Source organism: Cupressus sempervirens, chromosome 8 (assembly GCF_028749045.1).
Source record: "Cupressus sempervirens isolate cs-2001-9-10 chromosome 8, ASM2874904v1, whole genome shotgun sequence".
NCBI classification, from domain to species: Eukaryota; Viridiplantae; Streptophyta; class Pinopsida; order Cupressales; family Cupressaceae; genus Cupressus; species Cupressus sempervirens.
This window is the reverse complement of record NC_143125.1, coordinates 330,557,409-330,629,497: the sequence shown is the minus strand read 5'-3', so window position 1 is coordinate 330,629,497 and position 72,089 is coordinate 330,557,409. Positions and strand designations below refer to the sequence as shown.

Below are 72,089 nucleotides of genomic sequence, written 5' to 3'. Positions count from 1 at the left end.
GAAAGAAATGCATTCTAGAGTTTGTGGAGGACATTACATGGCCAAGACCACTGCACACAAGGTGATGAGAGCTAGATTTTGGTGGCCTTCTCTTTTTAAAGATGCTCAGTGGATGGTAACAAAATGTGATGCTTGTCAGAGATTTGCAGGTAGGCTAAAATTTTGAGGAAACACTCTATTAAAACTAGTGGAAGTTCAAGCACCATTCCAGCAATGGGGAATGGATTTTATAGGTGAGATTTCTCCCAAGTCTAGTACTATTTATTCCTAGATATTAGTTGCTACTAATTACTTTACAAAATGGGTGGAGGGAATCCCTACAAGAAATACAACTAGTAAGGTTGTTAACAACATTTTGCTAAATAAGATTATATCAAGGTTTGGTTGTCCTTAAAGAATTGTGATAGATAATGCAATGTGTTTTAGATCTGAGAAATTCACAAAATTTTGTGATAAATATGGGATTACAAGATCAGCATCTTCACCCTATCATTTATAAGGAAATGGACAAGTTGAGTCCACAAATAAGAGCTCAAATAAGAGCTTACTAAAGGTAATAAAAGGACATTAGATGATAATAAGAAAGCCTAGGATTCTAAATTGCAATTAGCAATATGGACTGATAGGGTGATTGTAAAGAAAGCATTAGGAGTAGCACCCTTTGATATTGTGTATGGAATTCAGGCCAGGATGCCTCAGAAAATTCTAGTGGGACTCTATAACTACATCCAAAAATATGATGAGGATATCATTGATGACATGTAGGAAAGACTAGATGAGTTGGTAGGATTGATTGAGACTAGGAAGGATGCATCTCTCAGGAATTAGAAGTTACAATTATAGGTCAAAACACTTAATGATAAAAGAACAGTGAGTAAGAAATTTGAAATTCAAGATCTAGTCCTTATGTGGAATGCTAGGATTGACGATAGGGGGAAACATGAAAAATTTGACCCTATATGGTTAGGTCCCTATCTAATTGAAGCTTCATGGGGAGAGGATTCTTATTTACTGAAGGATTTATCAGGTAACATTCTTGAATAGCCAGTTTATGGATATTTCTTAAAGAGGTATTTCTGTTGAAATACTTGTTTTATCCATCAGCAGTAGTCTAGGGTTTTTGTGCATTTGTATATCCTTTGGTCTTTGTATAGTTTCTTGTGCATAGTCCTTTTCCTGTTGTTATTGCTCTCTCAGAGTTGTTAGGTTCCAAGAAAATCAGGTTTGTAGTCTACTTCTCCTAGGGATTCTGAGCCCTCATTTGAATTTAGTGTATTCAATGTCCCCAAACAAAGCCACTGTTGGTCTAATTTCTCACAAGTTAAAATCTTCTTAAGAATTAGGTGTAAAAATTAGATAAGTTATGTGTCCTACTTATTAGGGTTTGGTTCTTTGGTTTTGCAAAAAAAATTAACCCTATGTAAAACCCTACTAAAGTAAGTTTTATCTCCCAAATAAATATGTTAGGTCCTGAGTATTTTAAACATTTTAGTGGGTGGGCAGTTGTTTTGAATTTGGAATATTCTCTTGGATTTGTTTAAATTCCACTTTTTCGCTTCTTGTTCCCAAAGTTATTTACATCGTCAGATCTTTGCAAGATTCACAATGGTCATTATGTCACATAAAGAAAATTCAAGGATCTTAGCCTATGCAACATAGCGACTACCACAAAATAGAAGCATGTTGTCATAAAGTGGAAAGTGGGTGCCAGACTATTTAATTGCTCTGAACTTTTCAGCAATGTGACCGATGTCAGAACTATCAATACCGAAGAAGGGACCAGCTAGAGTTTGTTATAATTTGCATCACCACCTTTTAGAAATATGAGAGATTTCTATGTTGCAATCAAAAATTTCATGTTTTATGTCGGTAGTGACATAGCACCTTGCTAGAGATCAAGAAAGGCGAGAGATTATGAAATAGACAGGTGTTGTTAATGTGGTTGTATGACTTCAATTCTTTGTCAAAAATATTGATTGCAATAATCACAGTGGAAACGTAGATGTTTTCTCAGTACCAAAATTTTAAAAGCTTTACGAAGGCTGCTATGTTGCGATCAGGAAATAAAGGAATCCCACTGATAGCGACATAGCGCCTTGATAGAAAAAGGGAATGTGCTAACAATTCCAAAAGGTAGGTCCCATGTATTTTATTCATCAGCAATAAACCATGTAATTACCTTGAAATGTTGGCATCATTTAAGCACATGCGTGTCTTATGCACCAAAGTTTGCAATTTTTAAATCCAAATGTGGTGCCACCTTGTTTTCCTTACAGTTTATTTATGAAGAATGAAGGCTCCTCATGCGAACCAGTAACAGGATATATTGCAGAGATCTTGCTATCTTTTCATATGCAAACAAATTTTCAAGATTCCAAAAGAACTCAAAGCTATTAAAAACTTGTGCTTAAGGTGTTTAGGACATGAAAGAATTTCCACTTGTTCGTAGAGTATCACAGAATTGCATAAAAGGGTAGCAAAAAATCAAGTAAGTCCCTGTTCTCACTATTTACATTATAGTTTTCTAGTTTTTTGCAAAGATGTTCACCATGCCTCCAAAGAAATTTTTTTCAGGTCAAGAGGATTATTTGGCTAGAAATGTTCATGATGATCTTCTTGAATTATTTCTTGAATCCACAAATGAGACTGTCAAGGTAAAAAAGTTAATCTCCCTAAACCCTAGACTCAAGATTGCTAACAGATTATTTGATAATGGAAATTTGGTTAGGGATGCTAAAACTGCTCAAAGAGGGATTACCCATTTTTTAAAATGGTTCTCAAAAAGGAAGTTATTTGTCCCTCATGCCAACATCTAGAATTTTGACTTGGAAAAGCTAGTGGTCCCCAATGTCTTCATGGATGTTGATTTATTAATGACTAGCGCCAAAAGCTATGACCCAGCAATCAAGAAATTAAGAAGAATAGATGGTCAATGCTTGATCACAATAAGCCCTAAGGAAATTAGGGAAGTATTTGGCCTGGCACCACTATCACATTATTATACACCCATTGACTTACAAGGTCTAGAAAAAGAATAATTTTCTAAAAGAGATAAGATTAGACAGGGTGCGCTGAGGGCACATATAAGCACAATTGGAAACTTTCTAGTGATTATAGCCTCCTCTAGGGAGCCTTTCAAGAAGGAATATTTCTCTTCCTAGGCTATGGAAATCTACATTACTCTATTTAGGGTTTTTGGAGAAGATTAATAGAATTTTATGCCTATAAGTTTCATGTATATCATAGCTCAAATTTCTTCTTTTGGTGTTGATATTATTTTTGATTTCACTTCCTACTTAGCAGAAGAAATCCAGTACAAGCTTGGTTGGAATTACCAAAGGAAAAATTGAAAAAACTTTTGGTCATTATTCTCTTCTGATGCACATGTTTTTGTTCAAAGGAGCAACATATTTTGGTAAAGAAATGGATTTCAATAGGGAAAATGAAGGAGAGGCTCTGCCAATTCAATTGTGGAGTGCAAACATGACTTGGGATGTAGAAAATGATAGTTTTATTAGGTTTGATAGGTATTTTGCCTCAAAGTTGAGGTGCCTTTTATTAAGAGACAATCCTAGAGTTCCTAAGGCACTAGTAAATTTTATTAGACCCATGGATAACCCATCTAGTTTGAAAGTATCTCATAACTAGGGAGACATTATACCGTACCTTGTTTCTACTATTATTAGAGTTTACAGTTTTCAAGGGACTCCTCATGTTTTTCTTACCAAGTGCCACTAAAAATAGGAATAGCTAAGGTGTTATGGCAACTAGGAGGACTAGAAGAAACCTCTCTAGTGAAAAGAAATAGAGACTCAATTTTTCCAACTTGTACTATAGCCCATCATTTTGTTATTACAAAGGATAGTTGGTTATTTTTATACAAAATTTTATATCAGTATAAGATGGCAATGTCTCATGCCCATTTTTGTGATATAGATGGTTTTTATAACCAGCTTTTTAGAATAAGGGTTAAATTTGGTTTCATTGATCATGAACCGTATTATCCTAAGGATGTAATTAGAAATGAGTTCTCCTTGCCAGAGCAAGAGACCAAGAAAGAAAAGCAAAGGGTTTTCTCAAGGGTTTTGGAATTTATTCATTGTTTTGACAAGGATTATAAGCCTCTTGGTAATGCAAAAAAAAAAAGGTAGATAGAATCAATAAACTCATGATTACTTTTACTAAGACAATGGAAGCCATGAATGAGAAAAAACAATTTTTTTTTAATGCATATTCGAACAAGGCCAGAGAGGTTATGAAGAGATTGGCATTTACTCCCAATATGGGAATAGGACAATTGATTATCCAAAAAAGGGTAGGTTATAATGTGATACAGAATAAGAAGACCACTATGTATAAAGGCAAACAAATAATGGCATCCACTAGTGTTTTCTTGGAAGAAAGACCTAATGAGCCTTCTCCTAAGAGGCAAAGAACAATGAAAGAACAAAGTCCTCACATTGAGGAATATTCACCTACCCAATGCCCTTTGCAAATTGGAGAGGAGCAGCTCACTGGGAACAAGTTGAATAGTTGGGGTCCCAAGGGGGAGATTTTATAACCCAGGCAGAACCTCCTATGCCAAGCTCGGATTTGACAGTGGTCGATTATAGAGGAAGGGAATTGGACCCTATAATAGAACAGGCTAGCCATGAATTTTTGTCTGATGATAATTTTGTTAGAAAAAGAGCCTTCTACCAATTTCCATGGAGAGAAAATATTAGGAAAGGTGCGATAAGTTGAGGACTGAGCACCCAAAAATGAATGAAGCAGCTATGCAGAATCAAGTGAAAGATGAAATGATGCAAGAATTCCAAAATATAACCCCTAAAGAGGGGAGACAAATGGTGAAAGCATAAAATATTCTATTGCTACCTAATTGGGATATAGTAGATGCCCTATTTTTTAACTCTGTTTCAAATAAACTAGATTTACAAGATCAAGATAAGAAAGAAATAAAAGGTGCCAATTTTAGTGTAGATCAAGTTGCCTTAGTTATTTGGTCATTGAGGACAGGATCTAGGGCTATTTCGTCATATACAAATGATACTAGATTGATGGGCGTTATAATTGTCAAAAGGGTAGCAGATACAACTCATGTGGAGGTTGCACATTTAAATGTTGGTACATCTAACTTAGTTTATGCTACTGCAGAGAAAGAAGAAAAGGCAATATTTGAATTGCAGAATAAATATGAAAAGGTTCTAGAAACCTACAATAAAGAAGTTCAAAAAAGGATTGAACTTGAAAATAAGATGTTGGGACGGTCTACTAGACCAAGGATCACATACCCTCGCCCACCAATGGAACCTTTTAAATCCACTCCTCTCATTGAAATGCCAGGAAACAAAGGCCACAATATTATATGGCAGAAGATTTTGAAGAAGAGAAAAGCAAACTATGGGCACTACACGTAGAGCTAAATGTGCAGTATGAAGATAAATTAAGGAAGGCTCTTATGTATCTGGTTGAAAAAATTGAATGGCCACTATTCTATGATTAGTTAGCTAAGGCAATAAATATATGGGAAGAGATAAGGGTAAATGAAGAGACTTTGAAACCCATTGTCAATAAGTGGGATAAGAGGAGAAAAGAAATTACATTCTTATGTTACTCTGTCATAAGGTCTTCACATGACCATGTTGAAAAAATATGATGTTTCCCATGATCTATCAGAGTTTGATGATAGAAGAGTTAGATTACAGAGGAAAATTGTTAGGTGTTTGAATAAGTATAAAAGTGAAAATTTTTACTTATTCCCATAAGCCTTGGATAAAAAGAATAAATTGAAAAGTAAATATGAGTATGCCAAAGAATTAGATGACTTATTTTGTTTAAGAATGAATGAAGTCATAAATGAAAAAGGACATGCATGGTGGGAAACCACAATAGAAGAAATAGTGAAGGCCCAGTTATTCATTGATTCTTTAAAACAAGATTTTGTTAGCATTGATAAAGAAGTTGAATATGTGATTAAGAAGCAAAATGAAATCCTACGGTTGAACTGGCCAAATGACACACTTTTTTACAAGTGGATGGTAGATATTGCATCTAATGAACAATTGGAAGAAGCTGAGAGTGATGATGATGAGATACATGAAGATGAAGTATAGATCATTAATACACTCCCACAGGATCAAAGGAAAGAAGAGAATAAAAGCAAGCAACCAATTTCAGTTGCAGGTTCAAAGACCCACAATGATGACATGGATGAGCAAGAGACAAGAATAAAGGTGGTTTTATTAGTTCATGACGAAGCCAGTAGAGATCCCAAAGCTGAGGTTGATTTGCAATTATGAGAATAGGACACATCATTTGGAGATGTAATAGAATTCGGACCTACCAAAGGAATACTTTGATGTATAAGTTTTATGTTAGACAAAATTTTGTCTTTTTGACAACAAAATGTAAATAACTTTTTTCTTAAGGGACAGCTTTCATATTCTCTTAGCCTGAAGCTTGTTGCATCTCACAATATATAAGTGAGATTCCAGGACTAGAGAAAGGGTTTGATCTGTTATCTTTCAAAATTATTGTTAAGTCTATCGGTCCAGTTTTATTGATGAACACTTGGTGATATATTTTCTCTGCAACAATTTATGACAATTGTGTCAGTATGACAAGATCTTAATGCTTAGTCTTTAGTTATTCTGAGTATTATTCAATTGTATACAAATTTTTCAAAAGAAATCAATGCAAAGATGAGCTATGCCCACATCTTTTCTGATTGAATCATGTATGCATTTTTGTTATCTGGTTGGCTTGAAATTGTATGAGCAAGTCTTATTTGATTGAATGCAATTAAATCAAATTGTATGTCAAATTACTATTGCTTTTAATTCAAAGAATTAAGTAAATGCTTTCAATGAAATTAACAGAATCACCATGATAATAGAAGGGATATCTGTAAGAATGAGTCTTAGTCAGAATTGTTGATAATATTGATTTTAATGAAATCAGTAAGATCTAGGAACTGAATAGACTCTAGATCCTAATAGATTAGGCACTGATCTGATTATTTGGTCTGCAAAAGGGAATATCATGAAGAATCATCAAGATTAAATTTGAAATCAATTTTACTTTATTGTTTTGAAGATCATCAAAGAGGGTCAGCACTTATTTACATTTGATCTCTGAGTCTTAGATAGCCACTATTGCCAGAAATATTTGTAAACCTAAGGAGAATTATGACCAAATCTGCTTATAAGGGATGTATATCATCTTACAATGTCAAGGAATGAACAAACTATATATATGTCAGAGATAGGAGATGAGAATCAAAATTAAACTAAAAGGATTCTCATACAGTAGCATTCATTTGAACCATCCCTCAAGTATACCCACCTTGGTTCTACAGAGCCTAAAGAGTAGTAAAGCAGTCTTGGTTTTGTTGAAGTTGGATCCAAATAATTTGCATACATAATTGTTAAGGGGAATTAGCTAATCCCTAGATTTGTGAGTATTATTATCTTGGTATTGAACTTTCATTGTTCAGTAGTTGAAAAACACCAACAGTTCATATTCCTTCCACCCCTATGGAAGAAGAACTATTTTCTTCTAGTGGACCTAATAATGAGGAGAGCTCAAGAAGCTCTGAGAGGTATAAAGAGGAGAAATAACCTCAACATCAAACTTTGATGAGTTTTACTATGATAGAAAAAAGCATGATAGATTTGGTTATTTACTGAAAAGGTTTGTATATTCTTTGTTGGATTTCAGTTGTATATTTTCTTTATTTCTAATATTGACAAGCGTAGGATTGTTATAGAGGTTATGGATATGAATTATGCATATTCCTAGATGAAAACCATGAATGAAGAGATGATGGCATTGAAGAAGAATGTTATATGGGATCTAGTACATTTTCCTAAAGGATGGAAACCTATTGGATGTAAATGGATGTTCAAGAAGACATTGGGTGTAGATGGTAGTGTTGAGAAGTATAAGGCACAATTAGTCATGAAAAGGTATTCACATGTGGAGGGAATTGATTATGGTGCAATATTCTCTATTGTAGTGAAGTTGCCATCCATTAAATTCTTATTATCACTTAGAATAAATTTTGATTTTGAAGTTGAGAAAATGGATGTGAAGACAACATTCCTTCATGGTGATTTTTAGGAGGAAATTTATATGTCAAAACCAAATCATTTTGTAGGGAATGGTAAAGAAAAACTCTTTTGTAAGTTGAAGAAATATCTATATGGTTTGAGATAGTCTCCTTGAATGTGGTATCAAAATTTTGACACCTATGTGTTGTTCTTAGTATTTTTGAGATCTAAATTTTACCATTGTGTATATTATAAATTTAAAATTGGCTACAATATTGTCACCATAGTCCTATATATGGATGATATGTTATTTTTTAGGAATGGTAAAATAATGATTTCAGATTTGAAGTCTTAGTAACAAAGTTCAATAAAATGGAAGATTTAGGTGTAGCTAAATATATTCTTGGGATTGTTATCATTAGAGATAGAGCTAGTAGAAAGCTTTGGATGAGCTAGAGGAAGTATGTTAACTTTATGTTGGAGAAATTTAGCATGAGAACTTCAAGACAATTTGTTGTTCCAATGTTACAAGGAATGAAACTTTATAAGGAGCATCATCCAAAATCTCATACTGAGATGGAGGACATGTCTAGAGTACCTTATGCAAGAATTGTTGGTAGCTTGATGTATCCTATGGTTTGTATGAGGCCAAAAATTTCCCAAGAAGTGGGAATCCTTAGTCATTATATGGCTAATAAATGAAGAGTGTGTTGGATATAGTTAAGAGATTATTCAAGTATTTGAGATGAATATCCAAGTATTCCCTATGTTTTCATTGTAATCCTACTATAGCTCTACATTTATTTTTCATTTGTGAATAGATGGATTCGTAAATTGGGCATATGACATTAATAGAAGAAGGTCCACCCATGGATTTATTTTCATAATGTTTCATGGTGCAGTTAGTTAGATGAGTAAGGAGTAGGCTATAACTACTTTGTGCACTACAAAAGAAGAGTATGTGATAGCTACTTATGCTTATACATATGCCATTTGGATAAAGATTTATTTTTTATGTTGGTTGTGATACATGATAAATTAATATATGTTTAACAAAGGATATTGATGTGCAGTATCATTTTATTCATAATATGGTGGAAGATGGAAATGTGATGTTAGAAAAAAAAACTACTTTGGAAAATTTTGTGGATGCATTGGTGAAGCCAATTAGCACTACAAAGTTCAGATAGTGTATTGGTTCTATGGGCCTTGGGGCCTTGAGTAATAGATAGAGATTTGACTCTTGACAAGTATTCAACAAGTAGGAGAATATTAGGATAAAGGTGTCTCAACCTTTGAGTCCAAACATGAAATTTATTTATTTACTTTTTTTAACCCATTTTAGAAGTCCTAGAGTTAAGGAAATAGTTTCATAAGTTATTATGTTGAATCTATGTAATGATATGTTAGTTACTAGTTTGGTGAAGGAGTTATGGAGATTTAATGTTTGGTAGTTTATATTTATGGTGGGGTTCATTATTGACAGGTGGTGTGAGGTAGATGTCACATATGGAATGATGATCATTATGGTTGAGTTATGCTTTTTTGTAATAAAAGTTTCTATGTGCAATGTGTCACCAGTTTAACATCATGACACCACATACCTCTTTGATATTAGAGATGGTTTTGGAAACGATGGGCTCTTTTGACTTGCATTGAACTCTATAAATATGTAGCTACTTAATACAAATTTTGTGGTTAGGTACTTAGTATTTATGTGCCATATATTCTCTAGAGTTATTTGGTGTTGTAATATCTCTTGATGAACATTGGCTCAAGAATTGTAGTTCAATTGTTGTTGTTACTAATAATACAATTGAGTCTTTCTTTTGGAGGGTGGTTTTTTTTATTCTCAAAAGGGGTTTCCTATGTAGAGTTAGTGTTTTGAATTTATTTTCTAAAATTTGATTTGTATGTACATTTATCTAGTATACAATAGCTCAAGGGTTTATAAAAAATATTAGTATTATCTCTCTTGTTAGATTTAGCATTTGGAATTTTTTTGTACTTTAGCTTTTGTTGATTTATGTTTTTAAAGCTAAGGTCTCTTTCCTATTTTATATCTTGTGTTGTGTATAATATCTTGGATCTTTCATAGCAAATATTTAATGTCAGGAAAGGTTTGTTTTGTGTTTCAAATCACTATGCTAAGGTTGATATACATGGTGATAGAAAACCCCCATCCTTGAGTTGCTGACAACAATGGAGTACCATATATTTAATAGGATTATTCAATTTAAACTCTTTGTAAAGATTACCCTTGCAAAACCAATGTCACGTTAGTGATCTCCATAAAATGTCGAAAGTCTATAAGAGTCAAGGTCACTTAAATATTGATCAGTCAACATTAATAAATTATCATTAAATTTAAAAGAAATACATATACAGATTACCAGATACCAGAATACTGAGATGGTCTGGATAGGATGTCCAAGCTAAAATGAGCTCTAGAACCCGCTCAGGAAACATAAGGGCAATAATACGATAGGATTTCTTTACCACACTACTATGAAGTTGTTAAGCTTCCCTAGACTCTTTCCTCACATGAAAGATACCCAGCTCGACATCAAGGAAGACTAACCAAGAAAAACTAAAAGAAGTAATGGAATTTGTGTTCATCAAATAAATGTATCTAATACAACTCTTGCTCAATATCAAGACATCTCAATAAGTCCATCATATCCTAAACTCTTTTTATAAGGAATAGATACACAAGTGCATCAAGCAACAAAAATTTTATGTTTATTTGCAAGCAACATATCAAGAATCATATTCTACTTCAACCTATGAAACCCTCACCAAACAAAGGAGAGGTACATTACAATTTCACAATATTTCCTAAATTCTCATAGAAGAAAATTGCTAAATGGTCTAGTTCCATCTCAATATCACTATAAAATTTCTCATTTTAACCAACATAAAATAAAAGTTTAATATTTAAATACTTTAATGTTTCATCAACTCGTAAAAATATTATTTCTTATTGTGCAAAATTTAGATACTCTTGCAACGTGTAGTCACTTTCCAACCATTGGCTAATCATGCTCAAGTAAGGAGTGATAATAATAGTAATGGCCAACTTTATCCAAACTATCTATCAAGCAATGTCTTAAAAATGTGTGTACTCTTCATTTGGTATCTGAATGGGGATTTTTTGGTATTAATATGACACATTCAGAAAAAATCAAGATTGTAATTACTCATGGGTAGTGAACTACCATATTCTATTTAACAGTCTAAAATATAGTAAGTAAATTTTGCAGTGCATTCACTTATTTGCTATGCATCAAATCAAAATGCATTCACTAGATTCCTAATGCATACATTGGATTTTACTTTTGTAGAACACATTCACTAATTTTTTATGCATACATTCACTTTTAAAAACTGAAATGCATTCACTCATTTTATTTTGCTCATTATAATCCTGAGGAGTTGATTAGGTATCGATTTCTTGGGTTTCATTTTTCCTATGGAATTATGATTGGTATCTAGAAGTCATAGATTAGTAGAAGAAATTAAATGTACATTTAATAGCTCAAAACCATCTAATTCTATATGGTCCAATTTGGTCCTTGACATTTTCAATTGGTTTCTATTTACCATGGAAATTTGATATATTAATAGAAACCTTTGATGGTTATGCATCCATGTTTTCCTTTTTTTCTTGTTTCAATCAAAACAAATCCATGTTACAATTTGAAGGCCATACCTACATTTTTGTGTGAAAAAGATGATCCAGTTACACAACTCACAATATAACATCTTCCTATGTATTCCACAAAATACATGTTTTGATGTTTGTAGAATAATCTTCTTAAAATTGCAATTTTTGAAACACTGCAATAGTTGTAAGGGTTTGATTTGTAGTAACCGTATAAGTTCACATAAATTATAACAACCGATTGATCATATCCCCACAACGTCATAAGAGGAATGGTATGCAAATTCTAAAATCGATTTTCAACAATAAGTTGTGTGCCAACTTTCATTATTTCTAGTTTATAAACTGCTCTAAGATGATATCCAACGATCTCATTTGCAATCACTGTAGTTCTTTCAAGACAAGAAAATAATTTTTGTGGAAAGAAGCAATGAGATTCAAGAAAAATAAGAAATAAGAAAAATTACTTGCTCTATTGAATACCATTAATTTCCAGCTTAGAGTGTATAAATAGTCATGTGTCAAGTATCATTCTTATTGAAAGGAATAAAAGAAATAAAATGTGATTCACCCATTTTTGGATGACTATGTGCACCAAGCAACTTGTAGGAGTAGAAAAGACAGTTGAAAATATAATGGACTTCACCTCACAATTAACAGAACAAACTTCATTTTTCCACACACCTTTTCAAGGAAGATGTTTCCAAAATTAAATATTTAAAACTAAGAAAATATGAAACACCCTGCACATATAATGGAAATGACCACATATGAATTTAACATGGATAAAATAAATTGAAGTAACTTGGAATTCCCACATTGGCCCAAATTTGATCAACTAAGAAGACCTCTACATGGCGCAGTAAGTACAGATTCTCTAGCCATTCTTCAATTCTATATTGTCGAATGTTCACTTCTAAGCCCAAGAAATAGTTGACTTCTACATATTGGCTGTGAACACTTGTGTTCACTTCTAAGCCCAAGAAATAGTTCACTTCTATATTGGCTGAGAAATCTATACAAAGGAAGGGGAAACTTCGAATGATCACTTCTATATTGGTTGAGAAAACTATTAGTTACCCCAAGAAATAGTTCTCCCACTCTTTTAAGAGTGTTTTGTAACTATCCCCCTTTTTAATTCTCAGTAATCATCATTTTATACACAAAAGAGATGAAGAGATGTAGAGAATAATTGATCCTCCAGTTCTAATGCTTGCATTCTAGGATTAGTTTCATGTCAATAATATATTTTATAAAGAGTCATTTTATTTTTTAACAATCCACATGGAAATATGAATATCAATTAATTTGGAAATGGGAAAGTGGATTGTGACACTCTTCAAAGTTGGACTTACACATTGAGGAAGAAAAGAGCACCTAAGGAAGTGAGTGATATGACCCCTTTGCTTATAATTTTGCAATTTTTAATGGGTGATATATGTCAACTCCCTTCTTTACTTCTTCATTGATACCTTAGCTCACCAATGTAAAATTTGATAAATGCATGCTAGAGGTTTATGCTAAGTGAATTTTTGTGAACTAACAGTTGCATCAACAAGAGTTCGCATAGATATTGAATCAACATGATACATATACTTTGACTTTTACTCTCACTTGGATGACCAATAGGATTCAATGTGAATCAATTGTATTTGTAGGATATATGGTTTGAGCTTTTAGAAACTATGAAAATCGCTTCTTATTTACGCCCAACGCAAATGTTGAAGAGACCAAAAAATGTGGCCTTTTCTCCATACTTCAAGTGTAGACCTTAGAGGTCATTATTAACAATATTTTGTTGTCCAAAAATTATATGTATGCATCCCTCTCTAATTGACATTTTCGTAGTTGACAATCAATCAACTTTGATCATCTTCCAATATTAACAACTATAATCACAAAACTCAGTAGATATTATTACCACCTATATAAGGCTCAAACTATGTTAGCATCCTATCAAAATCTTTTTGTTGATGAGTTTATTCCTCTTTCTAACTATATTCTTTGCAGACACAAAATAACCCTTGGTCACAAGTTATTATATTTTACATTGGTTGGATAATTTAAATTGTCTTATTTATTTTCATGTACTAAATGTATAAACTCTCAATGGATCTTTCTTATTTGAAAATACATATCCAATGTTGATGCCCAAGGTCCTCCACCTTCCCATGGTTAAAACCAATATTTTTAAACTGAGTACGATATTGCTAGTATTGAAGGCAAGGCACACTCAAATATAAAGATATCTCTATGATGGAAGACATAAAGGAAGATCATTTGTCTTTGTTGTCCACTTCATCCGTTCTCATCATAGCAAAGGAAAATTTATTTTTCATGCAACTTCTATCACTTATTCCATATGAAGATTAACTCTATAGTAGATTTATTTTCTCAACATCTCAATAGCGTAGATCCATAATTTGTGAAACCTATAGTGTGATAAGGAACCTACTCTGATGTCATGTTGACATGTTGATTTTCAAAGTGTATATTTCTACTCATTTCTTTAATAGAAGAATACTCTTTAAAATATGTGGGAGGTGCCTTATCACCAAGGGGCACCACTATTTTGAAGTATATATTATTATATAATATAATAATATAATAATTATTATATTATTATTAAATAGTATAATATAATTAATAATGTAATAATTTTATTTTCAATAATTAATACATATAATATAATACGTATATTTTCAATTAATATAATACATAATACAATTATTATATCCACAAAATATGACATTATTGAGGGAGTACATCCCTCAATTTTGAAGCATAATGGATGAGGTAAAATAAACCATGGTAGCCGTGTAGGGTTTAGGGCTTAAGAAGCATCGAAACCTCATATACAACGGTAATGGTGGTTGATTATGACCATTTAACAACATGATCTAAGAGGTTTTGGGAATCTAGATAATGGGTTGAAGGTTTTTTGGAATAAGGATGGACAAAATCAAAGAGGGAATGATGAAACATAATAACAAAGCAATAGTGCAAGGAAAAATGTTTATAGTGACAGAGGACATCGTGAGATGCATGATTACAATAGTTTTAGAATAGGGATAGTTTTTCTTTCAAGACTATTGAGAATAAATTTTGGTTCCATAAGAACACCATTCCAACGGTCAATAAAATGTAATTAGTAAGGATAGATAGTGATCACTCACTAGTTTCTATTATTTCTATAAATAACATAGAATGGAGAGAGTCTATTAGTTACTTGATCCCTCCCCCTTTAAATAGGCTTACTCTTGGAAGTCGACTTTTACTACTATGATAACTAAAATTCAAATGTACTACTCACAGGGTCATACAAAGGGTCAAATAGAAAATTAACACAATCAAATTTACTAAACATATACATCCAACCACTAAGAGAAATATGGTTCTGGTTTAAGCATAAACAAAAAAATCATATTAGTCAAACATTCATCTTTCAACAATTTCTTAAAGAAGTTTAGACTATTCAATAAGCATCATATAAGGCATTCAACATTTATTGTTACATTGAATAATAAGTTAAGAATCTTATTTAATCCCAATTAATGAAACATTTATAGTCATAATTAATATGACACTCATGTAATCTATGTGATCAAATGATTTGTCTTTCTATATGCAGTCATAATGCAATCTTATAAGTGCCCTTCCTTATACATACTATCAGGACCTTCCATAACAAACATGATAGAAACAATACTTATCACATAATAGGCCCAACAATATCAAATATTTGGGTAGTTAGCATAATCATTAGGTATTAGTAACCACAGATGTTACAGACTGCCAACATTAATAATCAACAAATTAAATAAACAAGTATTAGAACAGCTTTTCATCGCCATGCAAAGTCTGCAAGTTAACCATGAAATTTTTAAGCTTGTAGCAAAAGCATGGCAGTATTATCAATCTTATTGAATAACATAGCCACCATTAGATTTTCAAGCATTCATTGCTAATGAAATCCGATCAACATAAAGAAAACATTCCTCTTAATTAAATTTATACAACTTTCACTCCATCTATAATTCATACTAACTCTACATTGAAGTTTTCTCATTATTATCACATTCATCAGGTATTACAGATGTGACAAACCAAACAAACATCCCTACATAGCATTCTGTGCAACAATTAAGACGGCTTTTCATTTTCAAGTGAAGTCTGCATCCAAGCATCTGAGTTTTCATCATCATCTAGTATCCACCTTGGATATATGCATTAAGGCGTTTCAATTCCTCTCGGTGCTCATCCACCACTGCTCGGACAACATCTCCAATTGAGACCATTCCAATCATAGTCTTGCCCTCAAGAACAGGGATATGCCTGATACGATTATCTGATAAAAAGTAGAGAAAATCAATTATAACAATGCCCTCATCATCAGAAATCAAAAGCTCACTTCCACTGAAAAATTCAAAAAAAAAAAATAATAATAATATATACCTGACATAAGTTGCATTGCTTGCAATACCTTTGTAGTCGGTGTTACTGTGATAAGCTTATTCTGTGTTCGTTTACCCAAGAAAAATCAAAATACATCATATGCTCGCCAAGAATTAAAAGAATTAAAAAAATTTCAACTACAAAAAGCATGTCGGACAACATACTTCGTCAGTCATGATATCCCCAACTTTGGTTGTTTTCGAGGACCTTCCTTGCACAATGATCTTTCTGAGATAATCTACATGAGTGAGACAGATCAGTAAAACTTGAAATCCCTCTAAAAGCATTCTCGAAAACCATGATTTCCCATTATCCAAATTTACAGTCAGACAATCAATAGGGTGCAACCATGAACATACAGAAAAGTGAAATATCTAGAATTAAAAATATGTTCACTCCTTGGGTCAAAAAGTTAAAATGTACTTGAATTGCATTCATAGCCATAATGTATCAATTGCATCGGTGAGGTATTTTTTATCAGCTGCCAATTAAATGGCCGAAGTTCTGGTCACTGATTTTGTTCTCTTCAACTTCCTAGCTTGCTTTCAAGTTTGTCTAATCATATTGGAAATCATTATAACATAGAATATTCTATAAGATGCCAAAGATCACGAGATAGCATCATAACATTAATCCATAAGGAATTGGGAGCAACTGTACGTTAAAAACTAATAACTCCATTACTTTTTTATACGCTGACCTGAACCACAAAACTCCATTTGCTGCAATCTTACATCAACCAGAAGTCCATTTGGTATTGACTGGAAAAGACAATTTGAAACATTTTAAAGGTACAAAGCAGTCTAGTTACTGCCTTACAAATGTAAATACCATACATTGCCAAAGAAGAGCCAAACTGTTAAAGATTTGAATGTGACTTGAATGTTGGATAATAGAAAAAGAAAGGTTTCCACAGTACATAATAACAATTTCAGTGGTCTTCAGGAAAGACCTGTGTCAGAACCAATTATCCTCAAAATTCTGGGTTGAATTTAGAGCCAATCATCATGCAAAATAAACATTATGATTTAGAGAAATACACCCACAGGCTCCTAATAGAAATATCATATGTGGTGACTTTTAAAACTCTAATCGTGGTTGATCCTATCACCTGCCCCCTGAAAGCACAATCAATGCAATATAGTACTAACATAGGGAGGACCCTTCGCTAAGCCACTCCAACAAAAAATATAATAAAAACTCCCAATGGCCTTGAAAACAGGCAAGTATAACTAGTCAATTGCTATTCAAATTAGTTGATTAATCATACAAATCAATTTTAGAGCTAATTGGTAGGGAGGACCGATTATGACTAAAAAAAAGTCTTTCTCGCTAATCTTAGATTATTGCAGAAATTGGCAATCTAATGACTCATTCTTTTCCTTCTGTGTAATTCATTCCTCTAGATATAATCGTGATATTTTACAAAGAAACATGCTGTTTGGTTCTTTATCAAGTGGCTTTTTAATGTTGATTTCACAATGTAAGCTCCATTTATGCTAAGTTGCCAATGCTGATGCTGATGCAGATGCAATAATCAGATCCTCAAAAAAATTTGTTTTGGGTTTTGGATGCGTGTATACTGCATATTACTATATACATATGCAAAGAAATGCAAGAAATCTACAAAAATAAATCATTCCCTAGTATGACACTTCACTATTGGCATTGATAGTTCAACTTCAAACTTCAAGTAAGCAGATTAGCAAAAAAAGAGCAACAAAAGAATAAAATAAAGTGCAATTTAGCACATGCAAAAAGCAGATTTTAAGTCATTTTGGGCATTGGGAAGGCATCTGGGCTCGCGGATGCTCTCTGATGCTTCTGGATGCGCCCAGAAAGTGCCAACTGGGCCTGTGGATGATTGTGGAGGCTAGCAGACAAGGCAATCAGATATTGAAACTGAGCAGAAATTGAATGATGATGAAACTCTCAGTTTGGTTTGGCAACTGCTGAGAGCAATCAGGAGTTCTGCAAAGATTGGACAAACTGGAATTTGAAGGCTTTTGACTCCTCATCTCAATTTTCTAACATTTGTACTTTATTTTGGTGCCTAGGATGGACATGAGAAAGCCTTAAGAACACTGGAAACACACTGTCAGAGGATCAGCTCTCACTTGTATGTTCATTATGCTCAAAAATTTACTGTTTCGACTTATAAAACCAATAGTCCATGCATAGCTTCCAGCCACCAACTAATTAATAATAAATATCCCTGGACCCTATTTATTTGCCAACTAACTTTAATATGAAATTTAATTAAAATCATAGGCCCCCGGAAGATGAACATGACTTACCAGTAAATAAGTTTAAATTCTTTTCCTAATGGATTAATGGCAAAAACTATTGCTTCAGGTAGCTCCATGTTTTTTGTGAAATCGGTGACAATATCTGTTGACAGAAATTCTGGTTGCCATGATAATCTCTAGCAGTGGAGATGGTAATTTCAATATTCCCGCCTCTGCATACCCATTAAATGGTTGGCACTTACTGAAATGAAAATTTCACTATTTAAGGTGACACATGAGATGCATTGATTTTGTAACCCAATATCAAAGGAATTTGAACAATCTAAGGACTGATGATGTTTTCTCCAAAATTGTCTGTTTTATTAGTAATGATTCAAAACAAGTTTATAAAATCAAGAGCCAATCTTAGGTTTCTATGTACAAGATAACCTTCAGTGGATAATCTTCATACTTGAAAATGGTAATATTTAACACACAAATTCATGCTACCAATCCAAGATCAATAAACAGTATCTAGTGTGGGAATGATATTAGAAAAAGGATTTAATATTAATCCAAAGATGGAAGTTTGTGGAAGTGGTATTCTATTGGTATGTAGTGTAAAAACACCACAAAATGTCTGCATCCTATAATGAACATGGGCATGCATAATTGACAAAAGTAGTTATCAAATCTTTAGATTTTTGGTGTTGTGAGGTTTTCACATCATCGCCCCAAAATTTTGGGGACCCCCTTTTTTCTCGGTTGCCTTAAAAAGTTTTTCGGAGTTGTCCAAAAGTTTCCAATTTGAAAATTTTACACTTTGGACGCCTTCGGGCCAGGAGGGATGTGATCTGTCTTTTTCACCCCGTGTGAAACTTGATTTTCTGGAAAATGTAATTTTATCCTCGAGAGCCGGGGCAAACAAATTTCAAAAACAACGTTTTTTTTTCAATGGTTAGAACAATATTCGGCAGAATAAATTTGCAAATTTTTGGACTTGGACGGATTTTGGAAATTTGATATAATTGTATAAGCTTGAGCATTTTCAAAATGAAATTTTTTAGATTTAATTGTTTTGGAAAATCTTGAATTTTTCGGTACAAATGAAAATTTTGATAGCGAAATTGAAATTGGAAAATTGATTTTGAATGCCACAAAAAGGATTTATTTTGGTTAAAAAATTAAAATTGCATTGCAAAATTGAAAGTGGATTAAATTGCAAAATTTCATTAAATTGGTTGAAATATTGCTTAGGAGATTTTTAAATGTTGAAAGGAATTTGATAAATTAAAATTGAAAATCAATTTTAACTTGCTAAATTCGATTTTAATGATATTTTAATTGTCAAAACGTTGCTAAATGAAAATTTTGGCATCTCCTAAGTTTTCCTTGTTTTATTTTTGCAATTTTTTATCACAACCGGCAATTAAATGGGCTAATTTCACTTTGAGCTAAGTAATTTTAGCACGGCATTTAAATCTGAGCCATTAATGAAGGCATTAATTTAATTTTGCTTTCCTCTAGAGCAAGTCGACCAGCTTGGAGGGACATGAAAATTTTGGTATAAGAGGGCCCCCCCCCTCTCTCATCTCCTCATTCCATCTTCCTCCTCCTCATGTGTTGAGCAATTTTTCTCTAGAAGGGCAGCTTGCAAATTTAAGCGATTTTTTTTGGGCAGATTTTTCCTTGCTTGGTGGTATTTTTCTTCTTCCATTTTGGGCGAATTTCTCCCTTAGGCGATTTTTTGAGGGCAGATCTGAATTTTTCTTGCTTGGACAATTTTGTTGAGGTCTGATTTTCTTTCCAAAGGCTACGATTTCAACTTCCAGATTTGGGCGATTTTGTTGGTGAGGAGGCCATGTGATCCAAGGGTTTGATTTTGGCAAATGTGGATAATTTCAAGGAGGTCAAAATTCTGATTTTTGCTAAGGCATCATTATTTGCAACGAGGCTTGAAATTTCCGAAATCTGATCCGAATTTGAAGAGGACCTGATTATTGGTAAAGGCAGATTAAGGTAAAATTTTATTCATTTTAGAGGTAAAGATTGGTTTAAAGGCAGATTATATTCCTTGTTCTTGCTTGGTTCATTTCCCTTATATTCTTCTTGCATTCATCATCCACCACTTCATCATTCCATTGATAGGTTGAAGTTTGGAGAGATAAGTGTAAATTTCATGATAGGACACTTGGCAAGGCAGAAATAAGCTAGACCACCCTAGGTTGAAGTTGGGAGATATAAGTGTAGTCCATCCTAAGGTAATGAAGAGGTAGAAATAAGTGGCAGTCCCACCCCTAGGTTGAAAGTTGGAGATTGATAAATGTAGAGATAGGACTTTGCGAGGCAAAAATAAGCTAGATTCCATCGATAAAAAAAAAGTTGAAGATTGATAATTGTAGTCCATATCATTTAGAACGAAGGGGCAGAAATAAGTGTTTAAGATGGTAGATGTTAGTGCAAGCAAGAACCCAAAGGGAATAAATACCAAAAAAGACAAGGAAGACATGATGCCTAAGACCACCTTTTTCTCGAAAGTGAGGCGAATAAGTGATACCAATATTGGTATAGTGAACATGATACAGTTCAAAGACAAATTGACGGAAGGACAATCCCCCGTGGCAAAGAAGATCTACAAGAGCGAAATTGTACACCCGACGGCTTTTCCTCCTACCTTGCCTTGTCCGAAATTGGTAATGGAGTGTGCATCCCGATTTGATATTGTTACCAAATCCATCATTTTTTATGAAGGGAAGAGAGTGTTGGCCAACATTCGCAAACAAGTGGTCAAAGAAGCATTTAATATTCCCCAGTATAAAAGCATGACAGTGGTAATGATGGACCAAGCGGCTAAGTTATTTCAAGATAATCAAGAATCTTACTTCATTCATCTAAAGCAGAATTGGTTACACGAAGGCAAGAAGGGAGTTACCAGGTCATCAAAGCTCACCAAATCGGATTTCAAATCAGACTATGGCAATCTCATTGTGCTTCTCAGCCAAATCATGAGCTTAGCTCAAGGTATGCAATTCGAAAATTGGATGTACTTCTTTATTGATGAAATTGAAAATGGAAAGAGAAGATTTGGTTGGGCTAGGATTATAAGCAAAAATTTAGAATTGCAACTTACGACCATGCAAAATCAAAAGCAATATGTGGTCTTATCTTTTCTATCTGATTGCGAGATTATATGAAAACCCTGGACTTAGGAGTAATTGGCAATGGGTCGGGGCAATTTTTGGTGCATGAATGTTATCCACAGCTTCATTTGGACAACACCAAGGATTATTAAATATTTTATGATGCCTTTGCCATGAAGACAGTAAGGATATTACAAGGGACACTTGCTAAGAGGCTCTCATCAAAAGTGAAAGCAAAAGTTAAGAAGTATGGGAGTTGGTTCGTTCAATTTTTGCAATTCGCATACATTAGAGTAGTAGGAAGTACACTTTGTCCCAAGAGACTTCCAAGGTACCCACCCGACAAGGTAGTTTTGATGGAATTGGCTAGGCAACTTGAGCATTATGACAAAATGATGAAACTTAAAGGTGAGACAGGGATAACCTTCTCATTTGGAATTGGCAATGATAGTTGCCCCAATCCTGTCGCCTTTGCAGTTGCGGAGAAAGAATTAGAATGGTATCATCTAAGATGGTATAGAGCAAGGCAAGGATTCGATCCTAATAGTCTTATCAAGGCATCTCACGGAAATACATTTAAACATGTTCCTACTATAGAAGATTTTTGGGCCAATGACTAGGATGGCTTTCATGTGAGAAAGCTAGCTTTCTCAAGATTGTTAGTGAACATGATGAGGGCAATCAAATGGAAAAGTCTTGATATTCCCGATCAACTAGAAGATGATTAAAATGTGCCAAGAGAAGATAATGATACAGTGGATGGAATGGAGTTGAGTCCAGTGGATTGGGATGATCATCAGGATCCTTCCTTGGAGACAATTACAAGGACAGTTGATATGCACACCGAGTCATGGTACAATGCGAAGTTAAGGAAATTACGAAGTCAGAGGGTACGCCTTACTTATGAGAAGATGAAACCAAAGGAAAGTCCAACAGAGTTAGTCGAACAAAAAGGTGGAGGCAGTAGCCAGCAACAAAGAATAGTTAAGAGCAAGAAGAGAGGTTTGGAGGTTGAGAAAAGTAAAGAACATTAGGAACCTCCAGCAAAGAAGCAGAATGCAACACCGTCAAGGGAGAGCATAATCGAGGCTAGAGACCAAAGGGATAATTCAAGTGGACAAGAGGAGAACCTCAATGAGATAGAATTTGGATTAAGATTGGATGAGTTGGGGAAGGTTGTCATCAAGAAGAAACATTTGGGCACCCTTGCCTCTCTCAATGTCGTTGGATATGCGAAAGAATATGAGAAGAATCATGAGAAATCACTGCAAGCAGCAAGCAACATGGTGACAACTAAGCTCAAGATGAAACATACACTTTGCCCTCCCATGAAAGAAGTCAACGAAAAGCTAGCCAAGTTCATTGCTTTGGCTAAAAAGATGAAAGAAAGGGGTAGAATTATATTAGAAGATCGCTTGATGTAAGCCCAAGTGGCAAATTCTCCTTCTTCTTGGGTAGGATAGGTGTCTGATTCTGATTGGCTACCATTTTGGTGCCTTCTCATTGGTTGCCACTTTTCCTTTTTCTCATTGATCCATTGATGAGGTGGCATCTTCTCATTGGTCGATGGGGTGGCAACCCTAATTAGGGTTTCTAGGATCCAATCTGGATTGTTGGCTTTGCCTCTTAATCTCTACTATTGGTTGTAATTTTGGCCTCTATATAAGGCCATTTGCTCTCATTTGTAAAGGGTTGAAGAAAATTGTTGCTAAGATAATACCAAAATTGCTTCTCTTTATCATTGTTGTGACTTGCATGGTGATTAAGAACATTTGTTGTTATTGCATGGTTTCTACTTCCAAATAGTTAAAGTTAAATTTCCTTTGAAATTGTTAAAATAGATTTCATTTCAACAAAAGCTAGTAAGAGTAAGAGTAGATAGATAGTTGCATGGTGATATTAGTGGATGTTTGATAGGGATCTATAACTAGGCCACTAGTGTCCTAATGGCTTGTTAGGAAGCCTTGTGTGGTAATCTAGTCATTTTCCCTTGAATCATTGCATCTATGAAGGTAGAGCCATTGATTAGCTTTCATCAAATTCGATCCCCATCTATTTGCTAATCTTTCCATTCGTAGGAGTAGGAGTAGGGCAGTGAGTAGTTTAGTATTTGGAGCTTTGAGGAAGGAGGTTACGAAAAGCATCATTGGTAGACACACCCCCACCATCACCACCATCAACATTATCTGGCACTCGTATATTTTACAAACCCATCATCATCACCATCATCCAAAAACCCAAGTCATCTTGAGTGAACAACATAAGGCCGCATTCGTGATTACCAGCAAATAACATTGATATAACTGAGTTAGTATCGACAGGTGTAAGGAACATTGGAGTTTTTCTCATGTCTTCATGAGTATTAACTTTTCAAGAGAGGGATTGAGTGTTCGACATTCCATGTCAAGTATTCAATCGCTATATGTTATGTAGTGGTACAAAACTGACATCAAGAGTTGGTCCACACTTCCTAATGACAACCATTCCATAGGCTGTGTGTATCAAACCACATCACTAGAAAACCAACATTAAGTGCTGAACATTCAAAGTTGGTAGTGTCAAGACTCAAAACAATCTAATAGTATCGATAGGTGTAAGGAACATTGGAGTTTTTCTCATGTCTTCATGAGTATTAACTTTTCAAGAGAGGGATTGAGTGTTCGACATTCCATGTCAAGTATTCAATCGCTATATGTTATGTAGTGGTACAAAACTGACATCAAGAGTTGGTCCACACTTCCTAATGACAACCATTCCATAGGCTGTGTGTATCAGACCACGTCACTAGAAAACCAACATTAAGTGCTGAACATTCAAAGCTGGTAGTGTCAAGACTCAAAACAATCTAACTATTATAATGGACTTGTATACACTATATTGATAATGTATTTAAACGGGACAGCAGTCAAATTTCTAAATCTCTAAAAAGCTCTAGGAGAGGCAACTGGTAAGACCGTAATAGGATAATTGCTCCAACATTTACAAAATTCCATGGGAATTTATGATATGTATACCTAATTTTACAGTTTACCATAACATCAAAAAGAACAAGATATGACTGTTATATTATATGTATGACCAAATAAGGAGGAAATTTGTGATATACATGTCGTCCACAGATAATTCTAACGAGCCTTGCAAGCAAGTGAAATCGCACAGGTCACATCAAGCTATGCTCTTGTCCACAACTCAAAATATTTAAAATTTGAGTTTCAAGTATCAAGATCAAATCTCAAATTTTGTACTGAAAAAGAAGCTGACTAAAAGATGTAATTAAATAGGTGTGACTGATAAAAGATGCCCTAAGATCACATTATTGGAAGCTTTTGTTTAGATGGAAGAATGACTCTAAAATGGCTTTCTGAATTTAATCTCCAACAAGATGTTAAATAAGATTAATAAAATGCAACAAGAAAAACATACATAAGGAATACCTAAAGAATTGAAGCTATGCTAGATTACTGTATCCATCAGAAGTCATGGAAGGCATTCCCGGAAGCATTAAACTTAGGCCCCCTACTTGTCAGTGTATTGTCCCCCGAGCACTATTCGATTAATTGGACAGATGTACTCAAATGAATCCCTCCCTTCATGATGCCAATACCATTGTATCTTCTGAATATGGAAGTGTTAAGATTGAGAAATGTCAGAGCCATGGGAAGAAAAAAAAAAAGAAGCATGCTTCATATGCTGTTTCGACTAAAATTCCATCATATGGATTTGGGTCTAGGAATATCATAAATACCTGGGCCAGAATATGATTGGCACCAGAAAGCTCATAACACATTTCGTTATTTTTGTGTAAAAGGATATTAACCATGGGAATTCATTGCTGAGCAGAGATAAATGGATAAAGAACACTTCATTAATTTTTCTCTATTAATTAAGCAGATAAATGCTACAGTTTTCCTATGTTGGTTACTTCTTGTAATTCCCCCACTTTAAAATTTACCACAAAAAGGGAAAGCCAAATAGATGCTAACATAGACCCACTCTTGTGATGAAGAGACTAGTGAATCCATTGCAAAAGAAATAGAGAAAAAAATCCACCGTCTTTTGACATTGTGGATGATTTTTGCAAAAGAGATGAATTCCTGCAACCCAACACTTTTATCAATCTTGGTGGTTTATAAAAATACAGGACTAAAATGGAAATGTATGATATGAATTTCCTCATGACTATCTCCTCTTTTATAACAGCTACATCAATATAAATATTCATATATATAGCTGGACAAGTTCCCTAGAGACCTGCTCTGAATGCAAGTTAGACTACCTGGGATACATTTTCCTTGCCCAGGCCTGGAGCAGTCTGCATGTGCTTGACCTCACAAAGCCAGCAAAGCGCAACCATCACTTGCCCTCATACTTGTAGATTTACTAAACCTATGCTGACAAAGGTTGTCCATGAACATTTGTTCCAGCTGTTGGGATTAATGAGACAAAAATTAAAAATTACATGCAAAAAAAACCAATATCAGAAAAATAATAAACTGCACAAAAGAGAACACAAAACACAAAGATTTAACATGGTTCATCCAATCCTTGGGCTACATCCACCAAACAGGGAGTCCAATATTCTTATTATCCAATGATTACAACCTAATTACAGTCTATAATCCCTACAGCTCAATAATGCCGCTAGAAGCTACAATCTCATCATACATCATAAAATCCCTAAGCCTTTTTATACAAGATTTTTCCGCTTACAAAATTAGGGCTAGAATAAGCCAAACAATAGAAAAATATAACTCCCAGCAACTTTTACAATATTAAATGCATTTTTGGCTTCAGGGATGCTACCCCTCGACCCTGCCCTATATCACAATAGGGAGCGCACTTGGGGCCACTGACCCCAGGACCCTGTAAGGGGCGTTGCCCTTGAACCCCCTTGCCTAGTGCGCTGCCCTAGGAACCCACGAGGGGCATTGTCCCTTGACCCCTAGAGCTTGGGGGCACTGCCCCCAAACTCCCGTAGTAAAATATGGGGGGAAACTGCATTGAATGAAGTGGGGAAAAAATTAACCTCCACGTCTGATTAGGCTCCACATCACAAACACCAGCAATACCAGATGAAGATATTGTAGTCAAATGCACAAATTCTGATACACACATGAAGAGAACTCAAGGTAAGTAGAAAAATATATGGAATCACTAAGATATTCCTTGTTGATAACAACATAAATGAAATTATTAGAACTTCAGGTCTATGCTACAGACTGGGCTCAAGAGTCAATATTAATTGGCCATGTGCAAAGTTCCTCTATTCTACCCACAAGAGGGAAAAAGAAGTGACAATTTTGATATCCCCAAGATGGCCTTTTCTATTGTCAATTGAGCTCAGACAACCAATAATTGTGCAAAGGCTCGCTTGCCAACATTTATATTGAACAATGCAAAGAAGAGACCATAAACCAAAAAGACTAAAATCACAATGTTTCCAGGATGGGAACATCCCCCTGCCGTCCCACTTAGACCCCACTCTATAAGCAATGCTTAAGCTTGTGAATACCTATATTTAGGAATACAAAGAACATCATTATCTAGTGCTCAATTTTGGGAAAGCAAAAACTTCCATAAATTGACTTCTATCAAGTATTTTAAAATGATTGAATCTTTACAATACAAGGACTTCCAATGCACTCTTGCCCAAGAGTAAGCTAGACAAAGTTTATGCTTATTCCAGATTCAAGATTATTTGTACATATTGTTTATAAGAAGACTTCATGGAGCCATAGTTCACTTTAACATGAACGCAAACAGTGTCCTCAAGACTACACCACCTGAATCGAGAAACCAAATATCATTTCTTGAAGATTCACCATGTGTCCATATAGGTTATGCTAGGAGCTACTATATAGTAATATATTGTATCAAACTGTCATATTTCTAGTGTTTGGAAACAAGGAGAAACCATATTGCCCAAGGACAATTTGCAATGTCCTCAAATTGGAGTATAGCTAGTTTTTGTCCCAAAGCAACAATTCCAAAACAAAATTTGTTTACAAATAGTATTCTATAATTAAACATTGATAGCTGAAACATATAAAGTAAATAAGCAATTAAATTTAATAACATCTCACATGTGGATCTAATTTATAGTTTTCTTTCCAATTACTATATACAAATATCAAACTCTCATATTTTCTAGTGTTTGGAAACAAGGAGAAACCATATAGTCTAGGGGGCATTTGTAATATCCTCAAATTGTGCTATACCTGATTTTTGCCCCAAAGTAACAATTGCACAAAAAAAATTGTTTACAAATAGTGTTCTATAATTAATCATATGATAGCTGAACAATATAAAGTAAATAAGCAATTAAAGTAAATAACATCTCACATGTGGATCTACGTCATTGTTTTCTTTCCAATAATCAACCACAGTAGGGGTTGAGGAGAAGAGTGTGATAGGGTGTTCAGAACATTCACCGCAACTAAGTCCGACGATGTGATACAACACCCCTTGGCCCACAAGTGGTAGGAACCTCATCCATACAACATGAGGTCACCTACTTAGAAGATGAACCCGTCTTTGCACTCCCTACTTGTGTCTCCATATATGAGTGTTTTCCTTCTTCAGTTCACTTCCGACAACCAATCACCGAAGAGATTGGAGAGAAAGGCATAATAGGGTACCCAGAACATTATCTCAACTGAGTCCAAGAACGTGATATGACACCCCTTAACCTAGAAGTGGCATAAATATTGCCCATCCAACATTGGGTGGCCTACATAGAAAGGGAACCCGTCTCTGCCCTCCCTACTTGTATATATTTACTCGCCTCTACATGAGTGTTTGTAGGAGAATAAGTAACTTCAATAAATACATAAAGAACCTAGATTGATTAGCGTTTCACATTAGTAACTATACCAAAATACATGAGATTATATATTAAATAATATCATCAGAATGCACACCACAATACATTCTACAGTTCTACAACACAAGATTGCTGTATCTTGCAATACAGATTGCTTATATCCAAGACTGATCCGATCAAATTCCTTGATGCCTCTCCTAATGCATTGGTACTCTTTATACCTTGTAAGGATAAGGTGTCACACTCCACCTTTCAAGGGATGGTACTTTTCAACATTAGTCACCTTTTTTATTAATTATCATATCACATGAATCACTGGTCATTGATTATTAATAGGGATTTCTGCATTGCAGATAATCACACCCTTTTAAAATTGCTTCTTTAGCCACATGCTTGTTCATCTAGCATGGCTCTTTGAAAATCGTTTTTACAACTGTTTTGTTAAGACTCCAAAATTGCTTATCAAGGCAAAGAGATTTGTCAACTCCCCTGTCGGACCTAATATCAGAAAGTTGTGATGTCTTATAAATATGAGACTTTTCTGATCAGGTGCATATCAGAATTTATTTTTATTTTGTTTTAGGGAGAGTAAGAGAAGGTAGGTATGACAGGGTCATTACACAATTTTATTGTTTTCTGCTTGTGTTGAATCTTAACAGCTCCAATTAGTTTCCAGAACCTTTAGAAAACTCACCCTTAATCCTCAGGGGATCGGCCAACAATTCAATACTTACCCAAAAATAACTTGTAACTATTAGCCCTAATTTTTCTAGAGTTAAGGTAGAAAAGTTACAACTATTAGGAAAAGATACCATGCTGCTATTGCCCAAGAATTGATTTAAGTTACCCATGTAGGTCTATTACAATATTCACTCAGTATGCTACAGGATATAGCTTGCATATATGATGGTGGTTGACCAATTCGTCCAATGAAATAACTAGATTTGTTCTATGTTATAATTTATTAAATGACAGTGGTTGACCAGTTCAGCCAATCAGATATTATCAAACACCAAGTTCTCAGTTCGGATTCCAGTTCAAAGTTGGGTTCAAAATTTGTTCAATTTTTTTGGGGGGTGGGTTTGAGTTTGTCCCAAGAAAAACATAAGTTTTTTTTCAAAATGTGTGTATGTACACACGAATGTGATCGTGTGTGTGTGTGTGTACATGTGTGAATGCATGTGTCTATTGTGTGTGTGAGCGCACGCTGCAGCAGCAAACAAGTGCAAAGACCACTTTGCTAATGTTGGGAATAATAATTCACAACACACAACTGGGGAGGTGGGTGAATCAGTTGTGTAACACTTGAAACATTAAATCATTCACCGATATATAGATCTGAAACATAAATTGGAAACAATAAGAAATAGCACCATAACATAACACTAGATTTTTTGAAGTGAAACCCTGTTAGGAGAAAAACCACAGTGGGGATCAAAACCACTAGATAATGTACTAGCACATATAAAACCATATTAAAGGTTGGCGAAGAATGCAAATGCATTCAGGCACTCATCTACAGCTTACTGCTCAAAATAAACTTGATTGGACAAAAATCCAATTACAATAAGAGTAACAACTTAGAATGTGGGCAACAACGCAAAAACTAGACTATAATCCATTGTGGACAACAATCCACTAAAAGAGTGAACTAATAGCATCAACTATTCCAATACAGTTCCAACAAAGTACATCAATGGATTCCAAACACGCATCTTCACAAAGATCACTAAACTTCGGTCAATAACTTTCTTTTGATCCACATACGTAATCTCAGCTCCGCATCACTCATGTCTCATCCCATCATGCACTTAAATTCACTAATCAATTCCTTCTTATATACAAGTCCTCAACTCCCCATTAGGTTGGCCTAATAAGGATTACTTTAAAAAATAAATCACAACCATTGCAATTATCATGAATATAATCTCATTAATTTTCCCACACACCACAACTAATAATCACGCTCATTAATCCGATCAGCATATTTCAAGACCAAGTCAGCCAGGAAACATGACATTGTTGTCTATCAAAAGAAAAAAATGACTACTCAGATTCCTCGATGAATGAATCCAAAAATGAATATACATCCATGTCAAGATAACAAAACCAGCTTAGCAAAGCACAATTCAGCTCCATTGATACGTTCCTAAGGAAATACTGTACCACTGTCTAGAACAGTTCTCAGATAAACTGTCAGCGACCAATCTAAGATAAATTCATTATAACTTTTACAAATGAAAACATTAAAATCTACAATGATAAACATATCATCTCAACCCATCCAAGATCATAATCCGATGATGGCAACTACTCATCATCAAAATTGTGTCTTTGTCAAATCAATTAATTGCAAATACCAACTTAGAAAGTCTGTATGATCTCTGTCTGATAAACATGTAAGTTGACATCAATGACAAAACATTAATGCCAAACATAACTAGCAACAATTCCACCAATAATCATCCAACAATTTCCCCCTTTGGCCTTGATGGCAACATATGATGTGAAAAACCGATCAATGCACAAAACTACATCATTATCTTTCAAGGACTGACAAAACCTTCCAAACCCAAAGAGAAACCTTTCTCTACAATAGAGTAACTTTGTGTTTTTCACATATACCTCTTTCCTTTTGACATCAATGGCAAAGACACGTTCACACCTTAACATATCTCCCAAAAGTTAAAGTGCACAAACTAAATCAACAACTCAAACCAACTACTCCCCCTTTGGAGCAACTCTAAAACATCTCTAGATGGATCATAAGGTTGTTAAGACCGCTGAACTGATGCATCCTTGCATCATCTAGTTCTGAAAAGGAGGGGCCACCACCCCAAGCATACCTTTGAGATATTCAAAGGCATCTTTAGGTAAGGGCTTTGTGAGAATGTCTGCAATTTGTCCCTTGGTAGCCATATACTTCGGCTTTACTTCCTTTTCATTCACCTTCTCCCTTAAAAAATGGTACTTGAATTATATATGCTTTGTCTTCAAATGCAACACTGGATTCTTTGAAATGTTTATAGCACTTGAATTATCACAATGAATAGTGAGAGGTTTATTATAAATAACTCTGAAATCCTTCAGCATTTGCTTCATCCACACAACTTGAGCGCAATTAATAGCAGCAACAACATATTCAACTTTAGCAGTAGATTGTGAAATGCAATCGTGTTTTTTACTCAACCATAAAAATAGTCATCTTCCCAAAAAGAATGCTTCACCACTAATGTGTTTTCTACCATCACAACATTTCCTGCACAGTCTGCATCAGTGTATGCATGAAGTGTAAAGCCATTATCTCTGTCATACCATAATCCAAAATCCACTGCACCCTTCAGATATCTGAATATCTTTTTAACAGCAGCAACTTGTGATTCCTTTTGTTCAACTTGAAATCTTGCAACAATTCCAACAGCATTTGGTATGTCAAGTCTTGTATACATTAGATATTGCAATCCACCAATCATTGATCTGTACCTAGTCTAATTAGCACTCGTTGAATCATCTTTAGTCAATTTACACCATAGAACCATAGGTGTTGCCTAGTTTTGAACTATGTTCCCCCAAGTCTCCGGTACGAGGACGATGGGACGAGTTTTCGGGACAGCAAATTTTTTTGGTGATTTTGGCGACAGTGGGGCACGGCTATATATATATATATATATATATATATATATATATATATATATATATATATATATATATGGAAATTTTAAAATTTACATTGAAATTTACAAATATACATGTCATTCATATGAAACTAAGCACAAATCATGTCATTTAAACATTATAAAACCATAACATACAACATTTGAATGCCATCTAGGAAATAATATCCGATTTCAACTCAATTGTCAAAATGCATATCAATATCAGTGAACAATATCATAATGATAAACATGATAAATCTGAAAATCTAAATCTAAATATGCCTAAAGCTATACGCCCAAAGGCTAGAGGGCTGTCATAAAGTAATAAGTATCAATGTATCATAATCATGTTCACGTTCAACATAAAAAAACATAACATAGAAAAATGAAGCAGACTATTGCTCCTATTCCGCCTCTACTGCGTTTAGAGGGGCAGGGCCCACATCAGCGACCTAGTAAGGAGTCTTAAAATTATATTTTAATATTCACTTTTTAATTTTTTTGCATTAAAAAAAAATTGGGGACGGCTGGCCATACCTGGTACGGTTGGGGGACGTCTAAGCATCCCCTTGTAATTTGTCTTTTTTGGGGACGGCTTGGGGACGTCCCATAACCGCCCCCTGTCCCCAAGACGTCCCCGTTTCCAAAACTTCTATTTTAAAGTTGGGTATGTGTCTCCACGGAACATAGGTTTTGAATGTCCCATACCAAATTTCTTTAGTAATTCCTTAACATATTTGAAATGTGATATAAAAATTCCTATCTCAGTTTGAGTAATTTGCAAACCAAGAAAGAATTTCATCTAACCATAGCAGGTTCTTGTTTTAGAAGGACCACATAGATCTATATGAACCAAATCTAAAATCCCATTTGCAGCATATGTCTTGCTCTTGAAGGTAGATCTTATTTTCTTTCCTATCATATATTCCTTACAAATTGCATTAGTAGGCTTCATCAACTTCGTTAAATCTCTACCAATATTAAGTGAACTTATCTTCACATTGTCATCAAGATTTACATGACAATCTCTTATGGCATAGCCAACTGTCATCAATCTTAGAACCCAAACATCTCTTATCCGCAGAATTCAAATGGAAAACATTACTTTTGGTCTTTGTTCCAGATGCAATCTCTAGACCCAATTCATTTGCAATAGTACACATTCCATCTTTGAATTGTAAATTGTAACCTTTGTCAACAAATTGTCCACATTCAAAGGGTTATGCTTTACTCAATCAACAAATAGAACATCATCAATATTATTATTTCCATCAAGTGATATAGAGTTTTTTCCTTTGATAAAACAAGGAGTGTTATCACCAAATCTAACAACACCATCATCATATTAATCAAGCTTCACAAATCTACTGAGATCTCTTGACATATGATGTGAACATCCAATATTTATTATCCACTCATCTTTCTTTTCAACATGAGTAACTAGGGCTTTTTTTAATCATAGGAGTCTCATCTTTAATACCAATAAAAACAATTTCATCCTCACTTTTCTCAAATCCATCATCAATAGCACCTTCACCAGCAGCATAATAACATTTCTTCTGATATCTAGGCTTATGCTAAACAAATCTGTCAAGAGGTCTTGATGCAAAACAACCAAATCCTATTACATGAAAAATATTTCAGAGGCAACTTTCCTTCATACTTACCTTCTCCTCTTGCTACTCTTTCGGTGATCAAGGCTTCTAGCTCTTCCATCTTTCTTTCCTCTTCTTCAGTTTCTTCACATTCCTTAGCATATCTACCAAATCTTGCAGAACTTGTAGAACATGAAGAGCTATCCTAATCAATGTTTTCTTATCCTTAGAAATAGCAGCTTTAAATGCATATTCAACTTTAGATAAAGCATCTCCTAATTTATTCATTTCAAAGTCATGTAGCTTACCAACCAATGTTTCTCTTGTCATACTGTAGATAGGTATGATTTCCTCAACAGCGGTAACTTTAGTATCATAGAATGATGGCAAGGATCCCAATATCTTTGATACAATCTCATCTTTAGTAACAGTTCCTCCAGCACATCTGATAGCACATATAATCTTTGTTAGCTTTTTAAGGTAAGTTTTGATTGTCTCATCTTCACTTATCCTCAAGGATTACAACTATCCTTTAAAACTTTGTAACTTGGCTTATTTCACAAACTCATCTACTTCATAAAGTGATTCTAATTTTGTCTGGACCTCATGAGCAATTGCAAACTCCATGACATTAGTAAATTCGGGATCAATCAAAGCACTAAATACTACTTCCTTGGTAACCATGTTGCGGTGGAATTTCTTCATTTCAACTTCAGTTGCTTTGTGTAGACCATTAGGAGGTATGTAAGGCTTCTTTGTTATGTTCCAATGCTCTATTCCCATGCAGATCAGGTGAGTCGTCATCCTTCCTTTCCCCAGTGCATAGTTCCATCAAACGTAATACTCTCCTTCTTGAAGGCCATTACAGATCTTCTCAAATTGTGTAATACACCCTCTAATAATGAAGGTAATATTAGATCAAAAACCCCAGTCAATCTAATCATGAATACATCAAATAATAGAACTCCAAAGAGACAATATTTATAACTAACTTATAAACTAAGGGATTGTGATAACCCTAATTATAATAAGCATTTTAAAAACAATTGATTATTAGATAATTAAAAATAATATATATTTATATGACATAATTAGACATTAATCAAATAATTATATAAAAGATATTAATTAATATCAATTGATCAAATAACTAAATATAATTTAATTAATTAATTACTAACCAACCAAACTGAATATTAGTTACCTAAAACTAACCCCTAAAACACATTAACAAACCAATAAATAAAATATAAGTCACACGACAGCCTCGTTGGCTGATATGGACAAAGGATACGACCCCCTTGGGAGTACGAACACTATTTTGTCAACCGAAGGAGTATAAAATGTAGAGATAAGGATCGAAAAACAGAGAAAAAATGTATACAAAATGGACATTATAATATATTAGTTTTAAACTATAAATACCCCCTCATAGTAAAGGAGATAGAACAGATGGGAATAAAAGAAATATAAAGGCTGATGGAGCTAGCCATGTGAGAGTTTATATGGAAGAAAAGCATTAGAAAGGCTTTTTGGATAATCTATAAAGCAATCAATTGCCCTTAAGAAGATATAAGTCAGCCATACATGGAAAAAAGTGAAGGAAGATAAAATAAAGATATAAAAGGTAAATCCCAAGGTTTGAATATATTTTAATTTCTATACATCAATTTTGATATTTTATTTCTATATTAAATAAAGTATTATGTTATTTCATATAAAGGTGACTAATTATGTTATTATTATTAAACATATAAAATGAAGAGTTGTGTTATGGTGATTTAAGATATATAAATCATATTTACACTTAAAATCCTTTGTTTGATTGGTCAATGCCTATTATCCTGGGCATTAATCCTATTTTTTAGAATTGGAAAATTTAGAAAGAAAAATAATTCAAAAGAGTTTCATTGATATTTTATACAAACTTTTGCCACATGTCAAATCAGTGTCAAAGGGAACTGGATACGGCTGAATTAATTTAATGGCTACTATCTGCATCTCGTTTTGAAAAATCACCAGAAAATTCTCCAAACTGAGTTTGGATTTCATTATTTGCACTCATCCTCTGTATTGGCCTCCACAGACCATGCACTGTTATTGTTTTCAGCCCGCCCAAGAAATCTTTTTCTATTGCTGAAACAACACAATTCCATTCTACATCACTGCTGCTTCTTCATGTACAGAAATTTCATGACTGTCTCACAGTCGATGACAACGCTGCTTGTCAATTCTCTCCCAATAGTCCATAAGCATACCCATCCTGAGGACTTAGCCTTCTGAATTTTTCTGATGCTGAAAATTTGCTTAAAATCTGTGTTAATCATAAAATCGTGAATTGAAGGTTGAATCAAAGGTTCTAAATGTGACCTAATCCAGAAAAATTAATCGTAACCCCATGAATTTGATGGCAAATTAATATTTATATGATCTTCATTTAAGCAGTTCCTGATCCTGACATCAATTGAATGATTTGAGAATATTTTGCAATCACTATTTAAGAGATTTCTAAATATTTGTTCTAAATTTAAATATTGTATAAGAGTACATCATTTAGAAGTTTCCATGACATATAAAAGACCTATTGAACATAAGGATTATAAATATGTTCAAATTTTGAAATATATGAGATTCAAAAATGTTTGTATCAAGTATTTATAATTTCTTTATAAATAATTAATAAATTAAATATTTTCATTACTAACTTTAAGGGAATTTAAAATTCTATTATTTTTTATTAGAAAGTATAATTATAGAATATTTAAAACTACAAATTCAACATAAATTATATTTTTTAATAAATACAAATGAACTTCAAATAAAAAATAAAAAATAAAAAATAAGTAAATCATAAGAATGTGATAGATTTCAGATTAATTACTATTGCTTGAGTTCATTCTCCCTCTCAATCTGCCAAGTATCAAAGCTTTCAACTTTTATTTTGCTCTTCAATCTCTATCTTGTTCCACCATTTGTAAAGAAGCATCTTTAAAATACAAATATAGTAAAGAGCCAATTAAAATTGTATTACTATATATTGATGTCAATTATCAATTCTAATTAAAAACTAATATACAAACTATTTTTATGGACCAATTATACCTAAAATGTCTGAACACATTATTGTACAATTTATATTTTCTTTTATATTTCTAATTATTTTCTTTATAACTTTAATTCCAATTTAACTTAAATGAATCTAGATTATATGTCTTATATTCTAAATTACTATATTCACCCCTCAGCATGCAAATTCGACATTCGATTCATAGCTAATTCAAAGTTGGTTCCAATTCTTGTCAAATTCATCATTTGTTTGATGAATTCCCTGTGGATTCTCTTTTTTGGACACTAGATGAATTTGGGCGAATGTCAAGTGAATTTTATAGTTGACAAAAAAAGCCCAGGAGGAATTTGGAGCAAATTTGGGCATGCAGCCAAAAAAGTTTGACTTTTTAATGTTTTTATTGTTTTGAAAAGGCATTTTTTTTGGTTTAAATATAATCTGCTTTATTATCCAACCGACCCAACCCTAAAACACACACGCACTTCATACAGTGGTCTATAAATTTATTTGCTGCAGCATAATTTTACATATATATATAAATAAATAAAACATAAAAAATTCTTGTACAGATAAACACAAAACCCAAACCCAACGCAAAAATTTTGATCAAATTTTGAACCCAAATGTCAAACCCGCATCTGAACCAGAATCCGAACCAGCAACTTAGCTTATATTTAAGTGGAATGAAAATACATTAAAAAACAGTAAAATATCATTTGACTTTTTCTTCTACTAAACTTACATATCTGTCTTTTTGGCAAACAAAACCTCAAACTACTAAAGACATCGTACAAATCTTTCGGGAGCAATTATAGTGCACTTATAGATACACAAAATTTAAACTACAAAATAATTTTTCAAACAATTACTGACACCTACAACCCCCACTATGACCCCAAAAGGTAGGGACTCCAGCTCACACAGAGCTTTTGTCATTATAATTATTTATTTCCAATATGATTATTAATTTATATTGGGGAATGGAGTCTCAAATGTAATCAAGGCGAGGCTCAAGTAAATTCTAACCAATGGATGTATCCCAATAGAGGGTGGAGGTCAGCCTTACGTAAATCTGCATGAAACGGACTTGGACATATAAACTTTGAGGGAACACCTATTGCAAATTCACGTCTACCCAACTTGATTAAACCTGAAATCTCCCTAACCTAAGCGCCCATTTGTATGGGAATAGGAATTGTTATTCTGTATTCGTTATTTTGGAATAGAAAATAGGGATATGTATTCCTATTCTCTGTTTGGTTCAGCAGAATTTGACTGGGAATATGTTTTTTCTTTGTTTGGTTCTACAAAATTAGAATTAGAATTGAAATAGGCATTTGATTATGTGGGCATGCACCTATACTCCACTCATACCTCGAGTTAGGGCTTTTGTTAGAAATATCATCAACCAACATCGATAGAATCCTATGCCTAGAGACACACCCAACTCAGATTTCGTAAGATAAGCTTGACGACAATGACATTATCGCCGTTCTAGGATTACTCCATCTTATTATAGCCAAGTTTGTTCTCTCCACATAGGAAATGTGTGGTCGGCACGTGCTCAATGGTCAAAGTTAGAAAATGATGGGCCAAGCTCCAATTTGGAGTAGATCTAACCTATCAAGGCTGCCAAATTTTTGTGGAAGAGATCACAACTGCGATGTGTGCCGAATTTGGAAGACCAATGATGATTAAGGGTTTGATTGCTAATATGAGTGTCTATTGTTGCCTTTTGTCAAATATGAGATCTAGACGATGATTTGGGTCGGCAAGATATCCAATTACTGTGCAAGCCCACATTGGTGAGCCCATGTCATGATCATATGTCACTTGTAACTTGAATCGCCAATCTCCATACCTACAAGCAGCTATGAGGGTGAGTTTGAGAATACATCCATCGGGGCCTCTGTTGTCATGGGTGCACTTATGCACAAAGGGCATTGATAAAGCAGGAGGGATGCATGTTTCGGCTGGGACAACGACCATGGTCAACATTATTTTCACCTCTCTTGAATAAATGACAGGAAAATTCCAGTTGAATCCGTAGAACCTATTCATCGCCATGGTTTCTCTGCCAAATCCTTTTAGCGGATTTCAAATTTTCATCAAATCTGAAAAAGTCAGAGCTGGAATAGGTATAGGTATTCCAATTCCACCTATTTAGGTGGAATAGCAAATGCTTGTTTTTGGGCCAAAATTGAAATACATATTCCTCTTCTCAATTCCGATTTGGCACACCCAAACAAAGAATTTGTGATTCTTGGAATTTGTAGATGCCTATTCCAATCTAATTCCCATTGCTAAATGGACCCTAAAAGTAATTAATTTTTCAACACTATCATATCTAGTTTATGGAAGGATAAGTATAGAGTTACCATGAAGGAGCTTGTATAAATCCAATCTAATGGATCTTATCCCAATAGAGGGTGGAATCAATGTTTCATAAATCTTCGTGAAACTGACTTAGACCTATAAACTTTGAGGGAGTCCATAGATGGTGTCTAGGCAACTTGGATAAGAACTATATCATTCATCCAAAATTCACAACAAAATAATATCATTTGATAATTGAGATGACTACTACAAACATTATAAGTATCAATCTTGACCAACTTGAGAAGGGGACAGTACAATTGGTATCAGAGCTATGATCATGTCATCCTATAGGGTAAATACAATTATAAACACTTTAATCAATGAAATAATGAAGCGTGAAAACAAGATTAAAAAAATAATGAAATATACAAGGGATTTCTAATGATCTGGGAGAGGCAAAGTAAATCCTCTTGAGATAGGTGAATTCCAAGATGGGTAAGGACATGGTTTCCAATTCCTTGAGGAAATATTTCAAGATGGGTATGAATATGCATTCCCAATTCCTTGAGGAAGCCTAATTGTAGATGAGTGTCCAACACCCTCCGATATTAAAGTTCCCATTCTCCTAAAGTGGACATGTAATAAGCAAAGAAAACTTAAGCTTAATGTGTTTATTGTTAAATCTATTAAGAGTTATTTATCATTCTCTTAAAACGATTTCATTTTAGATGCATACTAATGTACATTAATCTTTGACAGAAAACAACCCCCGTATAGGAGCCAATCATCAAAGAGACTATTAAACAAAATATCAACTGCAACAGAAAGATATTGAACTATTTTATGAAGATCAATCATAGGATATCTTTCAGTTATGAAATCATCAATCAAATTATGCTTAGATTCATTTGGGCAATTCACCAACCTCGACATGATGAAATCTATCAATCATCCTATGTCATTCAATCGTCAAATACAAATCAATTAATAAATTGATCACCAATTATGCTCAATCAATCACCTAACCATAATGAGAATCAATCTTACGTTCACCAATATGATTAACACATGAATAATCAAAGTGAAATCACTCATAGCATTCAATATAAGTGCACTTAATTTCACCCTTCATTATATCATTAAATTCAAACTTGAACAAGAGTCGTGAATTGATTATGATCTAGGCAATGAAATGAAAATTGCAATTGATTAAGGACAAGCAATTTTGGGAGGGTAGGACTGTGATACCCCCTCTAATAATGAAATTTAATATTTAGATCATAAACACCCCGTCAATCTATTCATGAATCTATCAAATAATAGAACTCGTATGAGATGATATTTATAACTAACTGCTAAACTAAGGGATTTTAATGTCCCTGATTATAATAAGCAATTAAAAAATAATTGATTAAAACATATAAAGAAAATGACAAATTGATTATCAGATAATTAATAATAATTTATAAATGTATATGACATAATTAGACATTAATAAAATAATTATATAAAAGATATTGATTAATATCAATTGATCAAATAACTAAATGTAAATTAACTAATTAATAATTAAATACTAACTAAACAAACTAAATATTAGTTAACTAAAACAAACCTGTAAAACGCATGAACAAACTAATAAATAAAATATAAGTCACCCACCAGCCTCATCGTCTCACATGGACAAAGGACATGACTCCTTGTGAGGGTACAAACACTATTTTGTCTACTGGAGGGATATTAAATGGAGAGATAAGGATCAAGAAACAGAGGGAAAAAAAGCATACATAATGGGCATTATTATATGTTACTTTTAAACTATAAATACCCCTTCATATTAAAGGAGATAGAACAAATAAAAGAAATATAAAGGCTGATGGAGCTAGACACCTGGGAATTTATATGGAAGAAAAGCAATTAGAATAAACGAATCAATACTGTTATAAAGATCTAAGTCAGCCATATGTGGAAATAAGTCAAGATAAAATAAAGATATAAAAGGTAAAATCCAAGGTAGGATACATTTTAATTTCTATACAACAATTTTGGTATTTTATTTCTATATTAAATAAAGTATTATGTTTTTTCATATAAAGGTGAATAATTATGTTATTATTATTAAATATATGAAATGAAGAGTTATGTTATGATGATTTATGATATATAAACCATATTTAGACTTAGAAGATGTACATATTGGTTATTAGACAAGTAACATTGATTTCAAATATTATCATTATAACTATTTATTCCCAATATCATTATTAATTTGTATTGGGGAATGGAGTCTCAGATGTAATTTCAACCAAGGAGAGGCTCGAGTAAATTTCAACCAATGGATGTATCTTAATAAAGGGTGGGGGTCAGCATTCCGTAAATCTTCGTGAAACAGACTTGGACATGTAAACTTTTAGGGAAAACATCTTGAGGATTGGTGTCTAAGCAACTTGATTACACCCAAAGTCTCCTTCTTAAACCTAAAACTAATTTTTCAACACTACCATTATCTAAGTTATGGAAGGATGAGTATAGAGTTACCATGGACAATCTTGTATAAATCCAATCTAATGGATCTTATCCCAGTAGAGGGTGGGGGTCAGCATTCTGCAAATCTTTGTGAAATGGACTTGGACCTATAAACTTTGAGGTTGTCCACAGATGGTGTCTAGGCAACTTGGATAAAATCTATATCCTTCGTCCAAAATTCAAAACAAAATAATATCATTTGATAATTGATATGAGCATTGTGAACATTATTATAAGTATCAATCTTGACCAACCTGAGAAGGGTACATTACAAACTGTTAAGCTTCAAATAGAGGACCAAACAGCTTTGATACCAATTGTTGGGAATAACAATGCAGAACACACGATTGGGGAAAGGGGGGTGGTGAATCAGTTGTATAACACTTGAAACATTAAATCATTCACCACTGTATAGATCTGAAACATAAATTGTGAAGAACAGGAAATAGCACCATAACAGAGAACACCAGATTTTATGAGGTGAAAACCCTAATAGGGGAAAAACCACGGTGCGGATCAAACCACTGGATAATATACTAGTATATATAAAACCCCATTAAACGTTGGAGAAGAGTAAATGTTGTCTTTATTCAATTTTTGGAGATACAGATTTTGAAAATCACATTTTTTTTCCAGAATTTGGGGACAATGGGGAGATGGGAAAGGAAGACCTATTTAAAAATAAATACTATACAAAAATTAATAAATGAACTTTCAAAATACAAATAAACTTAAAATACCAAAAGTAACTTATTAGATGAATGAAGCTGAAATTTTAGGAGTGTAAACATTTAAATATATCTACCAAAAATATAAACATAAGCCCATATGCTGTCAATTTGAAACAGATCCAATTATGAGGCCTGTGAGTTTAGCTCACTTCATGTCAGCTTGTCACATTGAAGACACTGTTCAATAAAAAATTATGCTTGAACAGTTCAATGTATTTTCTCCAGAATACATAGGTTCAGGATCTCTTCTTGAGACACTGTGAACAGTCCCCTGCACTTTTGTAGTCTGACATTCACATCCTGGTATTCAGATAAACCTTTGAACACAGATGAGATCACAAATATGCTTTCCATTCAACAGGCCTCAACATTCATTAATACTTTTGTTTTATAATTTATTCCTTGCTTCTAGTCGGTAATGCCCTTATGTCTATGTTCTTGCCTTTGTGTGGCAAAATAGATGCTACATTTGTTTAAAATTTATTTTTAACTTTAATTGACCTTCTGGAGCCGTTAGGGGCTATCTAACATCCCCAGGACGGTTGAGGAATGCCTCATATGTCCACTGGGCCATCCAAAGGGTGGCAAAGCACTCGGACATTCCTCCAAATAGGTAACATTTCAGCTCTTTGGGGATATTATCCCACCCTGTTAAGGTGTAGGTGGCAAGAAAGAGGGAGAGTGGAGAGTGTTTCACCCATCCTGCTATCCCCAGGAAATCCAAGATGCCAAGCACGGAGAACATCCTTGTTGATCCCTACAAATTATTTTGAAATTCTCCAAAACCAAATGTTTGTCTTTAGATGTCATGTTCTGCCAGGTACAATTTAGCCATGCTGACTCTACATTTTGGCATATCAATTCATGGTTAGGCAGAAAAGTAGCTGAAAAGCTTGATTACACTTTGTCACTCATATTTCCAAAATGGTTGTTGGGTCATTTTCATTGCGGTCTATGTGCTTATTAGAAAGCACTTGGAAATTCATTAACCATGATATTAGCAAGAATTTCTAAAGAGACATAGCCCAAGAAGCCAGAAATCTCTTGTGCCGTCAACATGAGGAAATATCTTTATTATTCAAAAGCAGGCAATAGCTTGAAAGACAAACTGAGAGGAACTGGTAATACTAATGGTTTAACTACAGAATCTTTTGGCATCAATAGTTATGCAGTGCAACCACATTAAATTCCAACATTTACTTCCCTCCTACCAAAATAAATTCCCACTCCCACACAGGAAAATGATATTTAAAAGGAAGTCCAAAGACATCCAAAGGCTGAGAAGTAAAAATATTAACAATGAAAAGGCCCACCTCTTTCTGTAATAATTCCTGCAAGTGACTTCTCTGCGCCAGGTTTTACCACCAACAGTGCTCCAACATTGTGCTGAGTCATCTACAAATTGCAGTGCACTTTCAAAAGTGAAATCGGAATCATATTGAGGCAACCTTACTTCTTGTATAATCAAGATTAAAAGTGAAAACTCTAACATGGACCAGAAAACATCAGATTAATCTCAGCATGACAAACAAGTAGTTTAATATTCATGCTTACTGACTTCACAGCATCATAAACTGTATCATCAGTACCACACCACAACCAAGAGCCATCTGCACTTTTGCCTTTTGCTTTCAAAATATCGGAGATGGTAGCACTTTCAAAACCATGTTCTTCCAAGTTAGGAGAGGCAGACTCATGACGAACTATGATATTAGATCTCACAGATGGTTCAACAACACGAAGACGATTTAGTATGGCATTTCTCAAAGTACTTCCATGGATCTGAACAGCTCGAACAACACCTTGCATTTTCACTGTAATCATACAATATGGAAGATATTAATTTCACTAACATTCATTACCAATTTAAAATAATAGCTGTTATCATACAACTTAAGTTTCAAAGAGAGTATTTACCATGAACATCACTGGTTAAACTTCTTATAGAAATATTTTTATCAAGTCCATACAACATAGAATATTTTGCATATCTACCTTGCAAATTCCCAGAGATACTTCTAAACAAGCAAAGTAATAGCAGCATAACTGATGAATCCATCCACAAGTCTTACCCTGATATATTTGCATACAAGATAGGTAGTGTTTCAACTTTGGACCAATTTAGTAGATGTTTCAACCCTAATTCTTGGATTTCAGGTACAAGTGACAAAAAATAAACAGCAAACAAAAATAAACCAGTAACATAATTATATATAAAAGGGCCAAAAGTGATCATCAAGAACCAAAATTCTCACCTCAAGTACGGTATCCAATGTAGACTCTCCTAAAAGACCATGCATCACTAACCACGGCGGAACACAAAGCTCCTTTGACTTCACAATATGCGGTCAAGAAGAATAAAATAAGATGCAAACCTTGTATCAGTTGGTTTCAAAGGTTCCACTTTGGTAAATTTATGATGCATTGCTTGTGTGGCGATGGTCACAAATAAACATCTGAATTTTTCTGCCCTTCTCTAAGACATCTGAAATCAAATGGAATTTCCCAATGTCTTTTAACACATTATTCAATGAACGCACACAACATAAAATAATTTAATATTATATTTTTACATTTATTGTTTAATCAGGTGACTTCACTTTTTTGTATTTGGAGACTTAGAGACTCCAAGAGACTTTGTCATGAAGTCTCCAACCTTTTTGAGGTCTCTAGAGACGCAAAAAAGTCTCTGAGACGCATCTCCTATGAGGGAAGACAAGTAGAGACTCCGTCATGAAGTCTCCAACCTTTTTTGAGGTAAAAGTCTCTGAGACGCATCTCCTATGGGGGTGACAAGTCTCCCAGTAACATTGAATTTAAATAATTGTTTGACATCATTTTAAATTTATCCAGCACCATAGCTCGCTTTCCATGTGTGCCTAAAGGTGTAAAACTCTCTTCTTTCACATTAATCAACTGCAAAAATAATGTTACCTTTTCCAAGGTACCCTACCATCTCCTAACGGCTAACACCCTTACCCTACCAATTTGGCAACTAAACAAGATCTAACACAATGCCCTCTCTTGTAACCTCATGTTTTGAATCATTAGCTACCACTTTACCTTGCTTCTCAAGCTACATATGAAGCAAGCATGTTAATTGTTACACGCTCTAACAAATGTCACAATGATTATCATAACTCACGTTATTGACAAAGCCCAAGTATTCTGATCCTACCTGGTTGGAAATCATCATGTTGAACATAATGTAAAGGTTGCCTAAACACATATATAAAACAATAACATACTTTCTTGTTGATCTTGCAAGATATAAATACTTTCATCATTTGTGTGCACTAAAAGAATGAAGGGACCTTACAACCATCCTTGCCACATTTTTCTATAAAATCTAAATGACTTGGTTGGTAACCAATTAACAACTACTAAAAAAATCTATTTTCAGTGAAAATTTGGTGTGAAACCTCAACCATGAATACATGTCAATAATTAAGCTCCACTTTTGTATATAATAATATGCCCTGCCAAAATCTATTCTCTAGAGTAAAGCTTTTGACTTCAACCTTTAGCTAATTATATGTTTACCTAAGCCAAGATAAGAGTATTACGAAACAAGATTATATCCATCCTTAAAGTCCATGTATTGTCCTCATTTAATGTCCTTCTTGCCTTAGGGTTGATAAAAATTTCCATGGTCTTTAAAATGATCTTGCTGTAGAAATTCAATACAATTATTTTTCCACTCAATAGATCGATATCTATTATTTCAAAAAAAGTAAATGGAATCCATGTTGATAACTTCAAAGAATTAAATTGTATTTTGAACTTATTACCTAAACTTTGCAAAGATTGGCAAAAGCGTACATTTGCCAAGAATTGCAATGTCCTCTTTTGACCTGCAAACACTAACTTCTTGGTAGTTGATATTGATTAGTGCTGACTAGATCTTGTCAATTGTTAGATTTAATTAGTCAACAATTTTGAGTCAATTATTCCATTAGTTACTATCAATTAGGAATCAACTTCAATTAAGGAATCAAGCAATCAATTATGTTTAGCTTCTTGGGAAGCTAGCAGTGATAGTGGGATTAGTTCCCATGATTTGTGAATAGTTTGACTTTAAAATTTTACACATAGATCATTAATTATTATGCCCAAATACCTATGCTCCCCATAGTCTTGGTAAAGGCAGTCCAAAGGACCTAGATTTGAGACATTAAGCGAACGGTGGCAAGTGGAGGTTTGGAAGTTGAGGCCCTAGCAAGGTCAAGGGGTATGCCCTTGCAAGGATAAAGGGTAAAGCCCAACAAGGTCAAGAGGTGGTCTAGGGGCAGAGCCCTTAGCAAGGTCAAGGAGTAACACGCCTTGCATGATCCAAAGGCAGCCATTTTTTAAGCCGCAAAAGGCACCATAGCACATACCATTTTCATAATTTTATCACATTGCTTTTTGCAACATCAAGTCCTCCTAAAACTTACAAGTGATTTGGAACGAGATAACTATTTATAAGGGTGGAGCTTGTAAACCATTAAGGTGAGTATTTGGGCCATGCAGATCATTTTGATTTTTTTGTGAAACTTTAATTTTTCATTTTCCTTCATGGGAATTGCCTGGAAGTCTTAAGACCAGTTTGGGGACTCCTGGGAGTCTTCTTGACATCCCGAAAAGAAGAGGCTGTTCCAAAAACATTTCTAAAATCCGTCTTTCAGGGTGTGTCCTAAGAACGCCCCAAGTACAGTGGCAGAGGTTGTGTGACCACGAAAAACAAAGAAAATAATTTTTTTCCTAGGGTTACTTTCTGTGTATTTAGACTAGTTATTGTAGTCTTTTCTGGGTTTACTTTATGTGGATTGAGACTAGTTATTAGTCATTTCTGAGTTAACTTTCTATGTTTTTAGACTGGGTTACAACAGAAATCCACGTGACTGACTTTAAGAAATTTCCTAATGTTCATTCAGGCATCAAGCCTTCAAGAATATAGTTCGCCATTTTCTAGTAGAAACCCTCCAAGGTCACTACCACATTCTTCTGATCACAAATCTTCAGCTTCACACCTTGAATTTCTCAGTTTGCCCAAACGATCCAGCCTGTGTAATATCATCCGATTCCAAAGCAAGAAATTTAAGGAGCTAGACAAATTAAACGATTTGAAGGGATCATTGTGTCATCCTTACCCTTTTAAAGACAGCTGTCCAACTAGTTAAAACTCAAATGTACTGTCATTATACCCAACGTTGCTAATATCATTAGAATACCCAAAAAAAAATAGGCCACCTTGACTTGCTAGAATATTATTCTAGTCGCTAGAAAAACTAAAACAAAACAACAATGTAGAGAAACTAGTTGCTGTCTTCTGCATACTCTAGGGTTCAGGAATGTGCTCCAGACACTGGCAAAAATATCTCCTACAATGCCTAATTAATTGTCTGATCAGATGCCTGCAAGCCTCCACCTTGCGTAGAGAATTGCTTCTGAATGATCTACGGTTTATAGCTGTAATGATAAAGGTCCATAGAGTAAAGAACCAACGTGCGAACACTTCAAGTGCGAATGCAGATTATCCAGCATAAACAAAAATGCAGTGAAGTTGTCTGAGGTGACTATGGAAATCATGCAACTTTTACTAGTTAAATCTAATTATTAATAATTGAAGTTTAAGACAAGAAGTTGCAGACCAATCGCATTCCCAAGTTACAAAATTGCCAAAGCAACCCCAAGATTCAAGAACGTCCACCATCCACTCGAATCATGTTGTTCAACCCCATTAACGAATTTGGAACGACAAAAAAAATCCAAACAGAACAAATATATTGACGTCTAATAGAAGTTTTTGCATTTATAGTCTCATCTTACTTATCATCCCATAAATGTTTGTAATAGCGTAATTATTTTTAAATACAGCGCACTTTATATGCACAAGCCGCGGCCTCTTCATGTATCTAGAATAATTAATTTCCGATTTTCTTTATTTTGCTTGCCTGACACCTGGTAAAGAAACGGCTGCTTAAATAGGAAAAGGAAGTATCTAAAAAAATACATAACGGAAAACATGACGGATGTGAGATAAATGAGCTCCTCTAATAGCTTCAAGCGGCTTTAAAAACCAGTGCAAAACAAAGCCTGCTTAAAATACATTTGCAACAAGTATAAATGCATGCAGTAGCATTTTAATGCAGTATCAAGTTTCGAGAAAGTTGAATATCGTAAGCAAGAAAAGCATCTATAAATCACAATAAGAGCTTCCAAATGATTCAAAAGTCCGCATACTTTAAACAAATGTACTGCAAATACAGATCATCAACAGGATACCCATTTATACCAAGAAAATCCGCCGCCTTGTATCTTAACCTCTAGTGACAGAAAAGTTTGCGAACTAGCCAAAAAAAAACTAAAAAATTCAGAGACAAAAGCAGAGAAGCAAAACAAAATACATCATGTGTTCGGGATCAGTGAGTGTGGTGGCCGGTCAAAATCGATCAAACAAACTGGAACAGATTTTCATTGATTTTAAAGATATTTATTTAGGAAATATCAAGAACTCACATTAAAATGAAGAAGTGGACAGATTGAATGAACCGTGGTAGCAGAGATTTGTTGTGAATCTCGGGGCAAACAAAGCATTCGGCAGTTTACAGACATGTCCAATTTACCTCGCCCTATATTTTGATTTAACCTGGGTTTAATTTTAACCTGTGGTCAGGGCCCATTGTCATCCTTGATTCTCTGCACCCACCTGGATAAGTGCTGTTGGTGCTTGCTCCGTGAAAACTCCTTTACACTTTTCTTGGTTTGTGGGTTAGGTACCTTTGAATATGATATCTATACCTATATTAGGTTAGGTACCTTTGAATATGATATCAATACCTATATTATTATTTATTATTTATTACTTATCATAAATATATTTTTTTATAATTGATATAAAGGTAATTGCCCATCCATAAATATGGGGACATATTTTATCATAAAAGGTCTTATCAAGTTTATATAAGATAAAATGTCATTATCAGCCAATACATCAAAATGAGAATGGATAATCTCTTATATTATGTTTTTCAAGACAGATATTTTTTTGTTTGGTGTGTGATTTTTGTATTAATGATTTAAAATATTTGTGATCGATGTTTTATTTTTTCATAGAATAAAAGTTAGATTTTTGAAAAAGTTTAGATTCTTTTATAAAATCAATTTATTGACATAAACATTAATTCTCACGAGATATAAAATCAAGTTTAGAAAATATTTCAATAAAAGAAGGAATAGAATCACCATCATGTATTGTAGTATTTGATGTTGGAGGGTAGGCACGGTGTGTATTACTTTTTTATCATTTCCCTCTGCTTAACCATTTTCGCAATAGGGAATTTGTTAGTGTTTATTTCTTCTTGTTGCATGCCCTTGAGGACATTGTCATTGATGTCAAAGAAAAGAAGAAAAAAGGGGTCAATTCAACCATTCTCCACCAAGGGCTCATGTTCTATCTCTTTTAATTTCACCTGGCCCTCCGCCCTACTCATGTAATTGTCATCGATAACATCCTCCCCTCTAGGGGCCCCCTACGTTTGGAATTTACTAGTGCTAGCCAAGTCCACACTCCTCAACCCTCTCCTAGCCAAACACCTGCTAAGGGAAGGAAAAACAAAATTTTGACCCTTGAGTTGGAGCCCAATAAAAGAATCAAAATGGAGAAGAGGGTGGAGGTTGAAATTGGTGACTCTGATGAGGAAATTTGTGGGAGTAGAAGAAGGTCAGGAAGAATTGCTAAGACCCGAGGTCGATACAAACAAACGGCCAGTCACTCTCAAGAAGAGGAGGAGGATGATACCAACTCTAAGGAGAGTGACAAGAATTTGGGGGATGGTATGGATAAGGGGAAAGAAGAGATGGATAAAGAAGTCGAGAAATGGGATGATACCCTTGATGATACTTGGGACTTTAAGGCAGACAATATTACTAAAGACCCCTCCCCCGACCCCACACATGTCTCTACCACCATCACCTTGCCTTTCACTGTCAACTACGAGCACCCCAATCTCACGAATGCCTCCCCTGACACTATTTCCTCCCTGATTGGTAAAGAGGGCCAGGAGAACTTGAAGAGCCATGCTAACCTTTTTGATGTGCAGGTTAAGCAGAACCCCCTTGGAGAATTGTAGCAGGACCCTAACGCTGGCAACTAAGGAGAATGAACCTGTTACCCGCAAGGAACACAAGGAGTTGATGGACAGGTGCATGGCGGTGGAAGAGGGATTCAACCTTTTCTCCCAGTTCACTCTCAAAGTGACACATGTAGCGACTACCACTCTTCACTTGTTGGTTAATAACTTGGAGGAGGAGAACCTTGGAAAGGAGAACACGAAGCTTCTTTATAGCTTCCTCGCTGATGACTGGGCCAAGGTTCTCATGGCTAGGAAGGAAAAGAAAAAGGAGGCTAGTTAATGGCTTTTTGGTTTTTGTTGTTCTTTTTGGTACTCTTATAGTCTCTCCCCACTTGTTGTTGATGCTTTTGTTTTTTATGCTGAACTTGTTTATAGGCTGTAGGTGGTATGATGCAATGACCACCTACATTGTAGTGCCTACCCCTAGTCTACATTCAATTATTATTGTTGAACTCTTTTAGGCCATTTATGTTTATGCTTGATGATTAGTAGCATTATTTTCTAGACTATTGGATATTGTTTTCATACTTAGTTGATTTTATGATGAGACTACTTTTGTACTAGTTACTTCATGTATGCATGATTGTACCTTGATGATGATTATTTATAGTGATTTTAGTTATTTGATGATGTTGGTTAGATGGATTATTTATACATGTTTTCTATGGATACTTACCATGTTGCATGTGTATGGTGTGTGTGTGTATGTTTTTTTTATGTATGACGTTTCTGATGTAGTTAAGGAAGGGAGTCATAGTCACCTACTAGTTGGAAACTACATGATGCACCACTTCTTGCCATTGCATGTTTAGTTAGAATATATGTGTTTGTACATGCGTGAATTTTTATACAGATTGTAGGTACCGAGTATCGACTTCTCTGAATTGCCAGGATGAGCGTACCCTATCACAATATCTCAATGGTAAGAGAGGGGAGATAAATTCTTGAGCCCAAATTCTAACCTTTAAACCAATTGTCCTAGAAAATTAGGGCAAGTTTCTGAGATGATTACCCTTACGAATTCGCCATATGATGTAAATTCGTGATTATAACCCTTGAGTTTGATCTTGTATGTGGTATTTTATGATGGGGTTTTCATATTTCATCTTTTAGGTCTTTGGCGATTTTTCTATTAACTAAGTCAAATTAAAAGATTAATTAATGATTTAATTTAATGGAAAATTATTAAGATAATTTCAATATTTAATTATATTTAATTAATTGAGAAAATTAATTAAATAAAAAGAATTAAATTTAAAGAGAAAATTATAGTTCTAATTTTAGAGCGTAAGAATATTTATTTAATTTTAAAATAATATATTTAGGAGGTCATTTTTAAATAAATGCTAAATATTATTATTACTTAAGCTAATAAATATTTTATCACAAAAAAAATGCTTTGAAAATTAATTAAAGAGTGAAAGATAAATTAATTTATTAAAGATATTTTAATTTGCAAAAAGTGTGCATGGATATTCAAAAAGTAAATAAAGAGTTAAAAGATTGTGATAAACAAGTTCTCTCTGTAACGCCCCGCTCTGGAACCCAAGAGAAATAAACCTAACATGTTACAATGTTTACTGAACTTTTTTTTTTTTGAAGTTTAAACAACATCAAGATAACATTAATGCGGAAGCAATAAGAACATACATATCAAATACACATAATCAATTACAGATATAGTTTCAATTCCTGAAGAGTTCCTTTACGTTGAGTCACATTTAATGATTTTAAATTAATTAGTTTAAGTTCTGAGTACAATGTCTCATGATCATAAAGAAATAACAGATACATAATTGCATAAGCAAAGCATAAGTATAAACAATACAATGAAAGTACATCCACTAAATAACATCCACTGCACATGTCGCAGGGTATGTGAAAATAGATACAATAAATCAGAATACATGATAACATATATACATCATCTAAAAAGAAGTCTCTAAGATAAGAAATAAGAATGACAAAGGTACATCTTCTGCAACGAACATCCAACAGCTAACAATGTGAAGGGGGACCCAAATGGTAAGAAGGCACTACCTCCCGACCGCGTGGTTACCTAGTCAGGCTTCGACTCCCACCGTGCAGGGAAGATAATGAACGATCCACAAACGGCTATCAAACATAAAACATTCCTAGGCAAGGTACCCCTAATAGCCAAAACTACCTCAAAGGTAACAAATGCTACTCAAGAAGATAAAATAATCCAAAAGTAAGAATGCTCAATCCAATACCGACACCATATAACCAAACATCATACACAAACCAAGTATAAACCAAATACCAAGATCATAAGATAAAGTCAACAAAAGATAATCATCTCAAGTCAAAAGCCACATGTCAAAAGTACAACATCCATGAATCACCAATCATCCTCAATGAAAGTAAGTAACTATAATAAACACATCCGACAATGGATACACCACCAACAATAAGTACACCACTAGAGGTACACACAAAATCTACAGAGGAGACTCAGGCTACATACTAGGGAGTGTCATCACATGGCTGCTTGAGTTACCCTGGACTGATCTCTTAAGAGACCCCGGACCCTCAAGCGTTGAGTTACCCTGGATTGGTTACTATGAACCCCGGACCCTCAACATCACACATATGGAAACTAGAAAGCCCTCTCAAGAAGACGAGGCACTCATCTCATTCCCATCCTTAGTCTATACAAGCACTAAAGGCATGGGTAGATCAAATATCTCTAACTTATCTTTTTAGTGTATTTTTTCCCCCATAAATTTTAGTTACTAGATTATCACTTATTACATAACTTGCATTAGGTTACCCTAGTACTGACCACTTTGGGTCCCGGACCCCTATGCAAGCCACTCCCAAGTCACGTACCTAGACAACCTCTCCCAAGCACATAAAAACATAGTTGTGTCCCATACCACAACACCCATAAAGATCAAACTCGGTTCCTTAACAGGAAACCTGATAATAAGATCGTTCTCCCATCCAAGTACACATAAATGCTTCACAAGATAAACCTCATAAATATAATCTCCAATATGAATCACAAAACTCATCATAACATCCAGCCACTTAAAATAGTATCAAAGAAATCTCACAAGGCCTCTGGTGTACATCCTAGACTGGTCAACATCTAACCGACTCCAAAAACCCAAAGCATAAACAGTATAAGCAAACAATACAGTTTCATAGTTTGGGTTTGATTTGAAAAGATATTGTTGATATTAAAGTAGGGTTTAAGTTCTAGTGCATATATTTTCAAGTAATAAGTTTCCGCATTTAGCCTTTTCAATTAACCTATTTGTCGTTCTTATAATTAGAAAATCATATCATAACTTAAGAGCAATAGTAATCATTTATTAAATTAACAATTTATTGATTATTAAATTCAATACTCCCAATTCCATTAATAATCCAATTATTAAATAATAAATATAACTAACATCATTAATTGATATTTATCATTAATTCAATCTTATTCTAACAATTGCATACATTATTAAGTAATTAATAATCAAGTTATTGGTAAAATTCTTAGATAAATCATAATAATCAAATTAATAATTAATATTTAAAGTATGAATTAAATCCTTTTGTAAATAAGATTTACTAATTCACCACTTAATTAAATAATTAATAATAAAATTATTAATTAAAAATTAATAATGACTAATGAGTTAAAAATAAATTTAATTAAGTAAATTATATTATTTTAAATGAATTCATATTAACATGGATATATAAAAATATACTATATGTAATTAATTATATAACATTAATAATAAACTTATCTAACAATTTACATTGAATATCATATAGAACATTTAAACAAAATTAATTAAAAGAAATAGTTTTAACCTAAACCAACACGCGCGGCCTAAATTAATGCAGACGCCATATACTCGCCTTGAATTAAGAATGGCTCCCACGCTATATGCTCGGTTATATCAGCCGCTTAAAATGGTAAGTGGGGTATGGGGTAAAATGAAGATGTGTTTTATTTTTATGTTTAAAGCAAAATAACCCCCATCGCATGCAAACTGCAATCCACGCAGGCATAGAAAACATGAAGCTGCCGACAGTATGAGAGGTAAGTCGGGGGTGGTGAAACCCCTCTCAACATACATTATATTATATTTAATAATTAATTTTGGTTTTTATTTTATTTTTATAAAAAGATTTAAAATAAACAATCTCCCCTCTAAAATATATATATATATATATATATATATATATATAATTCAAATAATTTTGTTTTATTTAATGCAAAACTCTCCTTCCTAATAATAATCAAATTTTAATATATATATATATATATATATATATATATATATATATTTTTTTTTTTTTTTTTTTTTGCAATTATAATCTGATAGAGAAAATCCTATTAACCATTCGAATTTTCAATTTAAAATTTTTATTTCCAAAATTAAACATTTATCCAAATTTAAATTTCTCAATCCCATTTTAATTCAACCCAAATCTCGATTTAATACTAATTCCTTTCAATTGTAGAAACAAGGTTTTCTAAATAGTTGTTTCAACCCGGGATTTACAGATGAAATCAAATAGTAAAAGATCCAGAACGAAGGATGGCAAGATTCAGACAACAAAATTTGAGAAACAACTTTCAACAAGCATGAAGAAGACAAAGATCCGAAAGTGTTTCTAGAATGGTTCACAAACCCTACCTTGATTTGATGCTAACAATCTGGTGAAACCCTTGCTAATCCGAACCCTTCCAAGCTTCCAAAGATTTCTTTGTTCCCCTTTCCAAAAGTGTGTTCCCTGAAACCTGTCTCCAAAAAATCTCCCTTCAAAAATGAACCCTCAAATTTTGATAAGGAGTTCTCTTCCTACAATTGGGGCACTAATTGTGCGTTTACCCAAGAGGTCTCTTGATCCATTTCGTTAACTCTAAAATCAACCTTTATTTATCTTATCTTTCATATTTTCATGCATGTTAAATGGATTATTAAATCTCTTTATTTAATTTCCACTCAACTTCTATTTTAATCAATTTATAACTTATAAATCTCATGCGCACTTAATTCAATTAAATATCTTTATTAATTTCACATGTTTAATCTTTTCAATTAATTTCTTTTATTTTCAACTCATGCATAAATCATGCGAACTATAATCTTTATGATAATTAAATATCTTTTCACTTTTAATTTCATTTTTAGAAACTTAATTGATAAAATATTTATTAACTTAAATAACAATAATATTTAGCATTTATTTAAAAATGCACTCTAAATATATTATTATTAAATTAAATAAATATAATCACGTTCTAAATTTAAACTTTAACTTTTATCTCCAATATTTAATTCTCTCTTATTTAATTAATTCATTCATGCACAATTAATTTCCTTTTTAAATTAAAATATTCTTTTATTATTCCTTCATGCACTTTAAGTGAATTGTTAAATTACTTTATTTAACTTTCCACTTTACTTTACTTTAATAAATTTATAACTTTAATCTCATGCGCACTATAATAAAATATCTTAATCAAGTTCACATATTTTATCTTTTAAATTAATCTCTTATATTTAAAACTCATTCATGCGAGCTTAAATCTTTTCCATAAATTAATATCTTTTTCCTTTTTAATATATTTTTGAACGTTTTAATTTGATAAATATTTATTAACTTAAATAACAATAATATTTAGCATTTATTTAAAAATGAACTCTAAATATATTATTATTAAATTAATAAATATTATTACGTTCTAAATTTAATCTTAAAACTTTTATCTTCAATTTAATTCTTTATATTTAATTAATTTCTCAATTAATTAAATATAATTAAATATTCATAATATCATAATATTTTTCCATTAAATTAAATCATTAATTAAATCTTTTAATTTAATTAACAAAAAATTCATCAAAGACTCACAAAACAACATACGCACAAAAATACTCACGGGTTTAAAAAGGGTAGACAGTCTGTTACGAGTCCTCCTTGCAGGACAAGTATTATAGGCTTATGGCTAGGATTGGACCTGATCATTATCTTTCCATTCTCACCATTTGAGTATTTGTAATAGGGCACACTCATCCTGGCAATTCAGGGAAGTCGATGCCCGGTACCTGCATCCTGCATAAAAGACGAGCATGTACATGTATATAATATATCTAAACTAAATAGGCAATGGTAGAGAGTGGTTCATTGTGTAGATCCCGACTAGCAGGTGACTATGACTCTCTCCCTTAACCACATCAAACACGTCAGACAGAAAGATAAACCAAACACGCACAACATACACATGCAAGTATGGGGTAAGTATTGTAAAAATCATAAGTCTAACATCAAATGCGTACATATAATAATGCATCTCTATCAATACAACATAATCATCATTAAAGACATCATGCTAACATTTTTATGAAAGAAACCATATTTACTAACTAGGATCATTAAGACATCATTAACGTCATGTGAAATGAAATCAACAAGTATATATATATATATAATCCAAAACATGAAATAATATCATAATATTGTAAATCCAGTATCTCTAAACTAATCAAAGCATAAAATCAACCTAAAGCAAATTGACAATGATAACAGAAATGTGATCTAGGGGCAGGCACTACACTCTCATGTGATTGCACAATTAGTGCCCCGAATTTAGGGAAGAACTCCATATCAGAGATTGGGAGTTCATTTCGCAAGGACAAGGATTTTTGGAGAGGGGATTTTTAGAGAGAAGGTTTTGAGAGAAGAGAATTCTCTCACAATCTTTAGGTGGTTGCAAATTAGCATCAGAACCAGGTAGAGCCTTGTGTTTTATTCACCCAATGAATTATGTTTCTTCAAATTTCTTGTCTTCATCGTGCTTGTTGAATTATTTTTCCAAACTTCATTGTGACGAATCTTTCAATATTTCATTTTGAATTTACTGGTATTCATATTGAATTCTTCTGTACATTAGGATTGAAATTTAGGAAACTCTCGTTCTATTATTTGAATAGTCATTATTTAATCAGAGTAGTTTCGAAAAGAAATCAAATTTAGAATGAAATTTGACTGGTTTATCTAGGTTTCCCTATCAGACTAAATTTGCAATATATATATATATATATATATATATATATATATATATATATATATATATATATATATATATATATAAAGAAAATGTTATTGGGGAGTTGTTTGTTTATTATTTAAGAAAATGTTTTATTTTATTATTATTATTATATATATATTAAAAAATTAAATATTAAACAAAATTAAATGAGGGCGGGGCCACCGCACCCTCACCTCCCTTTCTACCCTCTGCCACGGCAACGAAGGGGCTACCGGCAGCTTTTAAGGAGCCGTACGATAGGCCTACTGCCGTGACCGCAGAGGACTACTACAATAGTACTCTACTGTCATGATAGCAGAGCTATCGTGGCAACTGATAGCCCATATTTTGTTAAATTTTAATTAATTAAGTTGTATTAAAATATTAAATTATAATAAATGTTAGTTTGTAAATGTTAATTATTAAAGAACTTAATTAATAGTTTTTAATTATTAGTTAATTATTAATTATTAATTTAGTAATATAGATTATTTAATGATAATTATTAATTAAAGTTAATTAAATTCGAATTAATGATAAATATCAGTTAATAATGCTTAGATATATTTATTGTTATTATTTAATAATTTGATTATTAATAGAATCATGAGTATTTTTTTTAATGATTGATAATTATTATTTTAATAATTTAATAGATAATCATTTTTAAGTCATCTTGTGATATTTAATGTTGATACTTGTAATTTCATAAGTTAAGGGTAAAACTATGCAAATTATTCTAAAATGAGAATGAGTTTAGTTGCAAGGGTAAACTGTAAATCTCATCTACTCGAAAACTTACATTGAACGAAAACTTAAACCTTACTATTAACTTAGACTGCATGTTTTCAAAATCAAACCAAACTATGAAACTACACAGTTAACTGTATGTTGTCTTATGTTTTGGGTTTGGGTTGACCAGTCTTAGGATGTTTACTAGAGGCTTGGGAGTTTTGTGTTTGCAATGCCATGATGTTAATTTGATCTTGATCTTTTAAAAGTCAACTATGGTAATGTGTTTGGTATGCTCTATGATGAGTCTCAATCTATTATTCGCTATTACTTTCAGTGTTCTTGTGTGATAATGAGATGAATGATATGACATATTTGACTTAACCTTTGAGTCTTTGATCAGTTATTTTGGATGCTTTCCAATTGCTTGTAAAGGATTGAGGTGTTATTGTGAATTGTATTTTGACGCTTTCCAATTACTTTTATAGGACTAAGGTGAAAACTATGATTCTTTGATTTGTACTTTTATGAGCTTAGGGTAGGTTATCTATATGTAATGTCAGAAAGTGGCTCGCAATGGAAGCTGGAGCCCAAAGTGGCTACTAGGGTAACTCATTGTAGGTCATTTAATAAGTGAAAATAGTACACTAAACGAGAGTAAAATGAACCTAATAAGAGTCTTTGTCTTTCCTCTCCCATGCCTTGAGTGCTAGTACAAACTAGGATGGGAGTAGAAAGGACGTTTGGTTGCGACCATGCATTGTTAGTATGCCTTGTCAGTACAAAAGAATACTAGTGTTGCATAGTCATTAGGGGGCCGAGGTCAAGTTAGATTGCCAAGGTAACTCTAGAGTTGATTCATGTGATGACACTTGCTTGCTTGCATAGTAGATTCCCTACATGTCTTTGTTTGCCTCTGGGTTTAGTTGTTGATTTTATCTTGGAACCCTTGAGTTAGATTACTTTTAGTGCTTTCCTTGACCTAGATATTACTTTGATTTTTGGGATTGATATCATGTTTAGGACTTGAGACTATCTCCTCAGTGCAATGGGAGTAGACCTTTTTGGGTTACCATAAGGTCGGTGGTAGTGCTTTTTACTTTTACCTTTGAGATATGTCTGTTGATTGTCATGGCTGGAGTTCCTTATCTGCATTTCCTTTCATTCAATCTTTATTTATTATGATGGATGGCTATATTTATATGATGGATGATTTTACTTATTGTATTGTACTTTGTTTCATGGATCTGAAAGGGATGATGTAATCTATTTGATAAATGTATATTCTTTCAGCCTTTCATACCCTATGAAATGTACAGTGGATGATTATGCATTCTGATTTTATTGCCAAGTGGCATTCAGAACAAATGTATATTATTTAAATGCACTGGACTTGTAGTCATTCTTTTATGTGAATGTGCTATTTATTGGACTTAGTATTATTTAAATTTAAATGTGATTCAATGTCTTGGGGTCCTTAAGGAATGTAATCTGCTATGTTTTCTTATGTATGATTGTATGTGATTGCTTCCACTACTTAATGATTGTTGTACATGTTATTCTTTAAAAAAAAAGTTTGGCAAACTTAGTAAAACTTTAGCTTAGTTCTTTTGGATCCCTTAGTGGGGCATTACATACATGCAGTTTCTTAACTTGTCAAATTTTGTTGGTTTTAAAAGTAAGAATACTAGTAACTCTATATTATGGTATAGTGTTTATGATGTTCATGAAATGAACCATTAGGGGACTGTTTGGTTGTGTGTCAGTTGCCAATTGGTTTTGCGTTGGTTGCCAACTGGTTTTGTGTCGGTTGCTAGCAAGTTTTGTGTTGGTTGCCAACAGTTTTTTGATGGTTGTTCCACCACTGTTGTAAAGGGTCAACCCCTAGTTTTAGGTTTTTTTTTTATCAAAAACATGTATCGCACAAAGGTTAAACAAACTCAAAAAGAAGAAATTGTAAATAGTGGACTAACTTAGATTCATCTACTACTTTAGCCTACACACAACTTGTCATTCCTTAACAATAACTATGTTTACTTTTCAAATTTTGTCTTAAAATCATTACTGCCATCAATAATTGAGCTTAAGTAAGAGCATAAGTAGCAATTTTAGATGCACTTATCTTTGAGATTATCTTCATCTCTTCTTCAAGAAATGTAGACTAGTGGCTATATTTTTAATGGTTTAAGGCTTCACATATTTTTTAAAGTTTTCCATATTGTTGGTTTGGTTTCTTTTTAGGGAATCCAAACTATTTCCCACCATGTCCAAGCTCTCAAGCTTAGCAAATAATTCCTCATCAAAAGGAGCATTTCTCTAAATAGGGCTAATTTGAAGAATCTCAATGTTTGAAATTTAAACCATGCATCTCCTTTTTTAAATTTTGTCATAAGAACCATTTCAAAACATTGGTTTGCAAGTCAATGTTTTATTTGAGATCCTTCACATGGTCATTAAGGTTCCAACAATTGTTGTATGATTCTTCTAATTGGCGCCCTTGATTATTTTGATTTGTGAGACTAATATTGAGTTGGGTGGCATTATTATGCTATTGAGCATTTGCAGGTAACTAGTAGGATCTTTGACCTTTCTTTTATTAGGTTAAACATAGGTGGCCCTTTGGACCTTTTTTTATTAGGTTAAGCATAGGTTTATTTGGACTTTTATCAATGCATGTTAAGTTGATATTTTAGGGGATTGTGTTGTCAAGAATAACCTTTATTTTTTTCTTAGATTGAGGAGCCTAGTTATGAGTGATAGTTTTGTGGATTTGGGAGGGTTTCTACATACAACTAGAATTGAGCAAGGAACGACTTGAGCTCAAATCTAGATGGGAATCTTCATGAGAAAGAGGCTTTTTTTTAACCTAACTAGGTGAAGATATAATATCTTGTAGGTTATTATTTTACTTTGTATGTTATGGTAAAATAAAGGTATTTTAAAGTTTTGAACCTTGATGGCAAAACAACAACAAGAATGGTTCAAATCCATGACCTTGGTGGTTAAATAAAGGACCAAAAGTATGTCAACTAAATGGAAAGTGAAACATTGTAACTTCATACAAAGCCAATTTATTTCTAAGTTTGTAAAATACAATAATTTGTTTTTACATATTTAAAAAGGTTTAGATTGAATATATGAATCAACACTTTTTTATAGGTTTGGGTGGTATTCAAAATGTAGAAATGAATCTAGTTTAGATTGTAGATGTTGGTTCAACTCTCTAGGATTTAAGTTCAAATTTTGTTATGACTTAGGCCAAACCTTTTCTAAGTGGTTATTATTTTTCAAGTGTGAAATTTTCAAGCTCACTCACTAAGGTGTTGTATAAAAAAACAAATCCCAGTTCATTAAAAAAATAGGATGCATCCAAGAATCACAAGATCATCGTGATACTAGCAAAGGCATATTACATGATTGTTTGATATGTATTTGATCATCATCCTATATCTATTATATCAAATCTAAGGATTTGACCAAGAAAGAGACTCTTGCATAAGAACCTTTTTAAGTTATTCATCAATAATATTCTTAAAACACAACATGGATGCTAGGTAAGTAAAAATTTGAAGTTTAAAACAACCAAATTGATTCCTTGTGACAATATTCAATATTTTACATTTCATAGACCAAACTTGTAGATGTAAAAATAACCCAAAATAGTTCTTAGGCACAAAAGTGACCTAGGCCAATAACCAATAAATTTAGTGTATTAGTATCAATTTTTTCATAGTGTTATAAGAACTAAAATAATGATGGAATGTAAAGTGTCATGCATATTTGTTGGTTAACAGTTTGTCCCTCTTGCTAACTTGGCTTTACCTTGACTCTAGATGCTCAAAATGTGAGGAAACAAAAGGATGTCACCAATAAATGGGTAAGTGAATGTGTTATATCACTACCCTCTAAATTATAAGGTATAGCTCCCTTATATGCAATATATACAATGAATTGTGTTTTTTAATAGATCATTGGGATAGGGTGTATGCTCTTAACCTAAGAGTAGAAGAGGATAAACCAGGATGCTCATAACTACAAACACCCTAGGAAAAAATAGATTTGGGCAACCTATAACACCCAGTGGAATGGATATCACAAGCTACCTTGAATTTCTTCTAACATCTAATCCTAATTCTAAGTGTAGATTAGTCCTACTAAAATGTAATCTAGAGAGAGAGTGGAGATGCATATGAAAGATGAAATGGATTCCACCTTGACTAATAACTCTCCACTAAAATGGAATCTAGTAAGATATCATCAACTTCAAATACATCTGTCCTACAATCTCATAGAAATTATTCTAAAATGCAAGGTTACCTCGACTAAAAGAGACAATGAAAGAAACCTAGGCATGCTAGTTTTAAATGAAATTAGAACAATCACATTACCTAACTGCAAACATCATACAAATCCTTCATTCCATCTAACACTTTGATTCTCACTCAACATCTAGAAATGTAGGGGGAAAAGTTATACAGAATCGTTGATCCTTTCTATTAACCTAGAAAATTACATATATAGTGATGCAGGAGCATCTTGCATGGAAAAATTATTGGGAAAAAAAAAAAAAAAAATTGAAAAAAAAAAAAAAAAAATTGGAGGAGAGAGAAAGTGACGAAAATTAGAGGAGAAATAATAATAAAATTAAAAAAAGGGGAAAAAAGAGAAAAGAAAGGAAAAGAGGATTTTTATTTTTGAGGTGCATAGGTGGCATAATAGAAAAAAAATAAAAATAAATAAATGGTTGTCATTCCATTTATCGAGGTGTGTGGGTAGAATTCTAGAAAGTTATGAATATTGTAGAAAGTTGTGGATATTGTAGAAGGTTATGGAAGTTGTAGAAGGTTGTGGAGGAATTCTAGAAGGTTGTGGATAAGTCATGCATGGGGTGCTAAGTGCCCATTTAAGCAAGGCATATGAGCATTTCTAAATCAAGCTCAAGGGGAAGCTTGAGGAGTAGAAGCTTGAGAAGGAGAAGCTCAAGGAGTAGCTTGAGAAAGAGAAGCTCGAGAAGTGGAAGCTTGGAAAGCTTGGAAAGTTTCAAGGTTTGAAAGAGAAGGAGGAAGTGAAGAGTGAGTGTTCCTGAGTCTATGAATAGAGTGCTGAATGTGAGGCAGTTTACAACAGGATTGTGATGGAGTTGTGAGTGTAGACAGAGCGCCGAATGTGAGGCAGTTTACACTTGGATCTTGGATTAGGTTTGTGAGAAGAGCTAGTGACTGCGGTTTAGAAACAAAAAGATTGCTTGGTGGCTTGCGAGCACAAGTTGAGATCTCAGAGGTTTCTACCAGAGTGTGGATTTGGGCTAGCTTGGGTTTGGATTGGATCTTGAGAGATTTTGTTGCATTATTGGTTGTGAGTTGGTAAGGGTGGTGTGGCCCTTCGTCAGTGGTATCAGAGCGTACCTACATCAAGTGGTATTAGAGCAGGAGATCCTGAGTGTACAAGCAGATCGCCGAAGTGTGAGGCAGTTTGTACCAGGACCTTGGTTGGGCAAAGTTTATCAGAGCTTGTGGATTGCAAATCCATTGTCCTAGACTTGTGATGTGGTTCCTGATTGTTCGTGCGAGGTGGCAGGTTGCGATCTGACTTGCAAACAATTCAAGGTTGTCACAAGGAGCGTAGGAAGGATTTTTTGCAGAGGGTTTACAAAGATCTTGGGAGATGGCTCCAAGAGGATTGGACCCTAAGATGATTGCAAAAATCCATGATATAGTGGAGAGGAATTTTTCTAAGATGTTTGCTCGGTTGGATGCTAAAGCTAAAGAGGTCAAGGTGGAAGAGGATGGTTTTGCTAATCAATTTGTGGAGCCTGATGCAGAACCTGCAGAGCAACTCGAGGTTGTTGCTGAAGATATTGCTAATGTTATTGATGTTGGGATCGAGGTTGGTTTTCATGATCAATTGGTTGAATCTGACATGGAGATTATGGAGCACTTGGAGGTGGATGATCCAGTTGTTGTTGGAGGTGAGTTATGTATTGCAGAGCATCTTGTTGTGAGCAATGAGGTTGTTGGTGTTGAGAGTTTAACATCTATTGATGGAGATGTACATGTGGTTGCTGATGTGGAGTTTATTGTTGCTGATGTGGGGTTTGTTGCTATGGGTGTGAATTCACTAGTTGCTGATGTGAATGGGAGTTTGGTAGTGAAGCATTACATTCAGTTTTTTCTTGTGCATGAGCTTGTTGATTGGATGGTTGAGATGTTGGTGTGGAGGATTTGCATGCTGGTTTTGTTGTCCCTATTGAGGTGGAAACCTTTGGTGAAGATGAAGATGGTTGTAGACCTTTCTTTTTGGCATCAAAGTGTGGGACACACTTTTCTATCTACCGGGGGAGTCTTATGCAGGAGCATCTTGCATGGAAAAATTATTGGGAAAAAAAAAAAAATTGAAAAAAAAAAAAAAAAATTGGAGGAGAGAGAAAGTGACGAAAATTAGAGGAGAAATAATAAAAAAATTTAAAAAGGGGAAAAAAGAGAAAAGAAAGGAAAAGAGGATTTTTATTTTTGAGGTGCATAGGTGGCATAATAGAAAAAAAAAATAAATAAATAAATGGTTGTCATTCCATTTATCGAGGTGTGTGGGTAGAATTCTAGAAAGTTATGAATATTGTAGAAAGTTGTGGATATTGTAGAAGGTTATGGAAGTTGTAGAAGGTTGTGGAGGAATTCTAGAAGGTTGTGGATAAGTCATGCATGGGGTGCTAAGTGCCTATTTAAGCAAGACATATGAGCATTTCTAAATCAAGCTCAAGGGGAAGCTTGAGGAGTAGAAGCTCGAGAAGGAGAAGCTCAAGGAGTAGCTTGAGAAGGAGAAGCTTGAGAAGTGGAAGCTTGGAAAGCTTGGAAAGTTTCAAGGTGTGAAAGAGAAGGAGGAAGTGAAGAGTGAGTGTTCCTGAGTCTATGAATAGAGCGCCGAATGTGAGGCAGTTTACAATAGGATTGTGATGGAGTTGTGAGTGTAGACAGAGCGCCGAATGTGAGGCAGTTTACACTTGGATCTTGGATTAGGTTTGTGAGAAGAGCTAGTGACTGCGGTTTAGAAACAAAAAGATTGCTTGGTGGCTTGCGAGCACAAGTTGAGATCTCAGAGGTTTCTACCAGAGTGTGGATTTGGGCTAGCTTGGGTTTGGATTAGATCTTGAGAGATTTTGTTGCATTATTGGTTGTGAGTTGGTAAGGGTGGTGTGGCTCTTCGTCAGTGGTATCAGAGCATACTTACATCATATAGGCCTCCTCTTAGGGTTCTTGGCCATTTACAAATACATCATTTTTATTAACAGAGCACTTGAATCGCTCAGAAATCCAATAGTAACTAATTACAATTCAATGCACTAGAGAAAGAAAACATAAATGATTAGAACATCTTAAAATGGTTCATATTCCTCTCTAATCTGTAACCATCATCTTGGCGCTAAAACTTGTATTTCATATCCCAACAATCAATATAGGTTTGAATTTTGGTCATCGATCTTAGATCAATGATTGAGATTAAAACCTGGCAATCTTCTTTATTTTGATGCTTTTTTAGCCTATGACCTTGTGACTATGGTATCCATGGCTTCGCTGAGTTAACTCTGAGTTATCTTTACCCACTTGCGACTGTGTGACCATAAGTTTTAAGGTTTAACTATTAACACTTTCATCCAGTCGCAACTTAACATGTCTCCATTCTACTAACTACAACAACTTAGCAACAACCACACATTAACCATGATCATGCTTTCACAACATTAAAATTAACTGTCATTTCTAACCTATGACCTTGTGATGGTTGTTTGAGGTTGATTGTTATTGCATTCGCCATGTCGCGACTTGAAATCTTAGCTCTGTATTTAACCCTACACTCATGTGATCACTGGCTTTCACTCTATCGCTGTCTTAACTCTAAGTTACATCTAACCACCAGGGACCATTCAATTTATTCTTATTTGCTACTTCATGACCTTAACTAGTGATTAACTTAACCTGCCTGTGACCCTGCGATGATCGTTGATCTTTAAGATCTAACAAATAGGAATAGAAGATTTTAACTATTTGTTCTGCTCTACAATGTGGGTCCATCTTCTAGTTATTTACATTGTGGCAGACAAGTGGCAATATTTCATTTCCTAGAGAAATTAACATTGGACTACTTTGCTTCGTGGTACTTCGTGACTAGGTTTTGACTGTATCTTGTGGAATGTGATGGGCCTAGTAGGACACATGTTGCTTTGTCATTATGTCGCATAGATTAATGATTGAGCAACTTTTTATAATGATATAGCAATGACCATCGATTGATCCAAATATCAACAGTGAAAATAGATTCTTAAGAACTTGGCTCTATTTTGTATAAAACTAATCAAATAAAGACACTTGTCATTTCATTTGAAAATTGTACCAACTTCAAAAGGAAATGGCCCATAGGGACATGTGTTGATTTGTCATTATGTCACCATGATTATCAATAGTGCAACTTTGGAAAGCGACATAGCGACAAGCGTAGATCCTTTAAGATCTGACAACTGAGGAGATGCATTGTTGAATACTTATATTTCCATCATAAAACAACATTTGTCAATCTGGTCTTAATTTGACGATCTAGATTTAGTCTCTAAGCCATTTGAATTTTCAACTTTGCATGGATTAAATATTAACCATCGATTTCATTTCAAATAAAGTCACACCACCTTTGACTGGGTTTTTTCTTATTAGAAACAATAGTCCACCAAGATGACTAAGAGGGGGGGGCGGTGTGAATTAGTTATCCAATAGTTAAAACATTTCTTATCCTTAAATAATCTTATCCATTCAACCAAAGTAAACAACAACCATAACAAGATGCACATTGACAATTATACTAGATATGTTAACTTGGGAAACCCTTGATTAGAGGGAAAACCCCAGTGGAAATGATGCCCACAAGATGATGTACTAATATAAATATTCCTTGTTAGAGGATGGACCTTCTTAGGAGTCTATTACAACATTTAGTACATAGAGTCCCTGTTAGGAGAATTTTAATCCTTGTTAAGAGATTCCAAACTTGTTAGGAGTTGTGCCAACCTTGTTAGGAGTTGCAGTACAATGTATGCAAGAAGAGCCCACTGCCTAAACATGCAATTTCAATTACAAGAAGAGCTCACTGCCCAAACAAGTAATATATTGTTAAGTTCCTCTTTCTTCTATTCTATCAACCAAACTAATCACTATCAAAACTTGTAGACCAGGATACAAACCTTGAATCCAAGTATCCAACTTTGGATCACACAATAAAACTTCAACAATGAAGTTTCTTTCACTTCCACTCTACTCCGCTCAACTTTGCATTCTACTCTTTGTGCTACTTTCAATCATCTCGTATCATCTTTCTAAGATAAAGGAAAATGTCCTTCCTTTATACCGAATCCATAAAACAATTCCTTGAATCGGCTGTTAGACCTTCTCAATTAATTATTATAGGACCACATTCAAAACATGTTACACTTAGTGATAACATTAATCTTTCGCCTTACAACTTGAATATATTTTTGTATATGTAATATTATAATGAGCAAGCTTAACTATGTCATCATCAACATGTCTTCTTCATATCCTCAACCTCGATTCTCATAATAACAATTCTACTAAGAGATATAACAAGTTTGCCAAAACATGACTCTATAAACTCTATCTCAGAAAAGACATCACTGAAACTTACATAACTTCTTCTAGACTTAACATTTCTTCACCCGACGTTAACTACATATACTAGATACTTAGAAGTATCTCCCCTAAACTTAGATAGTGAGAATAATCAACTAGCCATCCGTACCAACTTGATCTTTCTATTGTTCTTCTGTCAGATACCACAGAAAACTGCTATGTTGACATCAATGACAAACACAGTCATGAATGTAACATTTCATCATGATAATGATCTATCCATGTATATATAGTACTCCCCCATATGAATATCATCAACATTCATGCTTCTAACAATCTCCCCCTTTGGCATTGATGACAACATAGATGAAAAACATCTAGTTCCAAGAATACCAACTGCAAAAGACTGTTAACTTTTCTTTTCAAATCCTCTTCATCAATCGTTCTCCCCCATTAATATACTTCAATGTGCTTTCTATTTTTCCATATCTTCAAATTGTTTCCATGCAATTCTTCTCCACTATTTTCATGCAATACTTCTCCCAAACATGTTGTACTTGTTCTTGCTTGTTTTTGCTTCTCTCCCATGATGTTTCTCATGCAATACTTCTCCCCTATTGACATCAATGTCAAAGGAATCTACAACCAACAAAATTTACAACAATTGATTCTTACTAGCTCAAGTGTACAAAGACACTATTCAAAACAACATCCAACAAGAGTCCTAGATGACTTTGTCCATCATAGATACTCCCCCATACAAGAAGCATCAACATTTAGTCTAAACAAACAATGATGCTTTGTTACATTAGGCTAATGCATCCTTGCATCTTCTACTCTAATGTAGGAAGGGGCATAACTCCTAGCATACCTCACAATATACTCAAAAGTCTCTTTGGGAAAAGGCTTAGTGAATATATCTATAATCTGCTCTTTAGTGCTCACATACTCCAATCTAATTTCTTTTTTTGCAACTTTCTCTCTCAACATGTGATACTTAATAGAAACGTGCTTAGTCTTTGAGTGCAACACTAGATTCTTAGACATATTTTTTGTGTTGTCACGATGTATGACAATAGGTTCACTAATTTCTATCCTTATATCCTTCAACATCTACTTCATCCAAACAACTTGATTGCAATTTTTTACTACTACAACATATTCTACTTCTATTGTACTTTGTGAGGTACAATTCAACTTCTTGCTTAGCCAAGAAACCAATCTTCCTCCAAGAAAGAAGGCTCCACCACTTGTGCTCTTTCTGTCATCCATGTTGCCTGCCCAATCAACATTAGTATACACACTTAGACTAAAATCATTAGATCTTTCATACCACAATCCAAACTCTAGTGTTCCTTTCAAATATCTAAATATCCTTTTGACTACTGCATAATGTGCTTCTCTGGGATCAGCTTGGAATCTTGGAACAATTCCAACTGCAATTGCTATATTCGGCCTTGTGTGAGTTAGATACTGCAAACCTCCAATCATAAATTTGTACTTCTTCTACTCAATAGTAGGTGTCTCATCCTTTGTAGATAACTTGTGTCAGTTTACCATAGGTGTTCCAATACGTTTATAGGTTTCCAAACCAAACCTTTTCAGTAAATCCTTTAAGTACTTAGTCTGAGAAATAAATATTCCTTCTTTATCCTATACAATCTACAATCCTAGAAAATATTTCATTTCTCATATCATACTCATTTGAAATTCCTTCTTCATTTCTTCTGCAAAATTTTCACTTTCCTCATCATTTCCTCCAAATATGATATCATCAACAAATATTACCAAAATCATTAATCCATCATCAATTTCTTTCCAATAGAGATTTCTATCAGCCATACCTTTTCTATATCCAAGCTTTGTCAAATGCATGTCCAATCTTGCATACCAGGTTCTAGGTGCTTTCTTCAAGCCTTACAATGCTTTCTTTTATCTGCATACTATCTCCTTATCATCTATCAAAGGACAACCTTTAGGTTGTTTAATTTATACCTCTTCTTCAAGTTCTCCATTCAAAATGATGACTTGACATCTATCTGATGTACTTTGACTTTCTTGTATGTTGCATATGCTAAGAATAATCTTACTACTTCAGTTCTAGCTACAGGAGCATAGGTCTCATCATAGTCTATTCCTTCTTGTTGTGAGTAACCCTTACATACCAATCTTTCTTTGTTCCTTACAACTTCACCTTGTTCATTCATCTTGTTTCTGAATACCCATTTAGTTCCTATCACATTCTTGTCTGCTAGTTTGGGGACCAATTTCCATGTCTAATTCTTTTCTATTTGATCCAATTCCTCTTTCATAGCTTGCTTCCAATAGTCATCTTTATATGCATCATTTGCATTCTTAGGTTCAACTTGAGATATCAAACATAGTTCTTCATTTACTTTGCTTCTTATCATCACACCTTTATCTCTGCTTTCAATGATATATTTAGATGGATGATTCTTTGTCATATTCTTACCCAAAGTAGGAGTTGTTAACTCAACTCTTGGTTTTTCTGAAGGTTCCAAGCTTTGTTCCTACCTTGGCTCTCCTTCATTTTGAAAATCATTGTTAGTCTCAAGAAATACTTCATCGTTCCTTGGTTTATAAATAACATCATCATCTGAATTGTAATCAACTATTCTTTCTTGTATACTGAATTTCTCTTCAACTCTCCCATTTGCACTTTCCATAATAGTCTTAGTTCTCTAATTATAACATCTATAAGCCTTGTTTTTCAATGAATAACCAAGAAACATACCTTCATCACTTCTAGCATCAAACCTACCAATAACATCATCTCTTTTGATATAACACGTATTGCCGAAAATTCTAAAATACTTAACTGTAGGTGAGTGACCAAACCACAGTTCATAAGGGGTCTTGTCTATGTCTTTCCTAACCTATACTCTATTCATAGTGCAGACTATTATATTCATAGCTTCTCTCCAAAATATATTGGATACATCATTCTTAACTAACATATCTCTTGTTGCTTCTATTATTGACATGTTTCTTCTTTCTCCAATGTCATTCTATTCAAGAGTCTTCAACTCAACTCTTTCCTCTACTCTAGGATTGAATCTTTTCTCTTTAATCTGATTCCCATTCTACAAATCATTGCTAATGATAAATTTCACATTTTCATAGTTAGCCTTTGGATCAACAATAGTTACCAAAGCTATCTCTTCAACTACTTCCTTTTCCTTAACGGATTCAAGCTGATTATCACAATCATTCAAGAATCTTTCCATACTTGCTTTAAACTCTTCATCTTCATCAGAATGTGAACTCTTTCTAGTTTTTTTTACTCTCTTAGTGAATGTAGATGAAAAATGACCAAACTTATTACATAACCAACAAGCAAAAATTTCCATACCTTCCTGTTTTCTTTTCATAAGTAGATCAATACCTTCCTTGATCTTCGTGTCTTCTTCGGATCTGGGTCTATCCTTACCTATGGTTTTATCTAGAAACTCAATGCTTTGATTTCTACACACATATGATAACATCTGTGTCAAAATTTCCTCTATATGACTTAGGACTATCTTCTCTCCCCATGATCTCCCAAAGTTATTAAACTTTATCTTCAAGGACCTGATGGTTTGATACTAATTGTTAGAAACAATAGTCCACCAAGATAACTAAGAGGGGGAGGGGGGGTGTGAATCCATTATCCAACAATTAAAACACTTATTATCCTTAAACAATCTTATCCATTCAACCAAACTAAATAGCAACCATAACAAGATGCAGATAGACAATTACATGAGATATGTTAACTAGGGAAATCCTTGATTAGAGGGAAAATCTAGGTGGGAATGATGCCCACAAGATGATGTACTAATATAAATATTTCTTGTTAGACGATGGACCCTGTTAGGAGTCTATTACAGCATTTAGTACATAGAGTCCCTGTTAGGAGATTCCAACCATATTAGAAGTTGTGCCAACCTATTGCGATGTGGAGCCTAATCAGACTCAGAGGTTTATTCGACATGAATTCCCTCTAGATTATTTCTATAGGGGTTTGGGGGCATCACCCCTACAAGGTCCTAGGGTAGCACCTCAGATGCTCTCCCTATTGTAGTATAGGGTGGGTTCAAGGGGCAACGCCCCCATGGGGGTTTTCAAGGGTAGCACCCTCGAAGCCAAAAATGACTTTATATTGTAAAAAGCGTCGGCCACTATTGTTCTATTATTTTGGCCCTAATTTTGTAAGTGGCAAAAAGCTTGTATAAAATGCGTAGGGTTAGGGATTTTCATAATGTGTGATGCAAAAATTGGTTC

At 33.8% G+C, this 72,089-nt stretch overlaps 1 protein-coding gene across 4 annotated transcripts; it reads right to left on the bottom strand.

Annotated features, from left to right (window-relative positions):
• Positions 1-15,516: 15,516 nt before the first annotated feature.
• On the bottom strand, positions 15,517-48,844 carry CBSX3 (Cystathionine beta-synthase (CBS) family protein). 4 transcript variants are annotated; one of them, XM_089797579.1, is made up of 6 exons: positions 48,645-48,844; positions 43,810-44,069; positions 43,569-43,650; positions 16,335-16,408; positions 16,171-16,231; positions 15,517-16,063 (listed from the first exon to the last, which is right to left on the bottom strand). In XM_089797579.1, the coding sequence occupies exons 2-6, from the start codon at positions 44,062-44,064 to the stop codon at positions 15,921-15,923; spliced, it is 615 nt and encodes a 204-aa protein (XP_089653705.1). In that variant the 5' UTR covers positions 44,065-44,069; positions 48,645-48,844; the 3' UTR covers positions 15,517-15,920. The 4 variants fall into 4 exon arrangements, with proteins under 4 accessions (XP_089653705.1, XP_089653703.1, XP_089653702.1 ...); XM_089797577.1 differs by having other exon boundaries at positions 48,757-48,844; XM_089797576.1 differs by having other exon boundaries at positions 48,481-48,704.
• Positions 48,845-72,089: the final 23,245 nt, after the last annotated feature.

Excerpts from the sequence above, each read along its gene's own strand:
- CBSX3 (XM_089797576.1), bottom strand. Across the intron at positions 43,651-43,809 it reads TTTATGATGCTGTGAAGTCA|ATGACTCAGCACAATGTTGG; the intron begins GTAAGCATGAAT and ends TGCAATTTGTAG. Across the intron at positions 16,064-16,170 it reads AGCAATGCAACTTATGTCAG|ATAATCGTATCAGGCATATC; the intron begins GTATATATTATT and ends ACTTTTTATCAG.